This window comes from Gekko japonicus, unplaced genomic scaffold (genome assembly GCF_001447785.1).
Source record: "Gekko japonicus isolate JY-2015 unplaced genomic scaffold, Gekko_japonicus_V1.1 scaffold204, whole genome shotgun sequence".
Classification (NCBI taxonomy): domain Eukaryota; kingdom Metazoa; phylum Chordata; class Lepidosauria; order Squamata; family Gekkonidae; genus Gekko; species Gekko japonicus.
The window spans coordinates 1,516,044-1,578,618 of record NW_015159716.1 but is presented as its reverse complement, the minus strand read 5'-3'; the positions used below and the strand labels follow the sequence as shown (position 1 = coordinate 1,578,618).

The 62,575-nt window shown below is 43.0% G+C and overlaps 2 protein-coding genes and 2 non-coding genes across 4 annotated transcripts; 3 read left to right on the top strand and 1 right to left on the bottom strand.

Annotated features, from left to right (window-relative positions):
- The first annotated feature begins 6,892 nt into the window (after positions 1-6,892).
- CHST14 (carbohydrate (N-acetylgalactosamine 4-0) sulfotransferase 14) lies at positions 6,893-9,280 on the top strand. The gene has a single exon (XM_015414875.1). The coding sequence runs from the start codon at positions 7,286-7,288 to the stop codon at positions 8,402-8,404; it is 1,119 nt and encodes a 372-aa protein (XP_015270361.1). The 5' UTR covers positions 6,893-7,285; the 3' UTR covers positions 8,405-9,280.
- A 16,115-nt stretch (positions 9,281-25,395) lies between these two features.
- On the top strand, positions 25,396-25,469 carry TRNAN-GUU. Its single transcript has one exon. It is a non-coding gene; the product is annotated as a tRNA-Asn (tRNA).
- A 22-nt stretch (positions 25,470-25,491) lies between these two features.
- Positions 25,492-25,573, top strand: TRNAS-GCU. The gene has a single exon. It is a non-coding gene; the product is annotated as a tRNA-Ser (tRNA).
- Positions 25,574-32,212: 6,639 nt separating this feature from the next.
- Positions 32,213-36,440, bottom strand: LOC107114223. The gene is made up of 2 exons (XM_015415701.1): positions 36,370-36,440; positions 32,213-33,964 (listed from the first exon to the last, which is right to left on the bottom strand). Exons 1-2 carry the CDS (start codon positions 36,401-36,403, stop codon positions 32,232-32,234), a joined length of 1,767 nt encoding a protein of 588 aa, XP_015271187.1. The 5' UTR covers positions 36,404-36,440; the 3' UTR covers positions 32,213-32,231.
- Positions 36,441-62,575: the final 26,135 nt, after the last annotated feature.

Below are 62,575 nucleotides of genomic sequence, written 5' to 3'. Positions count from 1 at the left end.
AACACATGTGGCTACCATGTGATGTAGCATGTGATCCCCTGCCTGGATCTATCCCTGACATCCAGACTAGACTACCGTCACGCAGTGTATACTGGTCTCACCTGAGTATGAACATGGTGACTGCAAATGGTGCAGAACACAATGGCACAGCTATTAACAGGAGGTACAGGGAGAATACATCTGATGCCCATTGTGCAGTCACTCTGATGGTTATCCGTCTGTTCCCAGGTGGAATTTTAGGTACAAAGGTCTTTGTGGCCTTGGTCTCCTATGTCTGTGGGACGGCCTCTCCCCCTACGCTCCGCCGCAACATCTTTGTTCATCTAAAGCTGGGCCTTAAGCAGGTGCCACGGGGGGCGTGGCTTGGTGGCCGTTGATGGTGGCTGCGTGAAGAACGAGCTCCTCTTAACCTTCCACCAAAAATTGCTTTTTCATCTCCTAAAATCTATTGAACCACAGAAAGAGCCATAATGGGCAAAACAGGAACGACTCGTACTTCAAAAACTGCGTCCAAAATTCACCAACTAACGCAGTTTTTAATTCGAGACTCTCAGAAACAACCAGCGAGTCGTTCACCTCTTCTGACTCACAAAATGGCGGCAGACCAATCGGAAGATGAAGACGACGGCTCCATGCTTACCAGAATCGAATTCAGGACAACTATTAATCGCCTGGAAACTATAATAGCTGAACAAATTCGACAAGCCATGCAACCTTTTTCCGTGGAACTCAAAGCAATCACCTCAACTCTTGCTGAGGTCTCCCAAGCAGCCGAAACAGCCCTAGACACGGCGATAGCATCGCAAGAAGACATTCGGTCTCTTCAAAAATCAGAGGAACGGGCTGCAAATAAAATAATGGCGATAGAAAATAAGCTTAGAATGCAAAACCTCAAATTTCGCAACATAAAGGAAGCCGCGGAGGGTGAGTCTGAACTTAAAATCTTTTTAGCCACTTGGCTTTCTTCGGTTCTAAGCCTGGAGGAAAATGTCGCCCCCCTTATCGACAAAGCTTATAGAGTTGGCCCCACAGCCCGGAAGAATGACAAGTTCCCGAGGGATATAATCGCGTCCTTCCCCGATAGCCGCACCAGGGAAGTGATTTTTTAAAAATCTAGGGCTGAAGGAGGTCTTATGTTTCAGAACGGCAAGGTTATAGTTCTACTAGACCTCTCGCAGGAAACCCTGCAGCATAGGAAAGAGATGAAACCTATCACTCAGAAGCTTTTAGACAACAAAGTTCGCTTCAGATGGAGCTCCCCGACTGAAATACAAGTGGTACAACAAGGGAAAAGCTACTTTGCCAACGATTTAGACTCGGGACGCGATTTGCTCTCGGAGCTTGGTATCACTTGTGAGCCCCCCCCCCCTCCAGTTCGGCCGAGGAGACAACCTCTCCTAACCGTCAGGACGATGCTTCCCGCCATTGGCTTCGGGTACGCCGCTGAGGTGCATTATTGATGTAGTTCTCCCTGTCGACTGCCCGTTTGTAGATCCAAAGCAACCATTCGGAACACAACACATCACGTCGCTGTCATCTGAACTTTATTGGGCTCTCAAACTGTTCTCAAAGATCACCATTTGGTTCCTTTTGCCACTTGAGTCTGTCTCACCAACACAAGCAACACGTTGCTTTCTCCCAAAGATGGCTTTGAGTGCAACGCTAACTGCTACAGCCTGAGTGATTTGCCTTCAGGCATTGGAATTTTACTACCGTACATTGTTAATACAAAGTACTTTTGAGCCAGCTGTCTGCCTTTGAAAACAGCTAAGGAGGGACGCTTTATCTTCTCCAAGGCTTGCACTTAAAATATCACTTGCTAGCCCCATTCTCCACTTCAGCATGACGCAGATTTCACTTTAGGAGATTGATAATTGCACCTCACAACCCCCTTGTGTTCACAGCTAGCTTTCAGTCTGTCCCATAAGGACTGTACCCGGTTTAGGTAAACTCTATCTAGCTTTGAAATAAGTTTCTGTTGTGCTTTATTTTTCTTAGTTACTAGTACTTTGATTATGGGACACATTTGCAGTTAGTAATAGTGAGCTAAAATCAATATATATCTTTGTTTACTTCTCCTTTTCAAGCAGCTAGGGTCTATTAGCTCTAATTCAGACACATCATGGTGATTATAACCTATCTTATTTTCCTTCCATGTTTTTTTTCTACACTATATCTATCCTTCTCTAATTCAAATAGATGTATTTCATTTCTTTATACTTGGTGAAGCAAACCAATTTTTGTTACTTCTGCCCTTATAAAATATAGTTCATATTATTCTCGCCTTTTCCCTCTAAGCTTATTAACACCTCTTGTTCAAGACAATTTCAACATCCTGTCCTATCCCTATGGTGATGTAAACCTACCTCAGTTAAGTTTTTATTTTTTCATTCCTGTTCCTCTTACTTTTAATTCCCTTTTTCTGCCATCCATCAAGTATAATAGATTAGTAATTGCATCAATAGGATACGGAGAAATGCATTTATTTTAAAAGCCAGGCTAATCAACAAACGCTGAAGAATGTTTATGGCTTCAATACTCTTTATGTCATTTTTAAAACAAACTTTTCAGTGTGCATTATGAATTGATAAGCTGTCCTTTTAAAGTCCCTAAGGGAAGGTGCCCTATTTTAGTGCTTTTTTACCTCCTATTCCTGCAATACAGAACACATGCTATTATTTATTAACCTGATAAGGTTATCTCCAGTATACAAAAGTTAGCTATACTGTTTTTTGAGGTCTTCAATTATTAGTATAAAATGGTGATGTTAACCTATCTCTGTTTAGTATATTATCCAAATTAGTTGCCAATCAACCTCTGGTCTCCTTTCTCTTTCTGCAGTTTAGCCTTAAAGATACTAGGTAGTAAGCATTTAATTAATCACACCTATTCTGGTATCATCCTGTTCTCCAACCAAATTAAAGCTATTCTGTTTTTATTATAAGATGAAGGAAACCTATTTAAGTTTAAGGGAAATCAGTTTGACTCTTATGATGTTAGTGATGCTTCTTATATCCTCTGACTCTTTGTATTTTACAACCTGAAATATTGTGTTATGCTGGTTCAATATCATTTCTTTTCCAGAAGCATAGGTTACTTATTATTATTTTCCATCCTGGTTTTGATTTCACACGGATTGCAATATACAATGGAGTAGCTCATCTCCCCATTTCATAGAAAAGTCATTAGATACCTACTCCTACTCAACATAATGGCGGTGCTTCTGCAAGACTATATAACCATGTTGAAATGCTGTAGTCAAGCAATTTGTTCGGATGTAATTCCCCCAAAATTTCTCAACATATGGTGGGAGGTTTGATTGAGTGACCGCTTTTTCCCCCCCACCTGTTTTTTTTGTAATGCTAATTTTTCTCTCATTTTTTTTGTTAACTGTGTGTTAACTGGCCTAAGCCCCGAGGAGTCGGGGCCAGCCTGATAATTTTGAACCCTTTTGAAAAGGGTAGTTTAGATTATGTTAAGTTATATCTGGTTATTATAAGGTTTAGTTTAAAGTTTATAAGTTATAGACCATCACATCTTGGCCGGGATTATTTGTGGTTTCTTGTTATTACATATGATCCATTATTGCCAAATGGGTGAACAACTTAAAATTGTTTCATTGAACTGTAATGGTTTAAACAATTGCATAAAATCTAAAAAAATCTCTGCTTTTCTGACCAAAATACACTCTGATATCACTTTTCTACAGGAAACCCATATTAAAAATTCAAACAACCCTATTTTTAAATCTAAGAGGTTCAGTTCCCAATTTTTAGCCCCAGGGTCCTCCTCCTCCCGTGGAGTAGCTATTATTTTTTCAAATAAGATACAATTTCATTGCCGCTCTCAACAAAAAGATCCGAAGGGTCGATACTTGTTTTTAAAAGGCGATTTCAACAACGAACAATGGACTTTTGGTGTAATCTATTCTCCAAACTCAGGGCAAGATAAGTTTCTACAAGAAACATTGTCAAGTCTTGAAAATTTCGCAGAAGGTCACATTATGATTGGAGGAGACCTCAACAGCATCTCTGACCATAAATGGGATAGATCATTTACCCCTGGTTCAAGTAAAGTTAAGAAGTCCAATATACAAAACCTCCTGGTCAAACACCACCTAAACGACATTTGGAGACTACAACATCCTGGTATGAAAGATTATACATTCTTCTCACCAGTACATAACGTTTTCACAAGAATCGATTATATTTTAACTTCACCGTCTTTAATCAATCGAATTACATCATCCGATATTGGCCTGAGGACTTTGTCCGATCACGCCTGGATTGAATGTAATTTACTTTTAATACCAGAATCAAAAGGTCCACACTCCTGGGCTTTAAACAAAAATCTTTTATTTAACCAAAGTGCATGTCAGGATATCGAAAAATCTTTGAAGGATTATTTTGATTCCAATTCGGACTGTGGTGTTCCAACCCATATTGTCTGGGATGCCATGAAAGCCGTCATACGAGGGAAATTAATTTCTCTTTCTTCCTATTATAACAAAAAAAGAAATGAATTAATGGATGAGTTATTATCCTTGATAACAGCATTAGAAGAAAAACATAAAAAAAAGGGTCCAAAAAAATTTACAAACGCCTTTTAATAGAAAGGAAAAAATTAGATTCCTTGGAAACCACCAAGATACAAAAACAATTACTGTATCTTAAACATAAGAATATATGAAAGATGAAGACGTTAAAAATGTAATGATCACCTGGGTGAAAGATATAGGGGAAATTGAGGAAGAACAATGGGCAAATATGTGGAAATCCGTTAAATATATGAAAGCGGTTGCGTATAAAGAAAATGTATTTAAGATGTTCCACAGATGGCACTGGGCACCCGTTAAGTTGGCCAAATGTTATAGGGGGTATTCCGATAAATGCTGGAAATGTAAAAGCTGTAAAGGTACGTTTTACCATATGTGGTGGGAGTGTAATATGGTACAAAGATTCTGGAGAATAGTTAGGAAAGTCCTCCAAGAAAGTCTAGGTAAAAACGTAGCATTGAAACCAGAAATATACCTGCTGAATATGATCCCAAAAGGTTACAATACACAGGATGCGTATATAATCAGCTATATTATAACAGCAGCCAGACTGTTAGTAGCACAAAACTGGAAATCTGGGAGCCTACCTACTAGGGAAGATCTGTTATATAAAATTTTAGAGCTAGCCAGAATGGACGATTTAAGCCTAAAGATACAAAATAAAAATGAAAAGGTACACAAAAGGAGATGGGATAAGGTATATAAATGGATAGAACACCAAACAGAAATGTAATTAGAAAAAGATATAAAATTGTAACATCAAATGTTATAGTACCAACAGACTAGTTAAATAACTGGAATGAATGACTCTGAGCGGAATTGTAAACAATTTGATGGAATGTAAATATGTGCAACTTTTTATTCAAAATAATAAAAATATAAAACACAAAAATAATGAGAGTCCAAGCCTCAGATCCATGTGTTTGTGTGACTTCTAGTTGAACTCAAAAAGAGGTTTTGATTTAAAAAAATCATAATTCAGGGAGCTCAAGTATTTGCACTGTGTGACCCCACCTTGCGAGACTTATACTGATGAGAGTTGACAGCAAACATCAAATATCTTTCCCCTTTTTCATACACATGACTGAAATGACAAGGTGTATAGAATAAATAACTCGGAACAGTTCGGGTCTGTTGGGCCCAAGCAGACCAAGGGACTGACTTTAATCAAGCCAGTCCCCTGGAGTTGAATGGACTTGCAGCTCTGTTCTGCCTTGGTATGTTGTCTCTTCCTTTCCCAGGGTTCCTTGTAGCCCCTAAAGCATTGATGCCTAATTTTTACAGACAAGGAGTCCTCCTAAGGCTTCTACTTTAGACCCACCAATCATTACAGGAAGACTGGTCTTTTTAAACCTTGTATGCAGTAACTCTAACACACACACACACCCCCGGGAATCAGGGTTACATTTGCACCACCTCAGCCTCATGGTTGCAGATCGCAACTATATGATTAAAGTTTGAGTCCAGTGGCACCTTTAAGACCAACAAAATTTTATTCAAAGTGTAAGCTTTCGTGCAAAGCACACGTCTTCAGACAAATGGAATAAAATTTCCTCAAGGGTTACTTACAGGGGGAAAAGAGTGGGGGTCAGCTGTTACCAGGGGCCAATCAGAGCCAAGATGCATATGCAGGGTTGAATTGGATTAGGTGGCCGGCAAGATCAATGGATAGCAGCAAATTAGCACGTAAATGCGAGTTAAACAAAAAGATCTGAGAATGAAGCTAAAGTCCAGCAGTACTCCCAAGGCTATGATTGTTACAGTGCAGTCAGTAGATATCACTATAACTCTGCAATGGGGGGGACCCCCCCAAGGGTGTTCGCCAAAAGTAGCGATCCAAGTTTTACTTACGGTTGCCAACCTCCAGGTGGGGCCTGGAGACCTCCTGGAATTACAACTGACCACCAAGCTACAGCTATCAGTTCCCCTGCAGAAAACGGCAGCTTTGAAGAGCGGGCTCTGATATTATGCCCCACCGAGACCCCTTCCAAAACTCCACCCTGAATCTCCAGGAATTCCCCAACCGAGAGTTGGCAGCTCTACTTTTCCTGTGCTCTCCTGCACTTCCATAAAAGTAGGCAGACAGCCTATCAGCACAAGGGCAAGGACTCTGTATGCACCCTCATTTAGGACTAGGAGGGCAGGCCTAACCTCACATCCGTGCCTGCGTCCTAGACCGTTCTGCTCCATTTCCCAAAGAGAATAAGCGCGCGCCCGCGCGTGCACAGCATACCCTTCCGCCAGCGAGGCAATGCAGGAAACCGTCTGCGTTGCAGGGAGATGCAAGCCGCTACCAAGGAGAAGAGGGGGAGGGGGAGCCGAGGGGGCCTCCTACCGCCTGGGACCCGCCTTCCCGACCAGGCCGTCACTGCCGGGCGGCTGCCCTTCCCTTCGCGGCTGCCGGGAGAGAGCGTCTGGCCCTTGTCTGCAACTCTCCTGTGCCGGGCCTTCCGGCAGCCCCATCCAGAGCAGCGACCCTGTGGGTAGAGGACGAGGAGCGCAGGCTGCAGTCCCCTTGGGCTGAATGCTGCGTGGAAGGAAAGCCGCTGGGGAGTCCCCGGGCCCCGTCGCTGCTCACTGGAGGAAGCATGTAGAGGTGACCCAGTTTGACTGAACGGGAGTTGCCGAGACAGGCCCACTGCCCCATCCACCAAAGGTAACGGCCGTGGCGTCCCCTTTGGGCCCGGAGGTCGTGCTGCCTTTCCAGCCCTCCAGCCATCCTCTGGGCCCATGTTTCCACAGCCTCTCATCCCAGTGGTGGCGAGAGGCACAGAGATGGGGGGCAGTTCTGTGCGGCGGGCCACCGTCTCTGCCAGGACCCGCTTGCGTGGCAGCAGTGGCACCATGCTGCTGCCGTCCATGCTGATGTTTGGCGTGATCGTGGCCTCCAGCGGCCTTCTGCTCATGATCGAGAAGGGCATTTTGGCTGAGGTGAAGCCCCCACCGCTCCACCCCTCCCACGGAGAGCTCTCCTGGAGGAATGCGGGCAGTGCCAGAGCTGCTTCGGTGCCAGAGGATGTAGGGTACCAGGTGCTCCAGGATATCCGTAACAGGACAATCCGTACCATGTGCGGGCAAAAGAACATGCCCCACAGTATCTGGGACCTCTCTGCGGGCCAGAGAAGGACATTACTCAAACACATTCTGGTTAGTGACAAACATCGCTTTTTGTATTGCTACGTGCCCAAAGTTGCCTGCTCCAACTGGAAACGGATTCTGAAAGTTTTAGATGGCGTGCTGGAGAATGTGGACGTGAAGCTGAAAATGGACCACAAGAGAGACTTGATTTTCCTAAGTGACATGAAACCAGAGGAGATCCGATACCGGCTAAAGCATTATTTCAAGTTCATCTTTGTCCGAGACCCAATGGAGAGACTTTTATCAGCTTACAGAAATAAATTTGGAGAGATCAAGGAGTACCAGTTGAAATACGGAGTGGAGATAGTTAAAAAGTATAGGAAAAACCCTGGGAAAACCACTGGAGATGATGTCACTTTCTCCGAATTTCTCCGGTACCTCTTAGATGAAGAGGTGGAGAAAATGAACGAACACTGGATGCCCATCTACAGCTTGTGCCAGCCCTGTGCAGTGAGGTACGATTTCATCGGATCCTATGAAAGACTGAATGAAGATGCCAATTATGTTCTGGAACGTGTTCAAGCACCCTCCTTTATACACTTCCCAGAAAGGCAATCATGGTACAAGCCAGTGACTCCTCAGACTTTGCATTACTATCTGTGTAACACTCCAAGGGGGCTTGTCAAAGATCTGTTGCCAAAGTACATTTTGGATTTCTCTTTGTTTGCTTACCCTCTTCCAAACGTTACTAGTGAATTTTGCAGGCAGTGAACTTTTGTCCACTGCTGAGCCATCTCAGTGTCCTATGCAATTTCCTTGGGGGGGGGGTGTTTACTAACATTTTCCACATCAAATTGTTTGCTATGTAGATTTAACCTTTATATACTATGTATATAGGCCGCTGACTTGAGCACAATATTTTTCTTTGAATTTGGGGAGTGTTTTTTGTATATTTTAGGAACAAAGCAATTTTTTGTAGATTTACCACAGTATCAACTGCAGGACAGTTACATTTTGGAAGTAAATTGTAATAGCAACAATGGAAGATTTCCAGAGAGGGCTCCACTTACCCCAGTCTGCATGTGTGTGCGAGGTGTGTTTGTGTATCTAGCTGGTAAGATCTTATAACAAAAGGGCAGCAATTTAATACAGTGTTATTATTTTAATTCCATTATTAAACCATAGTAAGAGACATGTATTTTGTTTTTGTATTGCCCCTAGCAGAGCTACTAGTAGCATAATCCCATGCACTTACTCCAATACATTAGAATCTGTTAGCATAGCCTGAAGTCTATGCTATCCATGGGACTGCACTACATAAATCAAAGATTACTATAACACTTTGATTCTAAACATTTGTGCTCCACCTGCATGAAGCATTGCAGGTGTAATGTTATGCCACTGGATTGGCACATGTTGATATGCCTTTATCTGAAGCACTGTTTTGAGTGATTCACAGTGCAGTCTTGTGCAGAATTATTCCCTGCAGAATTACTCCCTGCTGTTTTGCCCCCAATATTACTGCAGCAACTCTACACACGATTACATCTGTATGTTTCAGGATTTAGGGACTGGGCATAAATGCTCTAGGCCGATCCTGCATTGAGCAGGGGGTTACATAAGAATATAAAAGAAGCCAATTTTGGATCAGGCCAATGACCCATCCAGTGCAACACTCTGTCACACAGTGGCCAAAAATACCAGGGGTATTCCAGCTCTGTGATTTTCTGATTCAAGTACTATTGAATATTATGGGACTTAATTCTGATCCATGGTGACTACAGGAAACCTCCACATCCAAAGGCAGTAAACCTTTGAATGCCAGTACTAAGATACCATGTCAGGGGAAGGTGGCCTCTATACCCTGTGTTTTTGGCCCTTCAGGGTAACTGGTTGGCTGGTATATGAAACAGGATGCTGGACTAGATGGCCCGCTGGTTTGATGCATTAGGAGTCTATAAGTAGAGACGTGGACAGGATTGCACTACTAGTGTTTAAAGTGCAAAGCACTGGCATAGGAAAAATACAAACATGGCAAACTGTATTAATCCAATTGACTTGTGAGACAAAACGGTTGGATAATGTGTATTTTCCCAGTATTGTTTTTGAGTAATAGAGTTCAGATAATGGGGGTGTGTATGTTCCTCAAAGCTATAGTTTGCTAGGGTGCTACCATAGAGATTTATATATATAATTTTATTAGGGTCTTACAAACTGACAATCTTCTTGGTCTTATCTCAAACATCAAAACATTCCCTCTGGGGTAAATGCTACAGTGTAGTTAAAAAGCCAGAGACCCCTAATCTCTCCAGGGCATTTATTAAAGAAAACCTGAGTTTGGATTATCAGCATGTTTATAGCATTCTCATTGCTTTGTATTTAAGTATTAATATGAAATTTAAAACAAATATGAATGAAAGTGAGCATACTGGCTCACCAATGTTTCTGTAGTGTCTGCATTTTAATAAAGTCTCTGTATGAAATTGCCTTGGAACTGCGTGGAATTAAGAGATGTGAAAGAGGAACACAATTTTGTTTATTCACTTCAGTACATTTTTATCCCGTCTTCCTCCAAGGAACTCAGGTCACTGTACACCACTCTGTGCTCCTTCATTTCAGCCTCACAGCAACCCTATGAGGTAGGTTAGGTCTAGACAGAGTACCCAGCACGAGGTTATCCAGTGAGCTGCATGACAGAGTGGAAATTTGAATCTGATCTCTTAAACTGTACTGCACTGTAACTACTACAAAACACTGGCCTTTCATAAAAAATAATTTTCTATAACATTATTTACAATGCTCCGTAAATTAGACAAGAGGACACATTCTGTAGTATATTCAGGGGAGGAAAGGTAGTGTGGTATAGCTAAATATTTCCAGATCTCAGAAGCGAAGTGTTTTGGTGCTTGGGTGGAAGACCACAAGGAAGGCTCTGCAGAGGAAGGCAAATGGCAAAACCACCTCTGCTTCTCACTTCACTTGAAAGCCCTTTTCTCGGGTTGCCATGCTGGTTGTGACAGCACTTATGTAATATATTCAGTGAGATACTTTTTACGATCTATTTATTTACAGTTTGTGTGAGATAAGCCATCTATAAAAATACATAATACAGAATCTTCAATAAAACTAAATATGTTCCCGAACTGCTAGTGCATATTAATTCATAAGTAACTAATTTGCTACAGTTAATTAAACCCATCTATTTGTACCTCAAAAGCTTATTCTCAATAATCATTTTAATTTAAACATATATATATATATATGCTCCTATTATTATTAAAAATGCATAAATATATCTATAGAAAGATGAGATTCTTTATGCCACAATCAATAAAACAATTGCAAACTATCTGCAAAGTAAGGTTTCTTAACACGACCATCCCACAATTGAACTAATTCCTATAATTTCAGCAATGTTGCTAGTTGTCATACTTTAGCTATCCATATTTTAACGCTTAACCTCTTTGTGTTCTTCTAGTCACCAGTTATTACCACTCTTGTTGCAGTAAACATATCTTTCACCATGCCCTGCACTTCAATTGAATATATTCATCTAACCATCCTGATCTGCAAACCTTAGGATCCTTTGGTAATTTATTATCAAGCATTTGGTCAATTTATTTCAATACTTCTCCTCAAAAGTATTCTTCACACCACACTGGACTTTTTGGTAATTTACTGAGCACAGGTGAAGAGGGTAAGCAAACTGAGAGGTTTCTTGTATACTTTGCTGCTCTCTTTCCTCTCAGCAACAATCATTTGCTAACTTCCCAGGGAAAGATAAAAAAAGTCTCCTCAAGAAAATGCTCAGATAGAAACAGAGATGTCACCTTCAAAATGGCTAAGTATGGTTGGCTGGCAATTAAGCTGAGGAAAATATGGATAAGTCATGCTAGTTGATATTTTAGAGATGGTTTTATAAGTAATTTAAGTTATATCACTTAATATTTTAAGTTATTAGTGGTTTGTTTATGTATTTTACAAATATTATATTCCTGTATAGGGAACAGAAATGTTTTAAGTTTGGGGTTTTACTTCTTTTACTGTGTACTGGTCAATTACATTTGCTAACTGGTACAAACTTCTGTGGCTTGAACTAAAGGGATTCATTGGGTGGCTCAGCTTTCCACTGGAGAAGGAAGTTTTATCAACAGCAGCACAAATCAAATCACTACTTGCAGTGCATGATCACACAAAAAATCAGTCTCTGTGGGTTACTAGTCCCAGCTAGGCAGCATTGCCTTTTGGGCCGAATATTCTAGCGGTAGAATAAGAGAGGAGCCTCTTAAAGTTTAACAAAATTTATTCCAGGATAAGCAGAGCTCACTTCATTAGGTGCATGAGGTTGTACATCCATTAGATCGATACAGTGAGGGTGAGGCCAACAGCAGTGGGTGCCCAAACACTGCAACAAACCCAGGGACAGACTCTATCCCCATAGTCACTCCAGGAACCTCAGTGCAAGAATTCTACATTAGGGACTCTTTCACCTGTTTGTTTTCCAGTGAGACACATGCCACTCTCCACAGAGATCAACCTCTGTGCAAAAGAATAAATGGACACACATCTGACACGAAACACTCATTTAGAAACCAGCAGGAGAACATTGCAAGCTCAAAGGACACTCTGCTGGTGATCTGACAGTCACCATTCTCCAACAAAAGGAGTTTTAAGCATGAAACTGCTAGATTAGGATTCAGCGGGAAGATGAACAGCAGAAGGCGTCAATTGCGACAATTGTTCAGCTACTGCTTCTTGCCAGAAATTCGCACAGGCAAGCTACTGCTCTCTCAGACTTACAAAGGCCAGCTTTGACTTTGCTTCAATCATGTCTTCGATCAGCGGCGGCCCTTCCCACGGCTTTATTTGGGCCTGGCTGCCGTTCAGGAATTTGTTTCCAACAGCGGAGACAGAGGTGAGACTAAGAAAGGCTCCTCGCCTCTTAGTATCCAAGACTCTTTCCGATATAGCGCATGCTCTATGTGCCTCCTGCCCTCTCTTCACTGTCCCGATTTCCTCCTTCACTTCCCAGACTCAGCGACTGAGGCGACGCGCCAGCTTTAGGTTGCTAATGCGCACGCGCAGCACGGACCTTCCCCCCCCCCCTTTTTTTTTACCGCTAGTGGTAAATATTCGCCTCAAAGGCGAGGAAGGGATGTGGCGTTATTTCTCTGATTGGCTGCTTTTCTTCCAGAGTGATTTTGGTCGGGGAGTCGTAGTAGTATTCTTTTTTCCAAGCTTCTCTTCTACTTCTTGGAGGAACACTACTACCGGCTGAGCCTTCCCATCCCTAGGGACCACCCAGCATATCATTTGCCCACACAAAGATGACCTCCCCAGTCGCACCTTTGCAGGATACTAACGCTTACCCCCACACGCACACAATGTAAGTACTTTCCATCCCTAAAAGCAAACTGAGGAGTTATTCACTCCCCTTGCTAGGTATTTCTCCTGTTCAGAGTGCTGGAATCTCCCCATATGTTTCGTTTAGGCTCCGCACAGTCTTGTAAGTGGGGCTTCCTCCAGCTACCGTCCTATCCAGCAAAACGACGGTTTGGCAAGAACCTTTGGGGAGAAGGAATACAGCGGGTCCCTCCCATTGTAAACTGAGCACACAAAACAATGCACCCCTTTTGTTGTACACATCGCTTATGAAACCCTTTGCACTCTGCCGCTGACTAACTTAGCAGGTGTACTTAACACTTCCATGGTGCATATGTTAAGTGCCTTTGATGATTCTAATCACTGACTGAAATCAATCATGAACATCTATTCAGATATTCACTTTGGTTCATTGCTTAAAGGCATTCTGGTAAAATACCAAATGCTGACAGGCGATCACACCACAGTGACCTTGCTTGTTCTTGCCAATCGTAACTGCGCATGCTCTTGATGCCAGTTTGCTTGTGTTAGATGGAGAACACTGAATGATGTACTAATATTTGTTACAATTAGATACTTTTTAGAATTTCACAGCCTAGGAAGAAGAAAGTCTATTGTTTAGCTGGAGGAGGTACAGTTTTGCCTGAGAAAATCCAGCCTACAGGTTCGAACCCAATCAGAATGGTGTGACGGATATGTGACTAACTGTGATGGAACCAATAATTGTGATTTATTTCTAACTGTCATAGGGGGTACAAAACCCTATGTTTCCCATTGTGACCCTAGGGAGAACTGCGGGGTCCAAAACCTTATGGGATCTGCACCTCCCTCCTTTGTTGAGCAATAAAGTACAAGATCTGATTCTCCTCTATAAGACTGCCGTGTGCTTTCTCAAATTGAGCTGGGGGAGCACAACCTTTGACGGAGTTTCTGTCTTACACTTTTCAGAGTACTTCAGGGGCTGGGCTACCTGTTGTGAAGGGCAGGAATTGACTGTCCTTATTGGAAGGCTGCCTTGATCCTGGAATAACGTTTGTAAAATATATAGTTGCCTTTCATTGATGCTGCCAAATCACAGGGGAAGTCTCCTTACTCAAGAGCCAGTTACCACAATCCTCCACGGCTAGCTACCATCTGGAAAGCTCCTCTTTGTTGCTGGGGGATATGGCAGGCAGCTGGATAACACCAACCAAATTCTTCAAGGGTGGGATAGTAGGAAGGTATGCGGGTGTGGTACATTGTGGAAATACTGATGAAATAAATCATTTACAGCATGCATTATATGGAAAAGAGACATCTAGCCAAGACAGCTGCTCTTTATGACAAGTCTGTACGCATGAAAATTTACCCACTGGCCTATGCCCTGCCACTGGCTTTCCATTTTCAAAGCAGCAGAAGCAAAGTGAAACAAAACAGAGACTGCTTGGAAACCATTTGGTTTATGGATGATCTCTGGCTGTTTTTTTTTTTTTTAAAAAAAGGTTGTTCAATTGAGACATTCTGCAGTTTTGGCGTCAGAGCTGGGTGTATACTTGCCGTCCTAGGCTTTGGGTCTTGCTCTGTGAGCTTCCTTGAGCTTTCTCTGGACAGGTAACACAAACATTTTCTAAACACGTCTGGAAACAATGGGGGAAGAGTGGGGGAAAAGGTGTTTCAGGCTTTGCTGTTAAGGACAGTTATTTGCATCTCCCACAGGATATGCTGCAGATTTGATTGTGTTAGGTGGTGCTAGGTGGAGCTGGTACGGAGCTATACCTTACCCTTCTGGGACGAAGAAGAAAATAATAGCAGCCAACTGTTGATAATATAAAAACACACAGTTAAACACATCCAAAATGAAGATTTGGTCATCTCTCTTCTTGCCCATCCTTTGTTGGCCCTGTGGCCCACAGTACCTCCTTTGGACCTTAGTTTGTGCTCTGTGGGGGTCTCTTGTGGGGATCTCTGTTCGCTTACAGATGAGATGTCCAGATGTGATTCTAGTCCTTGCACAAGGGAACATCTCTACACTTATCTTGGGTCTGACCCACACATCAAATATTAAGTCCGTGCAAATGACATACTCCAAAAACCCATAGGGGAAAGCCTCAGTGACAAGCAACATGTCTTTTGACTGCAACCCCAGGCAGAACATATTTGGTACAAGGCGTATTTGACGTCCTGTGCCAGCTATATTTGTCACTCCTCTTTCTGAGAAAGGGCCTCAGAACACAGTTTCACAGAAACAGCACAGGAGGCAGGTAGCTCTGTTTCCCAGAAGGCAACACTCTGCTGAGATATCAGAGGGAATGGGGCTATTTTGCTGGCTACATAGAGAGTCACCCTGGATGGTGCAGCTGGTACTGGTTGGCTGTTGCTTTCAGCATGAAAGGCTGTGGGCAAAGAACAGAGAGGGAGGCTGTATATTCAGGAAGGGCATATTGCCAGCAAGAAAGAGTGAACATCTGTAGATGTAGCTATCTGATAATTTCAGACAACTTCCTCAGCAAAGGCACTTCTGCTTTTCAGCTGCTGAGTTCTGCAGTTCTGAATTCTGCAGAAGCCTTTTTGCAAGTTTTGCACAAGAACAAAACACCCAAATTACTAAAATACAGCTTCAGTTGGGTCCGGCTAGATTATTTCTGCCTCAATAGCAGAGGAAGGTTTTAATCCAACAGCCTCCGGGTCATGGGGACAGCACACTTCTGCTCTACCACTCTGGTATGTGGTAGAAACACATTGGCATGGCTTCTAAAGCACTTTTCCCCTCCAAGTCATGCCCAGCCTCCTGGGCATTCATCAAGGCTAAACATCAGAGCTCCAGCAGGTATTTATCCATGGTTCAATTGTTCAGAATGTCCAGCTGTTAGCTAGAAGGATTATCCCACACCAGACAGGGGCAGGTTTAGGTCCACTGTTTTCATTTTGGGAGGGAGAGAAGCTGACTTCCCAATTGCATTGAGAGAGAGATGGTTGTTCTAAACCAAAACTCAGTTTATTCCATTATACATTCTTAAATCAGAAAATATTTCAGTATTCAACATAGAATGTTTCAACACAACCCCAATACATAAACAGTGCACTTGTAATTTTATAAAGGATATCTTTGGTTGCTCTGTCAAGATTCATAACGGAAGGGTGGTTGGCCATAATACAGAACAAAACTAAATTCAGACATTAAGCACGCTTTTCCTTGGTTGCTCTGTCAAGATTCATAACGGGAGGGTGGCTGGCCAGAACACAGAACAAAACTAAATTCAGACATTAAGTATGCTTTTCCAACCAAAGGGCTAATGTAACTGTCAGTCAAGTCTGTGAGAGCATTTGACATTCATCTCTAATGTGCATGACAAAGCGCAGCCCATCCTTTCTGTCTCTGGGGTCACGGAGGTCAAGGAAAGGTGGGTTAAACTAGGTTGACTCAAAGGGTGTGGTCAGAAGGTGTGCTGAGAGCAGGTTAAACTGCTCTGGTTCTAACTGGATTATATTTGATTTGGATAATCGCGATCACACTTACCTCCCTTATCCCGCCTCACCACGCAGTCACGTCGCTCCCCGGCGTCTACATTACCGACACGCGGGAGTGTGCATCAGCAGTTTTTAATTTTTTTCTCAGTTTGTGCATGCGCATAGGCGCCCCTCCATAGAATGGGGAGGGAACTATTATGGCGCATGCGCAGAACCACCATGGCAAATCAATCCAACCCCTCCAACAAAAGACTTCCCTTTAAAAGTTTGATCCAAAAATGGCCTCCGTGAGATCCCGAACTCATCTAAACTCTAAAACAAGTGACTGTTTAAATGTCGGTTTTCTAAACACAGTAGCGGAGCTCTGCCTATGCGCACACCGCCAACACATTTAAAAAATTGTGGGCGAAAAGTGGAAGCCTTGGGCAGCTTTCAAGTGGGGAGGGTGTTTAAACCGGAAGTGGCTTGACACCGGAGGAGCGATCACACGGGTAAAATGCGGCTTTAAATGGGAGAACCGAGAAAACACCACTTTGGGACCTGGTAACAAAATACTCCAGGTTAAAGCGGTTTTGAGCCGGAAACCAACGGCTGGGGACAGGAGGCAGATGTTAACTGTGTGATCGTGCATATAAAATCCGTTGCTGAAGCGTGACGACACCAGATCAAATGGCGCATCTGAACACACCCAAAGAGTCCCAGGAAACTAGGTTCAGATAGTCTATCTATTTAGAATTTGATAATGTATAAACATTCCAAAAGGCAAAAGTTATGTAAGGCAAAAGTCATGTACAGAGTTATCTGTACTTAAAGGCCACAGCACTTAGCAGAGTCCTGAAGCCTCCTGGGAAACAGAACCAGAGATTCAACTATAGAGGCTAATTGCTATAATAATTGCTATATAGTAATTGCTATAGTATCATAGGTGTAGCAGAGGTTTAGCAAAGGACTGAGGCTCAATCCAGCCCTAATTCCTCAACAATAAGATATTGTAAACCATCAATGTAATTTGCAAAAATAATAAACATTAAGAACATAAGAACATAAGAGATGCCAATGTTGGATCAGGCCAACGGCCAATCCAGTCCAACACTCTGTCACACAGTGGCCAGAAATACCAGGTGCCATCAGGAGGTCCAGCAGTGGGGCCAGGACACTAGAAGCCCTCCCACTGTTGACCCCCCCCAAAGCACCAAAATGACAGAGCATCACTTGCCCCAGAGTCCCTATCTATACCTTGTGGCTAATAGCCACTGATGGACCTCTGCTTCATATGCCTATCTAATTCCCTTTTGAAGCCGTCCATGCTTGTAGCCGCCACCAGTGAATTCCATGTGTTCCTGTGGCAGTGAATTTAAATTTAATTTGAAATTTAAGTATCTTTGGTGTTTCCATTTCAGGCACATCATATTCCGATTTTGGGTGCCTTTTCTTTAGCAAATGTTGTCACCAATTCCCTCAGGTCAAGCACTGATGCTTCAGCGTGTTCAACTGAGATAGTTGCCAAACCAAGTAGTCTCTTTTGCAGCATTGTTGAGCGTATGTGTGTTTTTATAAGTTTGAGTTTTGAGAAACTGCGTACACCACTTGCCACTGACACTGGAAGCGTAAGAAGGATCCTTAGAGCAATAGAAGCATTAGGAGCTTTTGTTGAAGCATGAAGAGAAGTACTCTTTGGGGTGGCAATCCAACACGAAAACTTCCAACTTTCCCACATAAGTTCTCCCAGGCTTCCAGACTACATTCTGCTGGGTTTTGCACCATTCTGTTGCCAAAAGGTAACAGGATGTTCCCCCCCCCCAAAAAAAACCCCTAACTGTTCTGTGAGCCTTCCTAAGCTGCATGCGCCTAACAGGAGCAGGCAGCTACCTACACAAACCCAAAGCCTCAAGGAATGTGTTGGCCTTTAGGATGCCACACAGGGTGCTTTGGGTTCTGCTCCCGGTCGATCTGTAGGGTTTTTTTGCAAGCTCATAAGAACATAAGAACATTCAAAATTTATATACATCTACAATATGTTTGGACCACCATGTATAATAAATGTTCATTTAAAGCATTATGCTTTCTTTCAACCTGAAATAATTCTGAATTATGTAGATATTTCTAACTTGCTCTTTAAGAAAATTCCTAACTGCCATTCTACAGATGGCCAGTTGTCACTCTTTTTTAAATGGCTGATTCCGAATTGTACTGTGGAAAATTCATCATTCATTTGTAGTTATACAGAAAACTTTATAATACAAGTGAATGATGAGTTTTCCAGAGCACAACTCGGAATCAGCCATTTAAGAAGAGCAACTCTTGAAAAAGACATTTTGAAATGGCTTAACAACTGGCTATGTGTTGAATTGGAGTCAGGAGAATGAAAATATAATGCTTGAAATGAACATTTATTATACATGGTGGTAAAATAATTGAATGTTTATTATTTTAGCACATCACACTGATGTTTTATAATATATACAGCAGATTCTACATAGTGTGGTTATTAATTATGTTTAGGCTTACCACCGTGGTCCTTGAGTGTTCCGGTCCAAAGTCAGGCAACAGAGTCTCAGATTCAGGAGCACAATTCCAAAGCAGGCTTCACCACAGGCTTGCAAATAAGAGATTGGATTTATACCCCACCCTTCACTACCCAAAGGTGTCTCAGAGCGGCTTACAAACTCCTTTCCCTTCCCCTCCCCACAACAGCCACCCTGTGAAGTAGGTGGGGCTGAGAGAGCTCTGAGAGAACTGCTCTGTCAAGGACAGCTCTGACAGAACTATGGCTTGCCCAAGGTCATCCAACAGCTGCAAGTGGAGAACTGGGGAATTCTCCCAGATTGGAGTCCACGCACTTAACCACTACACCAAACTGGATTTGTACCTCTTGCACTCCTTACTTTGGTGCCATTTAAAGGGTCCGTGTAGATTCCGTGCCTCCCACTTTGCTAGGGTTGCCAGGTCTGGGTTGGGAAATACCTGGAGATTTTTGGGGTGGAGCTTGAAGAAGGCAGGGTTTGGGGAGGGGAGGGACTTCAATGTGGCATAATGCAATGAGTCCACCTTCCAAAGCAGCCATTTTCTTCAGGTGAAATGATCTCTGTCGCCTGGAGGTCAGTTGTAATAGCAGGAGAGATCCAGGTTGACAACCCTGTATTCCACAAATATGAGCCAGCACTGGGATGAACTATCATAATTTCACACATTTGCGCTTTCACACCTCAAGGATGGCAAGCTCAAACGCTGCTCCTCTCCTCCTCTGCTCCCCAGAAGGCAAGACCAAATAGGTGTGATGAGGACACAGATCAGGCCTCGAGCACCCAAATCACACGCAAGAAAATTAAATCAAAGAACAAGAAGCATACACATCGTCCGTGCAAGTGTACTCCAAGTCATTTTCACTTTAACGTATGTATTGTATGTCTTTAAAAACCTTTCTGTTAAAAGGTTTAGCATTTAGGGTCTAGGGAGCAAAAGGCCACATATTACAGTCCGTAAGAGCTCTGTCCTCTCAGTCAGTCTGGCCTACGGCAAGAGAAGGCTGGAGCTTAACTGAGGGAAACTGCTGATTTCTTTACAGGTATGTGAGGGGCCCAACCAGGGAGAAATTGCATCCTAGAATTTCCTCATTAGGAGCTGTTATAAAGAAAAGGTCTCAAGCTGGTGGTTGAGTTGTGGCTAAAGATATGGTTCAAAACTCTTCCCCTGGCAGTCAGTCTGGCCTGCAGCAAGAGACAGAAGGCATAGAGCTTGACTGAGGGAACTGCTGATTTCCTTCCAGGCCCAAGCCAGGGAGTGGGGGGCGGATTGAAGAGCAGCAACTGCAGCAGGAACCGTTGAAGAGCACACAGGGGGAGAAACAGTCCTGCACTTCTTTCAGCATTTTGTACTTGCTCTTTTCTTGGTGTTATTGGGCTCCAGTTGTTAGGACTTGGGAAAATTACTAACATCCTTCATCTTGTTACCATCCTGCAAGAGCTGATGCATATGCTAAGTGTAGGGTTGCCAAGTCCTTACCTTATGAAGAGCGGGGGAGTCCAGCGCTGGTCCAGGGGAGAATTTTCCCTCTGATGATTGTGGCCCTGCCCCCAATGTGCCCGACGCAATCACGTCACCTCTGGGTGACGTGCTCACGCCAGGCAAGTCATGTGCTTTGGGGGTGGGGTTCCCCCCGGGCCCCGATCCACCACCAGCGGGTAACCCAGGGGGACTTGGCAAGCCTATGGTTGGCAGCCCATTCATAGCAATTATGATTCAGTTGTTCCTGTAGTTGTAGAACTGTTCGGTTTATGATAAATGTTTGTTACCTCGAAAACTGTAATACCTTGAATTTATTTTATTTTAATTTTTTATTTATTTATGTGGTTTCTACCCCGCCCTCCCTGCGAACGGGCTCAGGGCAGCTTACAATGATGGCACAAGTTGCCAATAAACAATAAAACAGTATAAAACAATACAATACTTAATAGAAATATAAAATCTAAAAACGTAAGGTGCTATTAATAGTACAATTCATTGCTACCATGGTGCAATCTGGTGTCTAAGCAACTACTAAATTCCAGTTCTCTGTCGTCCCGTGTCGCTTGATGGAAAGAGCCAGCTGCGTCGCTTGATAAAAAAGAGCCAGTTGTTAAAAACTGAGGGTCGGGCTCGTTGATGGTAATAGTGGAGGGGTGGCTCCTAGTCGAAGGCCTGATGGAAGAGCTCCGTCTTGCAGGCCCTACAGAATTGCAAAAGGTCCCGCAGGGCCCTGATCTCCGGGAGCTTGTTCCACCAGTGAGGAGCTGCCACTGAAAAAGCCCTGGCCCTTGTCTCGGTGAGCCTGGCCTCCTTGGGACCAGGGAGTGTCAACTGATTCTGTGACCCCGACCTCAGTGCTCTCTAGGGTATATGTGTGGAAAAGTATGTTGGGCCTTGGCCATATAGGGCTTTAAAGTTAAGCACCAGCACCTTGAAACGAATTTAGTATGCTATTGGCAGCCAGTGCAGGGCCTTCAGTACAGGCTGGATGTGCTCCCATCTAGGTAAGCCCATCAACAGCTTGGCTGCGACATTCTGCACTAGCTGCAGCTTCCAAATTTGCGACAAGGGCAACCTGATGTAGAGAGCGTTATAGTAGTCTAGTCTTGAGATGACCATCGCATGGATCACTGTGGCCAGGTCGTTGCGGTCGAGGAAGGGAACCAACTTCCTGATCAGCCGAAGATGGTAAAAGGCCGACTTGGCAGTGGCTGCTACCTGGGCCTCCATTGTTAAGGAGGAATCCAGGAGCACTCCCAAGCTCCTAACCTCTGGCACTGGCACCAATGTTGCCCACCGAAGATCGGGAGTGGTGTCCCCACCCGCGCCCCGACCCACACATCTTCTCTGGATTCAGTTTCAGCTGACTCAGCCTGAGCCAACCAGCCACAGCCTGTAATGCTCGGTCCAAATCTTCAGGACTGGAGTTCAACCGGCCATCCAGCATCAGATAGAGCTGGGTGTCATCAGCGTAGTGATGACACCCCAGTCCATAACTCCGGGCCATCTGGGCAAGGGGGCGCATATAGATGTTAAATAACATCGGGAAAAGCACTGCCCCTTGAGGCACTCCGCACTCCAGTGGCTGTCTCCTAGACTGTTGCTCCCCAAGTGCCACCCTTTGTCCCCGACCTGGGAAAAAGGAAGCAAGCCATTGCTAGGCAAGCCCCTGTATTCCCATGTCGGCGAGGCAGTGAAGCAGCAACTGATGGTCGACCGTGTCAAACGCAGCCGACAGGTCCAACAACATTAGTACCGCCGAACCGCCCCGATGCAGATGTCTCCAGAGATCGTCAGTCAGAGCGACCAGTGCCGTCTCCGTCCCGTGTCCCAGGTGGAAGCCGGACTGGAAGTGATCTAACATGAAAGTATCATCCATAAAGCCGTATAACTGTATCGCCACCGCCATCTCAATTAATTTGCCCAAATAAGGCAAATTAGAAGCCCGCCGGTAATTAGCCAATTCAGCCAGATCTGGTGATGTTTTTTTTAAGAGTGGGCAGACCATCACTTCCTTGAGTTCCCCCGGGAACAGCCCCTCTAGGAAGGACTTGTTGATCATTTCCCTCAGGGCACCTCGAAACCCCTCGTGGCCCGCTTTAATTAGCCAGGAAGGGCACAGATCAAAGCTGCATGTGGTTGGGCGTACAGTCAAGAGCAATCTGTCAACTTCCTCCAGGCTGAGTGGGCTGAAATGATCCAAAACCGGAGCTGAAGACATGCTTGGGGCCTTGAGCTCACTCACTGTTTCAACTGTGGCGGGGAGGTCGCGGTGTAGTGTCAAGACTTTATCCGCAAAGTAGCTCGCAAATGCCTCACAGCCAATATCCAATTCACTAGCGTTTGGTCTGCCCTGCAGCAGAGCTGTTATAGACCGAATCATTCTAAACTATTGGGCTGGGTGTGAGCTCGCGGATGCAGTCGCCACCGCATAGTAATCTTTCTTCGCAGCTTTGACTGCCATCTCATAGGATCTCATAAACGTCCTATAGGATGCTCTTGTAGCTTCCTACACGAGCGCGAAGCCACCGTCTCTCTAGCCATCTCAGCTCTCGCTTCATAAGCCGTAACTCCTGGGTAAACCAAGGAGCAAGCCTGGAGCGAGGGTGCAGAGGGCACCGGGGAGCGATCTCGTCGATGGCTGCAGAGAGCCGGCTATGCCAGTCCTCTACAAGCTCATCCAACAAGCTGCTGGGGGGCATTGGATCCCGTAGAGCCATTCAAAGCCGCATTGGGTCCATCTGGCTCCGCAAGCGAGCAAAAATGCGTTCACCACCTAAACAGGGTCGGAGCGGCACATTCAGGCAGGCCCTCAGGGCAAGGTGGTCCGACCATGGGACTGCCTGAGCAGTAACTTGGCCCACTGTTACCCCCGCCACAAAAATCAAATCGAGCATGTGTTCAGCACAGTGTGTGTGTGTCGTTACATATTGGGAGAGTCCTAGTGCCGCCATGGATCACACCAAGTCCGCTGCCTGAGTGGAGGTCGCATCATCAGCATGAACATTGAAATCACCCCAGACTATCAGTCTAGGGTGCTCCAATGCCCAGCCTGATACGGCCTCCATCAGGGACGGTAGGCTATTGGCCGGTGTGTTAGGCGGTCGGTACACCAGCCAAATCGCGACGCTCTCCCTGGCCTCCCATACCAGGCTGGCATACTCAGTGCCCGTGATCCTTGGCAGCGGGAGAACCCTGAAGGAGGAAGCCTCCCAAATGAATATAGCCACTCCTCCCCCCCACCCCCAAGTCTGTGATTGATGAAGGACCGAGAAGGGCAAGCTGGGAGAGAGCTACTGTCTCCCCTTCCCGCACCCAAGTCTCAGTCACGCACGCCAGGTCTACCCTCTGTTCTTGCACGAAATCCAGAAGGACCATGGTCTTATTATTGATAGACCTGGCGTTACACAGCACCAGTGTCGGAGGGGGGTTAATCGTCCTTGTTCCCTCTAAGCTGTGGAGTCTTCTGAGCAAAAATTCTACTTCATGAGCTACCAACATTACAATTGTGAGCGAGCAATTTGGCTACTGCACAAATTAGTTTGCTCTGGAGCCATCCTTCCTGAGCGAAGACAAAAATGTGTGAGCTGGAGGCTAAAAAACGGTGAACTTGCTCACACTAACTCAGCTTAGAGGGAACACTGCCACCACACTAACACTAACCCACAAAGATGCCATCTTTTATTGACTTGAATCTCCCCATCTCCAATTGGAAAAAGATAATTTAGGAGAGGGATCTATGTAACTACAGTTCTGCTGGGTTTCACAAGCATCAGGCTAAACAAGAATAAAAAGAAATGGTGAAAACATGGAGCCCTGTTAACCCCATATCTATGCTTATGCTAAACGATGTTGAATTAGGATAGACTAGTACCTCTGGAAGTTGCAGTCCTCCATTACCTTGGTTCTCAGGGTCTGGGACTTCTCCTCATTGTTCCCCAGCACATAGGATGGAATTTCCTCATGAAGAGTTTTTCTTCCATAGCTTTTGGCAACAACTCTTAGGTAGGTAGGAGATAAGAGAGAGCCTCTTCCTTCTGTCCAGAGAATCTATAATCTCATCCTCTAGGGTTATTCTCAATCTTCCTATCCCAAATGGAAGCATAACAGCCTAGCCTTCTGGCTTTCCAATCTCTGGCCCTTAGGTGTGACGACTAACTGAGGTGTTACCGTAGATGGTAAACCTTTTGTCTTACTTCAGCCAGAGCCATTTACATTTCTGAGCACTGGTGTGATTGGGCATTGATAAGTCATCCCACGATGGCACCCTTCCTTTTCCCCAGCTGCTTGCTTGCAGCAAAGCTCTTGTAACATGGATACAGTATAAATCCAGTTACTGACATATAAAGGCGACCTATAGGGTGGAAGGTATTTCTCCACACACCCCGAGGAGCAAATTTCCTGGAAAGGGCCTTGGAAAAATTACTTCAGGAAGCTAGCAGATGGAGAAAAGGAGCATCGCCCACTTCCTGGCCTGTCTGCTGTGTAGTAGTGTGTTATCCTGCATAGCACAGCTGGACAGAGCTGGGCTGTTTACACAACAGGAGGTTGTGGGTAGAGAATGAGGAGGTGTACCATTTTTTTAAAAAATTCCTGGCAGGAAAGAGGGGCCATTTTCCCCAGTCTCTGTGATTTGCCTATGGGTTGCTCTTAACAGCAGCTGCCTTTGACAGATTGCTGGTTGTTTTCTTCTCCCCATTCTGAGCCAGGGCAGGATGGAAAAATTCCAAGAACTGTGTCAGCCAAATAGCAGGAAATGATTTTGATCTATCGACCTCCTCTGCAAGATTGGCCCAGTACACATCCACTGAGATAACTCTGCTGCTGGTCAGCAGCAGAAACACTTTGGCACAGCTCCTGTGGCTCTTTGTCCTCCAGCCGTTGCCAAACCTCCTGGAAGTCCATCATTGCTCAGCCAGAGCAAGCAGGTCTCTGTGGCGCAATCGGTCAGCGCATCTGGCTGTTAACCGGAAGGATGGTGGTTCGAGCCCACCCGGGGACATCTGTGGACAGGCCATGCCCTAGACGAGGTGGCCGAGTGGTCAAGGCGATGGACTGCTAATCCATTGTGCTCTGCACGCGTGGGTTCGAATCCCACCCTCGTCGACTCCTTTTGCCATAGGCTGAGAAGACAGCCTTGGCTCTCACTGGCACATCCTGAGTTGGCAATAGTTTCAAAAGAGGAGGCAGAGATGCACCAACTGGAACTTGACCCCAGGCTGCAAGAGTGGTAACCTCACATAATGCCCCTACATCACTGGTGCAGGCACTGAGGGATTGTTCCCCTGAGGTGCCTCTTTCTTAGAAATGGCCTCACAAATATTACTTCAAGGAGGCAACAGAGGTGTGTGTGTGTGGGGGGGGGACTGCAGGCTTCTGTCTCCCAAGGGTAAGGAGGGCATGGGGCACCTTGATTGGCTATGTGGTGGGGGGTCCTGTGTGTGGCATCTGGCTGGTGCTGACCCACAATGGAAGGCTGCAAGTTCTGTCCATGTTACAGACTGTTGTTTTTTTTCTACATATATCCCATGGTTTGCCCTGGATCTTCCAGACAGGGATTGGCTGGTGGTGGAGGTAAATAGGCCCTATTTAAGCACAGCAGAATCTGTCTAGGCCCTTCTCCCTGAACACTAAAGCTGCCATCCCCGTTGCAGAACTCCTGGAGCATATTCTTATTGGGCCATTTTTTTTCTTTTCATGAATTACTGAAGTAGTGCTTTCTGCATACCAATGGAGCCTCTGAGTACGAGGAGCCGCCATAGTACAGGTGCTTCCCCAGATGGCCCAGGGGCCAGTCCCTCCACTCGTCAGTTTGGTGTAGTAGTTAGGAGTGCGGACTCTAATCTGGGAGAACCGGGTTTGATTCCCCACCACTCCACATGCAACTGTTGGTGTGACCTTGGGTCAGTCACAAGTTATTTCAGAGCTTTTTCTCTCAAGAGCAGTTCTGAAAGAGCTCTCTCAGCCCCACCTACTTCACAGGGTGTCTGTTGTGGGGAAAGGAGATTGTAAGCCATCCTGAGACTCCTTTGGGTAGTGAAGGGCAGGGTATAAATCCCTGAGCCACCCTGAGCCCATTTGGGGAGGGCGGGATATAAATTTAATAAATAAATAAATAAAATCCAGTCTTTTCTTCTTCTTCTCTTCTAGTCTCTCAGATAGTCCCTGAGCTGGCCTTTAATTCTCTTCCATCTCCTCACCACCTGTTTGCATCATGTCTTAAAATTCATTATTTTTTAATTTTCCCCATTTCTCATTATGATTGCACCTCTTTTTAATGTTGAAAACTGCCATGCATGCACTGACAGAAAAGCAGCACACAGCAATAATAATTAAATCAACTGAAATTGAAGAGTTAAACGTATGTTGAAACATCTCCCATTACAGATCAGTGGGGCTGAAAAGGGTCTAGTTTGGGCTGGATTGCCCCTTTGGCACCCTCTGATTACCCTCTCTTGGCCCTTTGTCTTCCAGCCATGATCAGCCTTCTGAAAATTTGGGAAGGCCCAGCTGCATCATCCTAGCAAGCAGGTCTCTGTGGCACAATTGGTTAGTGCATTTGGTTAATTGGACAGATGCTGGTTTGAGCCCACCTGGGGACATCTGTGGATTGGCCAGACCTTTGATGAGGTGGCTGAGATGTATAATGTATAAATGGGCCCCTTTTGCCATAACTTTGGGAGGAGGGCTTGGCTATCACTGGCACCTCTTGGCAAAGATACCAAAAGAGGCAAAGATGGGCCAAGCGGGACTTGAACTCAGGTCACAGGATTGGCAACCTCCCATGATGCCTCTAGTTCACTGGCACAGGTACTGAGAGTTTTTTGCCGATACCCTTCTTTCCTGGAAAGAGCCTTGGAAGCATTACTTCAGAGAGACAGCAGAAGGCCGCCTGGTTCCTCAGCAATCTCTGCTCTGCCAAAGGAATGTAACAGTTGGTCTTGCATGGCACATCTGGCTTTTGCTGGGCCAGCGTGGCAGACTGTGGGGTTTAATCCTGTCGTGGGCAGGATACAGGGTGGAAGAGGGCTGTATCTTTAGGGGAAACAATTGGCCATGGGAAAGGATGGCCATTTTCCCAGCTGTTACTCAGCTATTGGCTGCTTTAAACCACCTGTGTGCCTTAGGGAAAGCTTGTGATGGGAAGGCAGGGAGGAAAAATGGAAAGGACAGAAAAACAAAAGCACAGCTGCCTAGCAGAGGATGTTTTTTATCTATCGACCTCTCAGTTATGGGCCCAGTACGCTTCCACTGTGCCACTCAGCTGGCTAGCTGAAATGCCTTAGTGTGGCTCCTGAGGCCCTAGCCATGCCTGGACTCTGTAAAGGCAACTTAGGGGATATATGGGGCATGATGGAGCTCCTCAGCTGGGTGTATATAGTGTGTAGTTCTGCACGGCACAGCTAGCTTGGGCTGGCCAGTTTCAGGATGGAGGGGTGGGTTCTGTACCTTTTACTGACAGATGTGCTATTTCTGCATATATTTCATAGCAGGAGGGAAGGCAGCACATTATAGCCTGATCTCATCAGATCTTGGAAGCTAAAGCAGGGACAGTACTTGGAAGGGAGACCACCAAGGAAGGCTCTGCAGAGGAAGGCAATGGCCAACCACCTCTGATTCTCACTTGCCTTGAAAGCCCCTTGCTGGGGCCACCATAAGTCATTTGCAACTTAATGGCACTTTACACACACACACACACACACACACAGTCATGAACCCAAGCATGGGTCCCCCCCAGGTCACCTCTCCTTTCACTAAAAAGCAGTGCCAGACCTGTGGGTCGTCAAGGATATGTGCACACAAGTAAACTGACCTTTGTAAAATGTATAAAGGTTTATTAGATAGCTTTAAAAAACAAGATATTACTATGCAATGCAGTCTCTGCAGTTTACTAGCAAGGAAACAACAATGCTAAGTTTCTATCTAATACATTCAATACCGAGAGATGGCGCCTTCTTAAATACAAGAGTCCAAGCTATAGGATTAAGTGTTCTCTACACAGCTGTCCATGGTGATGTAGCATAATACAGTCATAGCATGGGCATATCATAAAATTTGCCTGGCTTCACTCTGGCCCACAGCCTAATTATAGGTTTTTTGCCCCGACACCAGGTGTTCACTCAAACCCAATCAGACAGCTGTTTGCTGAAGTTCTCAAAAGGCATTTATTTTCACCATGTTTGAACCCAACTGAGCACAGGTCCTCACAATTAACCAATTATCAGTTTTGGATGGCCTTGAAAGAGATAAAGATGATGTCAGCAGAAAGGCCTCCTTATGAACACCTGCGAGCCATGTTAGCCGAATTGCTTTATCTACAGCAATTGGCAAATTTTAAACTGTGTGCTTGCCAACTATACCAAAGTTCTGTTCCCACCGAGGGTTACCAGAGAGGGAGTCGAGGCTGGTGTTGTTAAAATAAATGTCTTTTACTTAAGAAAATGTCACATACAAAGAATACTGATGCACGCACACATTCAATGAAGTTCCTTAGAAATACAGTAGTAAAATAAGCACTTTTGCATTAGCAGGTAGGGTTGATGATGGGTGATACTTATCTGTCTTCACAGCTTGGTGATCCCAATGAAGAATGGATGGGGAGAAATGGAAATCTAAGGGAGTTTAACACACAACCAGAACCAGCCAGCACGTGTGGGTCTCTTGACTGCAGATCAAGAGATCAAAGTAGAGGCAAGGGTTTGGGTATAGCAAGCTGGACAAAAGGGGAGTATAAAGCAGACAGGGGTTGTTGCAGGGAATGCTAGTTAGGAAGGGCCAGGTGAATGGTCCCAACTTTATATAGGTGGTCCATTGGATGGGAGGTAACAGTTCCAACCTGTGGATCCACCTACCTATTCGTCCGTCCCAAAAACAATCCTATTGGTTGCCTATAGGAGTGGGAGGTTGCCTATAAGGAGTGGTCAGTATTGAAATCTAAACCTTACTCAAAGAGGGCCATCTGGTCAGGTGTGAAACCTTGGTGTGAAGTGTAGATGAAGCTTGGCCATTCCCTTTGTGAAACAAATATCCATTTGGCAGGAAATACCAAAGTAGAATAAAGCATGGATGTGTTGTACGTGATCCCAACTGATTCAGCAATGGGGGCTGTCTCTGCTCAAGTTGTTGTTTTGCTGACAATAATGGAGATGTGTGCTTCCCCACCAGGCTGGTGCCCTATAGCTGAAACATCATTCACGTGTAAGGCTTATGCAGGCACCTTCTATGTGTAGTATCACAACAGGCGACTTGTACAGCTTTCTTTGAGCCTATGGGTGTATGTGCACAGTCCATTGTGTGTGTAACAACAAACATAGTCCATGAAGCAAATATCAATCTCATTCCTTAACAGCCAGATCAAACCTGCTAATATTCATGTCAACCCTTGAGGGAAATCAGGGTGCTTTGCCTTACATACATATACCACGGTTTGCCCTTTATCTTCCAGATGGTGAGGTTCTGTGTGTGTAAATAGCTGCTCAGAAGTGTCTCTCTGTGCTGTTCTCTCAACATCACTTAGCTGGTTTCTGTAGCATGGTGGTTATCATGTTTGCCTCACAGCCAAAACCAGGCAGAAATGACAGTAGTTGCTTGAGAGGCTGTGGCTCAGTGGTATGCAGAAGGTCCCACGTTCAGTCCCCCACCTCTCCAGTTAAATGATCCAACAGTAGGTGAGGTGAAAGACGTCTGCCTGAGACCCTGGAGAGCCACAGCCATTCCAAGTAGACAGTACTGACTTTGATGGACCAATGGTCTGATTCAGTATAAGGCAGCTTCATGAGTTCATGTGTACTTTGTGCCAAACTGAATGAGACATTGTCCATAGTTATACATTTGGCTGATCATAACTGGTAATCTGGCTGTACAGACATATGTTCATAGCTGTCACCACTTTCTGCCTGTGTCCACTCTGTCTCCCAGTTCTCATAAAGGTGTGTTGTCATGTATACCTTTATGATACCAGCCAACCATCTTTGCAACAGAAGCTGTACTATACAGAGTATTAAATCTTTTTGGAGCATTCCCTGCCTTTTGTCTCCAGCTGTTCCTGCATTTCTGAAGGCAAACCACAGGTGGAGCCATTTCCCTTTAGTCTTATTTTGTGTGTGCGTGTATGTGGGGGGGTTATGATTTGTTTAAAAACTGCATTTAAGACACATCCATTCATCTGAATCTGTGAATGTACATTTTGAAATTCATAAAATCTTGCCAACCAGTCATTATTGCTGGACACCTCATTTGGTGAATGCTGCTGCTTTTACCACAATGTCATCTTGTGGCCCTGTGGATCTCTGCAACAAGAAAAAACTAACTTTATAGGACTTTGGAATGTGTGTAAAGTTACAGGGGCCATGAGAGGCCATCTGGCTAATGGGAAATGTTTGGCAGAATCCAAACAAGAACAAGTGATCACCCTACGACAAGAACGATTACTCCTGATGTGACTAATGGCATGTGTCTTGCATACATAAACTCAGGACACTCACATGAACATAAGAAGTGTTCTCCTCTGTGAGACCAGTGGTCCATCTAATCCAGCATCCTGTTTCTCACGGTGGTCAACTAGGTGCCTTGGAAGGCCACCAAAACAGCACAGAGGCCAAGGCCTTCCCCCTGATGCTGCCTTTTAGCACTGGGTTTCAGAATTTATGATGGCTTGTGGCCATCATAACATAAGAACATAACAGAAGCCAATGTTGGATCAGGCCAATGACCAATCGAGTCCAACACTCTGTCACACAGTGGCCAAAAATACCAGGTCCACTGGCAGTGGACACACAGTGGCCAAAAATAACGTCCACTGGCAGTGAGTTCTACAATTTAATGACTCACTGAGAACACAAGTATTTCTTCTTGTCCATCCTGAACCTATTGCCCATCAACTTCACTGGGATCCCCCAAGTTCTTGTATTACAGGAGAGCAAGAAAAATCTTCACTCTATCCACATTCTCTACCGTATGTATAATTTTATATATCTGCAACATGTCTCTGCTTAGCTGTCTTTTTTCTCAACTGAAAAGCCCTGGACTCTTTAGCCTTTCCTCATGAAAAACATAGTCCAGTCCCTTCATCACCTTGATTGCCCAATTCTGCAATTTTTCCAGCTCTACAATACCTTTTTTTCTTCCAAATATGGTGACCAGAAGTGTATGCAGTATTGCAAATCAGACTGCACCATCTACACAGGGACAGTATAATAGTGAACATTTTATTTTCAGTCCCTTGCCAAATACATACTACTTTTCCCATTATGGCTGCGCACTGAATTGACATTTTCATCAAACTGTCTACTACAACTCCAAGATACTCCAGGTTGTTTTAGATCTGAGTGTAATAAATAAAATATACCTGAAAGGAAGACTAGGTCCCCCCCCAAGTTGTTAATTCCCATACAAGTTACAATAATGTACAATAATTTTTGTTAAAATGGTTTGTAACCATTTTAGGGGTATTATCTTACATTCAGGGTTGTTTTCCTTTCAGATAAATTTGGTAACTTACTTTCACTCCCAAGAGCAGCAGTTCTACCTAATTGCATGAGTAACATTTAGTTACTCCGTAACAAAGGTCATTTTAATTTTCCTATGATAACCTCTGATTTATTGAAACAAGTAGAGATCCAAATGCTTGCAAAGGTTTTCAAACATGGTGAAAACAAATGCTAATTTCATCCGCATCAAACTTCCTTTTCTCTGAGCTTCAGTCTGAACCATATATCCAACCCTGAGCCATCACCTGCAGCTGAATCAAGTGGGGGGGGCAGCATCAGGGGCACAATTCTCTCTTGATCCCCTGCGATGGCCTCAGTCCTGCTATGATATTGGTCTGCACAGCTTTCCCAGCCAGCTTGGCTTCAATAGCCTTAATATCATTGCAACACTGCATCAGCTGGGCCTTGGTATTCCGGAACTCCAAATCCGAGATCCAATGCTCAGCATCAACGGTGCAGCCAGAGAGGTTCTTTAGGGCCTTCTGCATGTCAGCCACTGTGGGGTGCAGCCTGGAGACCGTAGACTTAATTTCTGCCGTGTCTGCAGCTATCTGCTCCAGTACTGTCAATATATGTGCCACAATAGGCTCAGCAGCCATTTTGTCTAGAAGGGAAGAGGAGGGAGCTCTTTGCCAAGATTTCGCTTCCCTGGTGTATGAGGAAGAAGCTGTCTCTGAGGTGGTTCTGTGCTCCTCTGTTGCTGTTTGTGGAGTTTCATGGGGCTGGGCATTAATATTTACAGAACTGTTTTTTCTCAGGCCCATTTGCAGCTCAGGAAATCTGCATCCCCGTTTTCTGGAGGCCCAACAGTTCCAATTCAGACGTTTATGTAGCTTCCCTCCTGGGGAAATCCTCCACTGTGTCCCCAGGACAGATCTGACAGGCATGTTTCTCCCACTACAAGGTTTTCTTTTTTTGCCAAACTTTCTGTGTTTTACCAAAACTGAGAGACTGCTGGAATTTCCCCCAGAATCAGAGCAGGTGGGCTGTGTGGTAGAAGCTGAACTCTGAATGAAGTGTCTCTTATTACTGGGGCCTTCAAACAGCTCTTCTCCTTGGCTGTTTTGACTACTGTTACATTCTGAAGATTCCTCAGGATTGGGGCCTGTAGGCTGGGGCTCTGGTGTTGGTTGAGAATGTAAGAGAAGCTGGTCTTCGGTCAGTTCTGGCAAACCATTTCTAGAAAGAATGGATGTCGTTTCTCCTCCTTCCTGCCCTGGGCTACTGATCTGCTCCCTGTCCAGAATGATGGTCTTCTGACTGATTAAGGCTGCTGTCCCATTCACATTTTCCCCGGAGTAAGTCCTATTCAATTCAGTGAATGAGTAAGCGTATATTGGCTCAGGCAGAGAATCTTTCTCAGGACTCTGGGAAATTTCTTCTTCTGATATAAATGACGATCCCTCAGGTAGGGTCACACATTCCAAGTCATCCTCTGTGGTGATGTTCTGATCATGGAGAAGTGTTAAGGATTCATCTTGGTCCCCACCATCAACAGCCATGCAGAGAGTCCCCTGCCCTGGCCTATTGTCTTGATGGTCCCTCAAGGCTTTTCTAAAAGGAATTAAATTCTCTTCCACTCTAGAGTTGTTTGACTGCTGCCTCTCCACATCCTTCTGGCCCTCCTTGATTAAATTTTCCTCAGGATTCTGAGGGATTTTCTTCTCTGAGTACTCCTGTATTGTGGGTTCAGCATCTTCATCTCTGGGGCTTTTCCTACTAGCAACAATTGAGGATGATTCTTCTCCTTTTCTATAATCATGACATACATACACAGTCCCCAAGCCTAGTTCAGCATCTGTGGCTATTTCCTTCAAACCACTGATGAAAAGACTGACATCTTTTTCCACTGAACTGCTTTTTGGCTGCCTTTCCAGATGGTTCTCCCTAATCAAATCTTGCTCAATGCTCCAGGAAATTTCCTTGTTGTATTTTTTCAGCAACTTCCCTTTAGGTTCAGAAGCTTCCTCGCAGGAGTCCTTTTCCCTCTTCCTGCCTGTCTCCACACCTGCTGAAGCAAAGGGGGGGGGAGTCAGCTCATTCCTGAAGTAATGCAGTAAAGCCTTTCATTTACTGATAAGATAATTTAGCAGTATATATATATATAATTAAATGCCTTATAATGTTCTTATCTCTCCTTATATATAATTGAATAGTGGGGTGGCACTTTCCAGCTCTCCCATTGGTTGTGCAATGCGCTCCATCAGCCGTTGGCCCATCAGTCGCCACTGAAGAGTACTCACGTGCCATTGGCCGGATGCTGGGTCTGCTCCTCTTCTCCACTCACTCCTACCTCACCCACTGTTCCCTGTCAGAATTACTGGCAAATAGCTGTCTCTCCCAATGAAGACACCTCCTGCTTGGCTCCTCTGTGGGACTAACTTTTCCCTCAGTGGCTGCTGGTAGAAGGAAACCATTTCCAGGTCCTTGTGAGGAACTCATTGGGGCCCGTCCTGACTAGGGTTGCCAGCTCCAGGTTAGGAAATTCCTGGATATTCTGTGTCTAAGGAAGCGTCTAAGGAAGCCAGTGTTTGGGGAGGGGAGAGGCCTCAGATGAATAGAATGCCATAGAGCCCACCCCTGAAGGGGGGGAGATGTCTGGAGTTGTTGTGATACCTGGTGATCTTCAGGCTCTACCTGGTTGGCTACCCTAGGCATAGCAGTCAGCGTTTCAGAGCAGGGTCTGCCAGGCAGATCTCAGTTCCCATATGGCATTATACCCTGATGAATCCTTCCCCTCCCCAAATGCTGCCCTCCACATGATCCGCCCCCCAACTCTCCAGGTATTTCCCTACTCAGAGCTGGTAACCCCACTTTCCCCTCAGTGCCTGTTGCTTGGAAAACAAGCTTGGTTCTGTCAGTAAAAGGCCCTTTCCATGCCTATTTTGGCCTTTGAGAGAAAAGTCATTGGGGCCAGTCCTGACTAGGGTTGCCAGCTCCAGGTAGGGAAATTCTTGGAGAGTTTATAGTAGAGTCTGTGATACCTGTCGATCTTCGGGCTCCACCTGGAGGTTGGCTACCCTAGGCGTAGCAGTCAGTGCTTCAGAGCATGGTCTGCTAGACCCAGGTTCTTGCTGTGGAAGCTGAGTGGGTGATTTTGGACCAGTCACAAACTTTCAGCCTAAACTACCTCACAGGGTTGTTGTGCAAGTCAAAAGGGAAAGAAGAGAATGATGTAAGCTACTTTGGTCCCCATTGTAGAGAAAAACTACTTTTCCTCTTGGGGAAACCATTGTTGCCGATTTCCAGGTGAAGGTTGGAGATCACTCAGAATTACATCTGCTCTCCAGATGGCAGACACAGTTCCCCTGGAGAAAATGGTGGACTGTGTCCTTATATCCTGCTGAGATGGCCCTCCTATGACAGCCAATGTGATGTAGCAGTCAGGGCTTCAGAGCATGGTAGAGGCTGCAGGTGTGTGTGCGGGGGGGGGAGATTTTAAAAGCTGAAGAGTGAAGGGCAGATAACAGCAGGTTGATGCTTGGCTGGGAAGGAGATAGAGTTGCCAACTCCAGGTTGGGAAATTCATGGAGACTTGAGGGGTGGAGCCTGGAGAGGGTTGGGTTTGAGGAGGGATGGGACCTCAGACAGGTACAGTGCCATAGACTCCACCCTCCAAATCAGCTATTTCCTCCTGGGGAACCATTGTTGCCAATCTGGTGAACCACTGTTGCCAATCTCCAGGTGAGGGGTGGAGATCACTCAAAATTACAACTTCTCTTCAGGTAGCAGAGATCAGTTCCTCTGAAGAAAATGGTGGACTCTGTGTCATTATACTCTGCTGAGATCGTCACAGCAAATTGATGCTGAGTGCCCAAAGCCGGGGCACTCTCCCAGAGCCTCTTTCTAGAACTTGTGTTTATTTCCACAACGGGTGGTTTTGTTTTTATCAACATACTGGAAATATGTTTATAAAAACAAAACCACCCATCAGACTTCTCTTGGGATTTTTGTTATTCTACTCTGGGTATTTAAGTGACGGTCTTTGTGCTACTCAGAAAGCTTCATTGGTAGGGCAGACATTAGCACTGACACATAGGGTTGCCAAATGACTGAAGAAAAATGTCCTGCCCCTTTAGTAGAGGCTTAATGGGATGTTATTTATGCCATATGATATTATTTCCCTTTGTTCCAGTTAAAAAAAAGCCTTCAGCTGCCCATTTCCTCACATTAAGCCTCATTATACAGACATCTTTTTTTCAGGCGAGCTGGCAACCCTACTACCACACCTGCCCATACATCCATGTTCTGGCTCGGTCAGATTGGTCAGCTTGCCTGTTGAAAGGAATTAATAGGCCCTGAAAGATGGGGACAGTATCTCTTGTTCTGTTTGCACAGAACCCTGACCATATGGAGCACACACTATTTTAATGCCTTAGAGCCGATTTTCTTGGAATCAAGAGGGACACTTACTCAGCCAAGCCACATTATCGTAATTATGATGCATGACATTCCAATACAGTGTCTTTTCTTCATGGTTCAGCAAAGCCCATTCTTCCTCAGAGAAATGAACAGATATATCTTCAAAGGTGACCAGGTCCTGAAACAACCAGAAGGAAGTTATATTAATTATAGCCCTCTTTTACACAGACTTGGAGACAGGATTGCCAAGCAAATCTCAGATCAGTGATGGATCACTTGCATGTTCTTGGGTAAATCCAGAGTCCTTCAGCCTCAGTTTCCAGACTGAAAAGGGGGTATAATTAAAGCACCTTGAACAGTATTATTTATTTACATATTTAATTGTTTTTATCCCACCCTCCCTGCAAGCATGCTCAGGGTAGGTTACAACATACAATACACTGAACAAGAATAAACCCGTTTAAAAGCCCTAAAAACAACTATTCCAGATTCTGACTCAATCATAAGATGGCATTTCCAAAGCTTACAGGAGGCTGATGAAAACAGTGGTGGTCCTTCTTATCCTGACCGAAGAAGGGTGATATGTGTGGGGGGAGGGGGCGCACAAATTTTAAAAGAGAGAAATCTGCAAACACCTCCACACAATTAATTCTCCTGCCATCTAGACATTAGTACTAGACAATAGTAGACATTATGCCCCACTGCTATTAGCAACACAGAAGAGCTCATTCCCGCAAGACGTGATGACGGCCACTAACTCAGATAGCCTTAAGCGATTGGATAGCCTGGGAATCACAGTTGTAGAGAACTAAACAACAAGATAACTAACTGTGCGGTAAATGCTAAAACTAATTTTTACTAATTATTTTCATAACTCTTTGTAATGTGCAATAAAGATTTTCCAAAAAATATTTTGTGCAACAATAATTTTTCACCCCTATAATGAACAGTATAACCATACATTCTGCGACGTATACAGAGGAATAGTCCAATACTTGGTCATAACTTCATACACCACTCACGTGGTTTATACAGTAATTCCAAAGACACTCTGGACTCTTAACAATAAAGACATAAGAACTCTCTTTTATGACGTGGCTTCCAGTTCATGCCATCATTTTGTCATCTTCATCAGATAATTCTTTTGGGCTGTCCACTATCACCAATTCTCTTTGTGATAGCCCTGGAACCACTTGCATCAAAGATGCACCAAAATCCACAGATCCAAGGCATTAATATTGGACTGCATTCATTTAAACTCAGCATTTTTGCGGATGATATGTTATTGTATGTGACAAACCCAGAAAGGTCTCTTTGCCATCTTCACTCTACTCTTCAGGCCTTCAGTCAAATCTCAGGTTTGATAATCAATCAGTAGAAGTCAAGCATACTGACTTTTAATTTAACTGTGGAGATTGAGTACCATATCTGAGAAAATTACAAATATCAATGGGTCACAAAACTCTTCCCTACCTTGGAATCCATATACTTCATAAGCTGACAGACTTATTTAAGTTTAATCACATTGTCAAAGTCCAAGAAATCAAATCAAACCTGCAAAAATGGAATAAACAGAACTTATCTCTTCTTGACAGGCTGCACTTGGTTAAGCCATTTACATTTCCCAAATTATTATTCCTACTTCGCACTTTACCCATTGCGATACCTGTCCTGTCCACATGCTGAAAGAGTGGCAATGCATATTCAACACCTTCTTATGGAACCATAAAAGGCCAAGAATAAGTTTCCAAACAATCAGACGCTGCAAATCTCAGGGTGGTTTAAAGTATCTGGACTTGATTACATATCACCAAACAACATTACTCGCATTAATTATTAAGATGATAAGGAAAGGAGACCAAGCTGACTGGATTAAACCACTCCATCATTTTCTCTATCCCAAAACAATACAGGAAGTCATCTGGAATGATCCTCGGGAGCGCCCGGTCTTGGCAAGACACAATATTTTCCTCTCGGTGATACTAAAACCCTGGGATCACCTCAAGACTAAGATAATCCCCAAAACATCTAGATTGTCTTCATTTGTATTTCAATGCTGGTTCCCTCCAGGAAATGACTCGGCATTTGCCAACATTTGGAGACGCGCTAATGTAACACATCTCATGGATCTCTCGTCCAATACAGGCTTCCTCCCCAAATCAACACTGGGACATAAACTGGAGCAAGCTATACCATGGTTTCTCTACCTGCAATTAAATCATGCATTGAAACAATTTGATTTGACAGACATTATGTGCACACCTCTAACTCCCTTTGAGCAGCTCTTAGATCCTGCAGACCAGAATTTTAAAGGTTTAATATGCCTTGATGGTGATAAATCAATGAACTGTCAACAACAATGGCACCATGATTGCAATGAAATCTTTACTGACCTACGATGGAAGACCATCTGGTCTTCAAAACTAATGGCATCTCCTGTTCTTGCCACAAAGCTACAAGCTTACAAGATCATCACCAGATGGTGCCGTACTCTGGAAAAACTTGCTACAATAACATCAAAGCACTCTTCCTCTTGCTGGAAAACATGTGGAGAATTGGGTTCTTTTGCCCACTGTTGGTGGCAATGCAAAGTCATATCTGACTTCTGGCAGGACATCTCGTTCCAAATACAAAACATCATGGGCTACCTTATACCGTTTTCACCAGAATTAATATTTTTAGATATCTGGCATAATGTTGACATCCTAAGGATTAAACAGGATCTAATTACTAGCCTCCTGGTTGCAGCAAAGAGCTCAATTGCTTCTAAATGGAAATCTCCTTTGGCCCCATCAAGCAATACCTGGTTCAACAAAGTTTGGGACCATTACATTATGGGGAAAAAATCACAGACTGTCTCCAACAGTCAGAAATCTATCCAAAGACTTCCAACTTCACCGAAAAATGGTTACCATTCTTGGATTACGTTCTACAGAATGACTGCCAGCCATATAATCCTAATAACTAACCTTATTACATTCTTAATGCACATTTTGTATCACAGATCTCTTTCTTATTCCTAGTATAGTACATATGGTCATGATGTCACCTGATAAAGTTGAGAACCTTCATGTTAACATCATTAACACGACACACACACACAACTAACTATATTCCAGTTTACCTGTCAATCGTTTTTGTTTGTTTGTACTCTGTCATATTTATGTATGCTTGTAAGTTTCAGATGGTGTCACAATTGTCAGCAGTTCTGATCATTTTTGAGGTTATTTCTGTGCACTATTATTTCTAACTGTATTATTTGAAAAATCAATAAAAATAATTTTAAAAAAATATATAATTCTTTTCATCAGGCAGTGAAGAAATAGAAAATTGTCTGTGGAAAATCAAATTTCATGTCAAGTTCTTACACAGAGCTCACTGTTAAGAGGAATAAATCCACTGGAACATCACTTACAACAGCAATATTTTCAACCAGCCTTGTGCGGGCTGAGTCATCTACATCATTTGTTATCATTTCAGAATTAGTGTCTGGAGAAATATCTCCTGGCATAACATCAGAGGAGCCTGCCGATGGAGAAAAGCGATTAAATACTAAGACTGAGGCAGACTACTGAGGAAAAGGGGTCAAAAAATAGTCACTAATCGATTGTTTAGAAGCAGGAGAAGGAGTCTCCTCTAGGTCTCTCATACATTTATGGGGCCTCATTGCCTCTAATCACCAGATATTAAAGTGCATGGTGTTCCAGGGCTAAACAAATTATAACTGTGTCCTTCCTAAGCCACCCTGAACCAGCCTCAGCTGGGAGGGCATGTTATAAATCTGATAATAAATAAATCCTCTTTAAAAGCCATTTTTGGATGGTTTCAAACTCCCAAGAATTTATTTATTTATTTATTTATTTATTTATATTTTCGATTTATATTCCACCCTCCCTGCATGGGCAGGCTCAGGGCCTTTCCTTCTCTTTCTCTTTCCTTGAAAATACAAAAACCAAGATAGCTCAAAATGTTTGGCTGTTTTGAAAGATTCCCTGAGTTCCTTTGGTCTCCTGAGGGTTAACGCAAACAGACTAATCGCCGAGATAGGAATTGGCAAATTGCCTGGCTGCACAGTTGAAAATATACTAAGAAGCTCTACAGACAAGATAAAAAAGTACAAGTTAAACGTTGTTGTTTTATAAGCCTTAATTAAAACCTTAAAATTACAGCTTCACTCCTGCAGCCACCGCTGATACTGTAGATGTTTTCTCCCTTTATATTAACATAATTCACAATGAAGCCAGGTTATGCATACAATCCATATTAGATCAGAGACAAGATCAGTGACCACCGATTCATTTTATATTAGATCTTGTGGATTTAATCCTAGAAAAGAATTATTTTAGTTTCAATGGAGATTTTTATTTACAAATAAAGGGAGTTGCTATGGGCAGCGTTTTCGCTCCCAGCCTGGCCAACTTCTTTATGGCACAATTAGAAAATTATGTTATATGTAATAAGGATATTAGGCTTGTCCACTGTAAGAGTTATATTGATGATGTATTTCTAATATTCTCTGATTGCTTTGAGGTTGATAGGTTGATAGACTGGCTTAATACCATTCATCATTCGATAAAGTTTACTTGTCATCACAGTGCCAATACTGTTACATATCTGGATACTGCATTATTTAAAACAACCTACAATACCTTGGCAGTTAAGCCATTAATTAAAAATACAGATAAAGACTCCTTTTTGCATTTTAGCTCCCATCTTCCTAGGTATCTTAGACACAACCTACGTTATGGTCAATTCCTCAGCACCAGGAGGAACTCCTTCTATGAAGTAGACCTTCAGGTCTCAGTCTTCTAAGCTGGCTGTGCAGTTCAAAAATGTGGGTTACCCACACAGGGTAATCGAACAGGCACAGATCATGCCCAGTTAGAAGATCATCACAAATTACTTAGAGACAAGTCACATGCCTTTAATGTTACAAGCCTGTTTGATTTTTCTGCTCTAGTAGATTCTATAAAATGAACCATTTTAAAACATTGGCATTTGGTCAGAGATTTTCCAGGATGTGAGGAACAAACTTAAAGGTTTTAGGAAGATCAGGAGCCTCAGAAATGTCCTGATAAGATCTCATATTTTGCCCCCAATAAGAAACATTTTGTCAACAACAGGGCACCATTACATGTGGCTTCGGCTCAGTTTGCTCCTCGGCATGGGAAACTAAAAGACAAGTGCTTCCTAATTTTGAAAGAGATCTTACAAGCTTCACGAACTGCATGACTAAACGAGTAGTCTATTTCATCCAATGTACACGTTCACTCATATATGTAGGATCTTTAACATATGCAGTGAGAACTCATATAGCGGAGCACAAATCATGTATCAGAAATAAAGTTACAGAGATTCATCCAACATTTTCTGGACAGAGACCATACGCCTGAGGATTTAAATTCTTAGTGCTAGACAAATTTGAATCACATCCTTACGTGAGGTCTAATACCAAAATTACTTTTATGGAAGGAGGCATACTGGATCTTCAGATTAAAATCGTATGCCCCATATGGGCTTAATCAATCATTAGAATTCTCATCTTTTTTGTATTTGTTTTCAGGCACTTTATTAAATTTATTTAAATTGTTGACATCAAATTTACAGCTGGTTCACATTACTGAGGCTAAGGTATAAATTACTAGCTATCTACAGATTGATTAGGAGAGACTTTACCAACAGGAGAAATATTGGAACTTTTGTCATTCATCATTTCAGATTGGTGTCTCGATTATCTCTTTTTGCATACAACCTTTAGAAATGTGGGGTGAGTGTGCATTTTTAAATGTCAGTGTCATAGACGGGTTTTGTGAGCTCTGTGTAAGAACTTGACATTAAATTTGATTTTCCACAGATAGTTTTCTATTTCTACTCTGACTGATGAAAAGAATTATCTGATGAAGATGACAAAACGATGGCATGAACCGGAAGCCATGTCATAAAAGAGTTCTTATGTCTTCATTGTTAAGAGTATAGAGTGTCTTTGGAATTATTGTATAAACCACGCAAATGATGTATGAAGTTGTGACCAAGTGTTGGACCATTCCTCTGTATACATGGCAGAATGTATGGTTATACTGTTTAATTCATTACAAGGGTGAAAAATCATTGTTGCACAAAATAGTCTTTGGAAAATATTGCACATTACAAAGTCTTGTGACAATAATCAGTAAAAATTAGTTTTAGCATTTACATCACAGTTGGTTATCTTGTTGTTAAATTCCACACTGGCAGAAAGATCTTATAATAAAAGGGATTTGGGGTGGCCACTGGCCTATGGGGTGGCAAGAGGAAATGAGCTCCCTCAGCCATTGGCCCGCCGGCTGCCACTCAGGGCAACTGGCGTGCCATTGGGGGGGGGGGGGGGACGAGGCTAGCCGGCTTTGCGCACGCGCGGCTGGAACAACATTCTGGCTAATGACACAAGCAGGAACCTTAAAGGTTGAGTAGCAAAAACATAAAATAAGATACAAATATTTATTGCATGGTGCACCCAAAATTTTAGATTAAAAACATAGAATGCAAATAAAAGCACAGAAATTAGTATACAGCAACAAATTTGAGTTGGATGTATAGTAACTACAGAATGTCAGTAATGGTCACACATATATAATAACCACAGAACCAGACCTGCTTCTTCAGTGGTCTACAGTGTAATAACATACACATTTTAAAAGTAAATATAACATATCTTTTTAGGCCATGCTGTTTATATATGAGTCACTGAAAGGGTGAAGCTCCAAATAATAGTTTTTAATCAGGCCTTCATGTATTGAGGAGCCCACACTCATCAAAAATGGTAACTATGAACCACTATTCTGACCCTAGCAGTTGCTCTATTTCCAGTGTTCGTTCATGTCTAAACATGAACACACATTGGAAATAGAGCAACAGCCAAGGTCATATACTTTATTATACAATATATAATATAATATATACGTGTAACCATTACTGATATACTGTAGAACACATTTAGAGTCCAGTGGCACCTTTAAGACCAACAAAGGTTTATTCAAGGTATGAGCTTTCGTGTGCAAGGCACACTTTTCCAAATACATTGGAATGGTAGATGAGCTTCTAAACTGATAGACCGGGATTTAACAGCAAATTAACACGAAACATGATGATGTTTATGTTATGCAAAGTGAAAAGCTAAATAACTAGTTAAAATTTCAACTGTAACTGTAGTTACCGTACGTGACTGTACATGCAACTCAAATTTGTTACTGTATACTAATTTCTGTGCTTTTATTTGCATTCTATGTATGTTGTTTTCAATCTTAAATTTTGGGTGCACCGTGCAATAAATATTTGTATCTTATTTTATGTTTTTGGTATTCAACCTTTAAGGCTCTTAACTTGATTTTCAGGTTGGGCTTTCTTTCCCTTTTGTTGGATCCTAATGACACAAGCAGACCATGACTAAGAGTGTGGAGTCTGTGCACAGAGCAGCCTTGTAAAGGCGCCACATTCAGTGCGAAGAACCATGTTCAGGCAGGTCTCAAGAAGCGCCACTTGGCAAACAAGTGAAGTGCTGCCCATCCCCCAAAGCTTTGTCTGTATCTCAGACAGCTTTCAAAATAAAGAACGCTCAGGAGCCTCATCAGAAAAAAAAAATCTGGTACATTTTGGCTGGGGATGTGGTGTCACAATCTCTAGTACTAGACTCCCTTTGCATTAAACCTTCTGATGACATGTACGTTTGCAAAGAGCTTTCTAGAAATGTCCCCCCTCCCCCCCCCAAAAAAAAGAATGATTTGAGGCTGTTGTTTCTGGTTACTCTGTCACAGGACTCTCTGCATTGCCTGCTCCAAGTTCAAAAGCAGTCAAAAACACCAAGTACTAGCAGCTCTTGTTTCGAACAGGATACGCAGCAGCTCTGCAGGACCCATGTAACAGGCAGTGCCATTAAACATCTTCAAAGCACTTACCTTCTCCAGCTCCTTATCAGCCGTGGCCTGTTCCCGGTCCCCCAAATAGATCTCGGCCAGCCGAACTGCCTTCACGCTGCTTTCTGGCTCCTTGGCTTTCACCCAAGCCTGCATGTTCACCGGTAGCACAGCCAGGAACTGTTCCAAGATGACCATGTCCACAATCTGGTCCTTGTCGTGCTCCTGAGGACACAACCACTGCCGAGCTGCCTCACTTATCCAGGACAGAATCTCCTGGGGATTTGCTCCTGGTCGGACAGTGCCAGAGCGAAACCTCTGCCTCCCAGCTTCCTGGCTGGCCTGGAAGTGGACTGAATGGGATGTTTTGGGCTCCTCACAGAGCATGGGACTGGCCATGAAACTATCATCCTTGAACCTCTCTGTGCATTCATGCGAGTTTGGAGGAGTTACAGAGAGCACTGAGGATGGATCCTCAGGAACTGATTCAGCAACCATGGCTGGTGTTTGTGAGTGACACATCCCTTGGCGAGCTGCATTCAAACATTCTTTCAAGCGCTGCATTGTCTGTTTCGGGTTTTGGATACACAGCTTCTTGGCGGGAACTGTTTCCGGCAGCCCAGCAGAAGTTGGCGGCACCACTCTGTGGGTCAGTTGTGGGCCAGAGGGGTTTGTGGCCTTTCTGCTGTGGCCAATTCTCTTGGCTGCTCTGGCCCCCTTGCTGGGAGGGTGACAATGCGGTTTGTACTTTATGACATGGTCCTCACAGGTGTGCGCCCTCCCTGGGCAATGGCCCTTGTGGTAGATTGCGCATTTCCAAAAGGTTTTGTTCCCAGCCACACGCTCCTTTGTATGCCGGTATCCTTCATAAAGCAGCTGATCCCGTCCTTTCTTACTTTTCACAAACTGCAGGGGCATTTTTCAAAAGAATCTGGGTAGGGAGTTGGAGATCAGGGCGTATATTTAAAAAACCCAAAAACCAAGTTGGGGGGGCAGCTAAGTTGCAGTGAGAGAAAAATGAAGGATCCAGAAAAGATGCTAACTAAGATGCTGCTACCAAATGGTGCTTTCTCTGAGCGACATTCAGGGAGCCACGAAGAGATCCTTGAACATTATATGAGAGAAAAGAGGCTCTAGTTTCCCCGAGTTCTTCTTCATGGTCCTCGCACCCACATGTCAGTCGTCTGCAACATTTTTTTCCCCTCGGGTTCTATTTCCGGGTCCGCCCAAACCAGTTAGGTAGTACCTGCCTTTGGAAAGCTTCCAGGATCCCTCCAAGCCCGAGCTGATGTCGGGTAGATTCCTTTCCTTGTTAAATGCTAGGCCTGTCTTCCCCCGCCGGCCGTCGCTTAGCAGGAGGCTCCACCTTTCAAACCCTTAAAAGAACACCCTGAGTCCGGCGACAGGGAGCGGGTGCAGACAGTCAGACTCTGCGAAGCAGCTGTCACTCCGGTCGGCGAAGAAGCCAATCCGCTTCTTGAGGCTGCCGTTACTCAGCTTCGCCTCCTTGTTGCTCAAATCAGATCCGGTCTCGATTGCAATTTCTTTCAGCAAGACGCCTTAAGCGGATAGAGAAAACAACCGACTCTTCCGGTGCGTGAAGCCCTCTAGTGGGAGAATTAAGACAACCCACCTGCTTGTTAGTAGAAAATGAAAGTAACCTGAATCGCGGTGTTGGTCTGACGCAGCGTATCGAAGGTTGAGTCCAGCGGCACCTTTAAGACCACAAAGTTTTATTCAAGGTATAAGCTTTCGTGAGCAAAACGCACTTCGTCAGATACAATGAAATGGAAGTCACCAGTCCGTACATATAGGTAGAGGGTGAGCCTAATGAAGATGTTTAACAGATTCCAGGACCAAACAGGAATAACAACCTTCGTTTTTATGGTTACCATTTGTTTGGGTTTAATTCCAGGGGAAACCACAGTGAAGGGAATAAATATATAGATTGATGGGCAGACGTGCCCTTCTTAATAGTGGAATGCTGAGACCCTGCCACTGTGCTCAGGGTCTCAGTTAATTACACTCAGCATTCAACAGTTACTCTCAGCATTCCACATATGTAAACAATTTTTAAAAATTATTTGTTGGTTTTGTTTATATACCATTTATTGCATTCGTTCAAAGCCATAGCAAAATTTGCTTATTTTTTCATTAGAGAGTGAGAAACATCGTGGCCAAAACAGGAGAGATTGCAAGAAAAAGTAGAGATCCAGTGGGCAAGGGGCAATTGTTAGGGTTGCCAGCTCCAGTTGGAGATTTGGGGGGCAGGGCAGAACCCGAGGAGGGCGAGGTTTGGGGAGGGGAAGGGACTACCAGGCTGTATAATGCTATAGAGTCCACCTTCTAAAGTGGCCATTTTCTCCCAATAAACTATTCTCTGTCACTTCAAGATCACTTGTAAACTCCATTTACCACCTGGAAGTTGGCAACCTGATGCCATTGTACAGGTTCAGCAAGGTTTGTGGGTAGGAGACAGGCACAGCAAGGGAGCAGTAAGATGAAGCTGCAACCGTCTTGGGGGAAGCGGGGACAAGGGTGAGAAATGGGGGCTGCTGGGGGGAACAAGGCTGCACTGACATTGGCTCCCCCACCCCACAAGCCCTCACAGATCCTTCCTTTGTGTTTTACAATGTTTATCAAGCAGTTCTACTTATTTGGCTCATTAAAAACATATTCTGAAACTTCAAATGAGGTTGCATGCACTGACTATTTCCATTGCCTAATGTTTGAAAGATTTTTATAGGACTGCTGGCAGACAACAAAGAGCATATTTATGACATCCAAATGTTGTAATGCCTTGATTGTCAGGAAATTAACATTTTGAACATATTTCAACCCATCTCTTTTTTTTGGGGGGGAGGCTAGCTGATTGAGCAGATTATACTACTTTAGCTATGGATGCCAGGTCTTTGGGAACCCGGTAATGCTCTTGATTTAGCAATCTTAGGTCCTGTTCATACGAGCTGTTTGGGCCGGGAGAAGGACGGATCAGGGCCGGAGCAAATGGGCGCGATCCCACAGCAACATCTGGGGAACGACGTGCTTCCGTCTCCGATCCGTCCCATCCCGCCCATACAGCGCAGCAAAAAAGAACCACCTCCCTAGGTGGTTCTTTCGGATGGGCCGCGGCAAGTGCGGCCATGGGATCGCCGGCGCGTCCTTGCGCCGGCGCATCCCCGGCTCCTGCCCGAACTGCGCATGTGTGAGCATGCGCAGTTCGCCAGGCTCCCCTTTGCAACGTCGCATTCTCCGCGGCATCTGATCGTGCCGGGGAGCGATGCGCTGCGGCTGAGGGGATCCTTCTTAAACACCTGAAAGGCCTCCACAGGTGGGCTGATGGACTTCATGCCTTTAGCTAGTAACAGAATATGCAGACAGGGTTAATATTGATAGGCAAGGTAGCAAGACTAACACCATTTTGAAACTAACTTTATCTTCATATTATTGTGTATTGCTCAAATTGGCAAAATGTAGTAAGCAAGCTAATTCTAGCTTCTGTGCAAAACAAGCACAGGATGTGGTAAAGCCAGCAAGACATCTCTGAGTAAAGTTTTTTATCAAAGCAGCTGTATGGAAGGTGGTTTTGCAAAGCTAAGGTGTAAAACGTGCTTATAAGGAAAAAATATATGGCTGATTGGCAAAAATACCTTTATTTGCTTAAAAAGGAAGCCAAAGTTCTATAGCAAAACAGACATCTGCTCATGTCTAAAACTTATTTACTTCACTGTATAAGAAGTTGGTGCTGACGCCTTACTTTGTTGCCAAGACACTGGCCACCAGCAGCACTTGACTGGATCGTTTTGCCTCAAGAGTTTATTGATTCTCCAGTCATATTCTGAGGGAAATTGGCCAAGGATCTTCGAAGTTGGCAATCCCCTGAGGGAGTCAGTCTGCTGCAGTATGTAGATGATTTGATGGTGATAGCTGCAACTGTTGAGCAAATTATTCAAGTGAATGTCTCACTTCTTGATTTTCTGGGAGAGGCCGGGTATTGGGTCTCAAAAACTAAGGCACAGATAGTACCTCTCATAAACTAGCATGTAAAAAGTCTAGCTTACTTGAAAATAAGCCCCACTGTGCTTAGCAGGATGCTTCTGAGTAGACAGGCAAAGCAAGGGTAGGCAGGATGCTTCTGAGTAGACAGGCAAAGCAATTCAATGTTTTTGAGGACAGACTGTTATTTAATCTATTTCATTTTGGCTCAGTGCAACAGCCTAGCTTTGCTTTTTAATCCCCCTTTTCCCCTCCCTCCAATCTAAAACAAACTCTTGATGTGCCAGAATGATATCTGTTCATCCCATACGTAGAAAGTCTTCTTATGATGGGGGGGAATGCTGTTTGTCCAGAAGGCTTCCATACAGGGTGGGATCACTGGCCACGGACTGACAGCTTTGGTGTGAAATTCTCAGGAAGGGCCTAAAATAGCTCCTGCCACACCCTTTGTTACCTCTGCACCAGTCCTAAATGAAAGGGATTAATTCATAATGAAGTTAGTACCTTCATCATCACTGCACTGGTAGCTTGCTTATTCTTGGCTATTTCCATCTTCTCCACTTTATACCTCCATTGAACGCTTGATACTGAAGCAGGACACTGAGCTGAGATTTGAGAACCCTTGATGGGCAAACTTCTACAGTTCCAAAACTTCAGGATTCTTAAAGTGTATTTATTTTTTTGCTGAGAGACACTTGGTCATGATGGAAGTTTCTGTGTCAAAACAGTATTTCCCACATAAATCTCCAAACCTACCAAGGGGTTTCAAAATCAGAATGTTAATTATTTCCCTCCCAAAATAGATGTGCAACATTTTGCTCAACAAAGGACTCCCACTGAGAACATCCCAGACATTTTACCAGGTCCCCCCCCCCCTTACAATAATCCCCCCTATGCTCTTGCCTGGGTAAACATGGGAAGAGTAGTTTCTCCCTTAGCCCAGATTATCATTCCGACTTCCATAAGGGCAGTAAATACATAATTACTCCTGATCTTTCAGCCGTCACTGAATTGGAACCAGGCTGGGGGACTGTGAGTCAACGCATGGACAGGTTGGCTCCACAGGGCTAGAACTGGGGCAAGTAGGTGCGCAATTGTGGAAAGAAGAATAAGGATAGCCCCATTAGCCTTGACATGACAGGATCAGGTGGGAAAGGTAGGAAAGCTCACCAGACCCAAGAACTGCAGGATGGGGGTAGCAGGGATGGCCTTAGTATGTTCACTTGTAGCCTAGAGCCAATCTAGCCTGACAGGTTCAGGCTGACTAGTCTTCTCACAAATGTATTAGAAATCCTTCCAGGGGAAAAGAACACTAGGACAAAAGGAATGCAGGCCCATCTCTGTGGCAAACAAAGTCATTTTGAATTAACATGTTTTGCTGGTGCCAGGGCCGGCTCGCTCACTATCCTGTCAATGCTCCTACAGCTGCAGTCAACTCTGTAAGCCACCAGTAAGACCACCAGTAAGGCAGCCTCGCCTGGGGGGGGGGGCGCTAGTTTCGCCTAGGGCGCCGAGAAACCTCGGCCTGGCCCAGCCTGCTGCAAATGAATGCCTGTGTTCAACGGCAGGATCCCCCTGGCTATCTGACAATGGGGAGGGCTGCTACCTTCCCATTCTGCTTGGATGCGCCTCAGAGGTACCTGGGTGGCAGCAGGAAACAGAAGACAGGACTAGGAGGACCTTTTGGGGGAACCAGCCAGATGCATCTTCTTCTTCCTTACTCAGCAAGGCTGCCATCCCAGCAAAGGTCCTTTATTCTGGGTCCTACCAGTGTCCCTTCCCCAGGACTGAAACTCATAGACACCAGTAAATTTTAAAAGTTGTTTAGGCTCCGTCAGTGGTCTGTTTTAACGTGTTAGCCAACTGAAGTGACTCTAACATGCTTTATTTGTAAATATCTAAACCACATTATTTTTTGTCCCAGTTTTTGTTGAAGTTTCTGTTGGTCTAATATTTTTCCTTTGTCTGATAGATTTGCAATACAGGTAATACCTGCATTACACCAAGACTTCCTTTTCCTTTCCTGGGGGAAATCACTCTTGGTTTAAAAAGGAGGATTGGATTGAGATCACTGGTGTCAATGTCTTTCTTCTCTTGTTCCATATTCTAAAAGAGTTTTTAAAGAATCTGTTTTCCTGCAGTTTCCTTTGTTTGGGTGGAGCCCATATTCCAAAAAGTTTTGAATAAAGTTTGGAGAAATATAAAAACATTTTCAAGTTGTGTCCATGCCAATTTGGGGACCAATGTAAATGCTTTTAGTAGGAAAGCCAAGTTATAGGCCTTGTAATAGAGCCTTAGATCTGGTAAATCAATTCCGCCATGTTCTGTTGTTCTACGCAAAGTGTTAAAGTATATCCTATTTTTTTTATAGGCCCACATAAAGTTATTTATGTCTCTTTGCCATGTTTTGAGGTCTTTCTGTGAAATTTCAATTGTGATAGTCCAAAAAAAAAAAAAAAAAAGGTCTTTTGGTAAAATAAAACTCTTATTAAGATTTAGTCTGTCCAGCCCTGTCAGGTTAAGTGCATTCCACTTAGTCATCTGACTGTAATTTCTTAAAGTTGTATGCAAATAGTTTGGAAAGATCAGCAGGGATTTGTATACCCAAATAACATCAGGATTTAGTGGTCCATGTAAAAAAAAATATTGCATTTTAACGTGATTGTAGTGTTTGGGTGAAGATTAATTGGATATAGTTCCGATTTGAACTTACTGAAATGTAAACTGGAAATTTGCCTAAATTTCTTAATAGTAGATTGCATTTCTGTGAGGGAAGTGACTGGATCAGATATAAAATAAGGTCGTCTGCATACAGGGGTCATTTCCTGCAGGAGCGCACAGGAGCGGAGCTTCGGCAGTAAAGAGCCCAGGGGGCGGGCACATGCAACAAGCCCCACCCCCTGCTTCCAGCAGCCCTCAGTCAGAGCAAGAAGCAGCCAGGAAAGTTGCAGAGCTCCCCCCGCCCCAAAACAGTCCAGTGGCACCTTCAAGTTTTATTCATGTACAAGCTCTCCCTCCTCTGCGAGGACAGACCTGCATGTCCCGTTCCCCCCCCCCCAATAGCTAGCAATCCAAAACAGTCCTGTGGAGCCTGAGCGGTCGGTGTTGCCTTCTGACACACTTCCGGTGATGTCAGGGTGTGTGGCATATGCAAATAAGTTATGCTAATGAGCTCCTGCACCTCTTTTTCTACAAAGTGACCCCTGTCTGTATATAGTCCAATTTTGTGGGTCTGTTCTCCAGTTGTAATACCGGAAATTTTGGGGTTTGTTCAAATAGCCTCAGCTAACAGCTCTATTGCTATTAAGGGGGAAAGGGGACAAGCCTGCCTCGTTCCCCTTTGTTTGCTTTTATCTTTGCTGTTGGGTTGAAATAAATCACTTGAATTGCATTCATAATTTCCCCCCTATATCCCATAAGATTTAGTACAGTCTAAGGTAGGGGATCTCCATACTGTCAAAGGCCTTCTCTGCATCAAATGCCAGCAATACAGCTTCTTGTTTCTTAACCTTGCAGTAATTTATGAGATTTAGGGTTCTACAGATATGATCTGTTATGTTTCTTTTAGGAATGAAACTGGTCTGGTCAGATTTGATACAGTTTGGAATCACTAACTTTAATCTGTTCACCAATACTTTTGTGAAAATCTTTGCATTAATATTGAGAAGAGTATGGGCCTATATGAAGCCAGATTTGCATTCTCTTTATTTTCCTTAGGAATGACTACAGTATTGGCCTCTGTCCAAGAAATTGGCTTTTATCCAGAGTCTAAAATATAATTGCAGAGGTTTTTTAATGGTTCCACTAATTCTGAATTACAGCTCGTGAGATGGGCGGGGTACAAATATAATAAATAAATAAATAAATAAATAAAATGAATTGAAGGCTTTATAGAATTCCAATGGAAAACCATCATTCCCTAAGCTGTGTTTGTTTTTAGTTGTTTAATAGAGTTTAAGATTTCTTTAAGATTGCCTAGGAATCTTTGATGATCTAATGAAATAGAGTTAAGCAGCTTGTTATTTTGTAAGTACTCTGTTATTAGTTCAATATCTGGGTTCTTAGAAGTATATAGTTTTGAGTAATAATCTGCCCGAACATGAACAGTTTTCTTGGAGTCTGCCTGCCATCTCCCATTTGAGTTTTGGAATCTACCTGTCATCTTCCATTTGAGTCTTTAAGAGAGTATATTTGTCTAGCTACTTTTCTCTCTTTTACTCTCCAGGAGAGGATTTTTAAGGGTTTAGGTGATTTTTGCCAGAATTTTTGTTTTGTAAAAATTGGGGGGGGGGGGTGTTGTATGGTTGAAGTTTCTGTGGTTCAAAGTATTTTTTGTTCTGCCAATAATTTTTTATATGTGTATATACTCCCTGTTTTCTTGTGTTGGTCTTCTGGGTGTTTTATATTTGATGATAAAATTTAAACCTTTTGATCTTTCTAGGTGTTTTATATTTGATGATAAAATTTAAACCTTTTGATCTTTCTCTTTTTAGATAAGAAGCCATTGAGATCAACTGAACTTTAATGACTGCTTTTAAAGACTTCCATATAGTCAACTGTGATACTTCACTACTCTTGTTTTCTTTAAAATATTGTTTTGATTCCTTGGGCTATTTTTTCCCTCTGGTTCTCTTGTAATAAAATTTATTTGTTTAACGCCCATTTCGTCTCTGGAATTCTATTTTTAAATCCTGCTAATTTACAATAAACTGGAGCATAGTCAGACCAAATTTTTATTTCAATTTCTGCATTTATTACTTTGTCAACCAGTGATTGGGAAATCAAAATGTAATCTATTCTCAAGTAGGTTCCCAATCTCAGGGAGAAATACATGTAGTCCCTTTCCTGTTGGTGGCGTAAATGCCAGATATCATAGAGGTGGCATTTTTAAAGTAAAATATTACTGAGTTACGTATTTGATTCAAATTTGTTCAATAAGGACCTACTAGTTTTTGATCTAAGTGTTTGTTAACTATATAATCCAAATCCCTGCCAAGCATTATGTCACCGTATTGGAAAGCTTGGAGATTAGTCAATGTCTGTTCTAAAAATTGAATCTGGGCAGAGTTTGGCACATAAATAGATCCTAAGGCAACCATCCAATTTACCTTTAATAAAAATGAACCTACCTTATGGATCCTGCATAGTGTCTAGAAGCTCAAAATGGAGGGGGTTTTGCTAATATGATTGCAACCCCACGGGCCCTTGACAACCTGGGGGCTTGGTATTGTGCTTTAAACCAAAGTGTCTTCAGAACTGAAAAGGCCAAATTTCTAATACATGACTATTAAATAAAGAGGACATCTGGTCTGGTTTTCAAGATCTGAGCTGTAATTCATTTTTGTTTAATTTTGTTGTTCTTACCCAGGACATTCAGGGACATTATATTGTATGAATTGGCCATGGAGTTACATTAAGCATAATTTCCCTAGAATTAACCACCTAACATTACAAGTCAGAACAGTGAACAAATCACAACAAAAGGACTTTCCAAACTTCAGCACTGTGTCCTCTTTTCCCTGACTTTACTCTTATTTTCTATGACAGATTAAATTATTTCAGTTCATTTTACACTTGTTGGTCTTATGCACTTTAGTGTCTGGTTCCCTGAACTTTAACCCCTCTACCCTTTCTAATTAACATTGTAACAGACAAAACTAACTCTTAACTAACCTACCTAATCTACTGAACTACTAAACTACTATCCAACCTAAATACAAAATTTCCTATGAAAGCTCTTCCCACAGTCTGTTCTTATGTTTTGTCAGACCTATCAAAACAATAAATTCCTAATGAAACACTCTATTGCTGTGAGAGCCTCAAATCGAAGCTTGCTCTCCCTCTGCCCCTGCCCTGATATTAGCTATCATTCATTTATATTAAATTGTGTTAAACATGAATTCAACAAAATTAATTAAAATATGACTTGCTATAAACTGTCCTCCAAAAAATTTTTTCTTCAGACTCTGTGCGTTGATTACATCCTCTGTTTATGGCATGGTCCGGATCGGAAGCTTACTGGTTTTCTGTGGTGTAGTGGAGAAAGACAACTTGCATTTATGAGATTTTCTTGTTGAATCTGAAGCATCCTCCAGTTTCAGGGTTCATAGAAGGGTTGCTCTGCTGTTCTCACCCAAGGCATAAATCTGTTGACCTTGGTGATTTACCATTAGCTTTCCTGGGGTGACCCATTTATGCTTGTAATTAGCTTCTTGCAATTTGGTCGTTACCAGTTTTAGCATTTTATGGATCTGTTTTGCTTTGGGCAGGATGTCAGGAAAAACCGATACTTTCGTTTCTGGTAGAACAAGTGGCCTCTCTTTCTCACTGTGACAATGATCTGTGTCAATGATCACATCTGCAAAAGAAACTAGAATATATCTCAGAAATCTTCTGCTGGGGTTATTTGGAATTGCTATTCTGTAGGCTTTGGTTATTATTGGGAAGATACCTTCTTCCACTTTCAGTTCTGAAGCTAGCCACTGTCCCATAAAGCTAATTAAGTTAAGCCTTCCATGCCCTCTGCCAGACATCTGCATTTGAGGTTACCTTGGCTAATTGAAGCTTCCAGGATTAGGACTCTCTCTTTCAGGAGCTGTGTTTCCTCCTGCATCAGGTGGTTCTCCTCCTGGTTTGTAAGGCTGAAGTTCAAGGCCATTTCTGCCATCTGGGTTATCTGCGTTAGGGGATTTGTTAGCTTCTTTAGCTGGTCCACTAGAGGTTGCAGAAGGTTGTCAATTTTATCAGAGATAGTCTGCTCCACAGTTTTAAAGAAGATTGTAGAAAGGTCTGTGCGTGCTACACCGTTAGGGCCTTTTCCGGCTGTTTAGTTTGAACCCCATTTTCACCACAATTTTGTTTGATTGCGTTGTGTCAGACTCTGCTCCTATTTTTGTGTCTTCTGAAGAGAAGTAAGTCCAAAAAACTGATTTAGAATATTGTTGCAGCAATTGTACTTTACTTGCCCCAGATTTCCCCATTGTTTGGAGGTGTTTGTCATGAGTCAGCTTAGGTTTGGGCAGGGAACAAAGGGATAGGGTCGAAGAGATTGGATCAGACATCTACCATTTCCCTTTTCAATGCCCCACCCTCTAAAGTCTGTTATGATGATCTTGCTTACCAATTAATTAAAACTGCTGCATGACAGAATTATGTGTGAACTATTGGTCACACCATGAGAAGACAAGAGTCACTGGAAAAGACAATAATGCTAGGAAAAGTTGAAGGTAGAAGGGAGAAGACAGTGGAGAAAGAGGAAGACCCAACATAAGATGGATTGACATATTCAAGGAAGAGGAGGAGGAGGAGGAGATTGGATTTATACCCCACCCTTCACTTGGAGTCTCAGAGCCACTTACAAACTCCTTTCCCTTCCCCTCCCCACAACAGACACCCTGTGAGGTAGGTGGGGCTGAGAAAGCTCTTTCCAGAACTATCCTTGAGAGAACAGCTCTGACAGAACTATGGCTAGCTCAAGGTCATCCAGCAGCTGCAAGTGGAGGAGTAGGGAATCAAACCCAGTTCTCCCAAATTAGAGTCCACACACTTAACCACTACACCAAACTGGTTCTCTGGAAAGAGAGTTACTGGAAAAGACAATAATGCTAGGAAAATTTGAAGGTAGAAGGGGAAAGAGGAAGACCCAACATGAAATGGATTGACATATTCAAGGACACCATGGCCCTTGGTTTGCAAGACCTGAGCAAGGCTGTTAACTATAGGATGTTTTGGAGGTAATTCATTCATAGAGTCACCATAAGTCACAAGCAACTTAACTGCATGTAACACACATGAGGTCAAAGTCCCATGGCATTCCTTGCTGCATGAAACCTCAGGCATGCCAGTTTCTCTCTTATCTCTCACCCCCTACTTACATGGGAGTAACGATATTCTTTCTTTTCTAGTACTGTTCATTTTACCCAGGGGTCTCAAACAGCTTTTGAGGGTTTATGTTTAAGCAATTAATGGCAAGCTAGCCACATAATGATAGGGTTTATGCCGTCGCTTTGGAATGTTTCCGTATTCCTATAATGGTAGCCAAAAATCTAGCAACCCTATATGTAACCCATCCATCTTCATTGTTCAGTAGCTTAGAAGTCTCAGCAGTTGGAGAAGCAGAAGCCTTACTAATTAGGGGGGAAGTCAGCGCCTGTCTGAGTTTTAAAAATTCAGGGCAGCTTAAAAGTACACGGATTCAATGTGATTAAGGTTACAATTGCATGTTCTGTCTGAGTATGGAATACTAGCATATCTACCTGACAAGACTGCAGGTGGTAAAGTGTTAAGATGCACCAACATAAAGGTGTGTCTACATTTAGGATATGTTAAATCACAAAAATACATTGGAATATGAACTGGTAGGGAAATGCCAACTGTGAAAGTTGAACAAACTCTTCTTGATCTTATTTATGTAGTTTTTAAATCCAGATGTTTCAAACAAATTTCAATCAGATGTCTTAGCTCATCAACATTTACTCTCCCCATCAATTCTATTGAAATCTCTAGGCACGTTAGCTTTTAATTCACCAATTTATCCCAGTTTCTCTTCTGATTGTCTAATTTAATAAGATTGAGCAAATTTAACTCAGGATCTGGCTGCAGAATCTTTACCTATACATTAAATGCCCTCCTCCATGCCCTAGCTTTGTAACATATTTCATCCACTTCATCTCATAGAACAGCACTGGCCACACATTTGAGGTCCCCGGTATAATATGAAAAACTTTAATTAGTGGTCAGTCAATATCCTCACTAACAGCTTCTATCCATACACCCAAAGCCAAAATGAGAGATCACGGGAAGAGGTGGAACTTCAAAAACAACATCCGTGATAAAAATAACAAAGGGTCAATAAAGATAAGTTGCAAAAACATTTACTGAAGTATTTCTGTAGTTCTGTAAGGAATATCCTTCTGTCATTGCCCACACGCTAACGAATATTGCACAATGTGAACATTCATTTCGTAATATATACTTTATCTGAGCGTATAGCAATCCCAATTTTTATCAAATACTACTTATCCATATACCAGCTGCATATAACAAATGACAAGCTACCTTATAGTTAAATACTCTGAATGCTGAAGATATATGTTGTCCCCCTGAAGTACAAAAGAACCTAGTAATTGCTTTCCCAATACTGTTTGCAGCTCTTATTACCAATGTCACATGAGTCCTCCATGAAAGATCAGCACTGAACAGTACTCCCAAGTATTTAAACTGAGTGACCTGTTGCATAGGCAGACCAGCCACAGTCCATTTATAATCACCTACTTTCTGATTTCTACTAAAAATGACAACCTTAGACTTTCCTACATTAATTACCAAACCTTCCCTACAGCAGTATTTAGAAAATAGACAGATAAGTTTATGCAGACCCACTATGGATTTAGACAGCAAGACAGTGTCATCCGCATACAGGAGAACTGGCAGCTTCACCGATGCAAGATAAGGCAAGTGGCAATCTTCTTGTAGCAAAAAAGAATTAAGATCATCAATATATAAATTAAATAACAGAGGAGTCAAAATGCATCCTTGCTTAACACCTTTATCTAACGAAACAGGATCTGTCAGTACTCCTGAAGGACCACACCTAACTTGGGCTGTTGGATTGTCATAAATCTGACAAATCAGAAATAATAGATGTTCATCCATATATAGTTTTCCCAATTTTGCCCATAGTTTATCTCTAGGTATAGTATCAAAAACGTTTCTGAGATCCATGAAGGCCACATTTAGAGATTCCTTCTTATTACCAATATATTTATCAATAATAAACTGTAGAACATGGCAGTGATCAATTGCACTTGCTCCCCTGAGGAAGCCAGATTGTTCTTTCCCCAAGACTATCTTGTTTTCTAACCAACTCACTAACCTGCCATATGGCAGAGATGCATATAATTTACACGCAAATGACAACAGGTTGATAGGGCAGGAATTACAAGGGCCTGATGGGTCTCCTTTCTTGTGTATCGGCACAATGATAGCATGCCAAATCCTAGGCATTATGCCTGTATCATTAATGTGTAAAAACTGGTGCCAAAACCTCTACCCACCAAGTTGGGTTTGATTTAAATAATTCAGGGGGGACCATGTCAGGGCCAGGAGCTTTACCTGACTTCATTTGTATTATTAAAGTTCTAACTTCTTCAACTGAGACAGGAGGCCACACACTGGTGACAGAAGATAAAGCCAGCTGAGCATTTGAGTCAGCCTCAGTTGTATCTAAAAAGTTCTTTCGAACAGTTGGCAGAAATATTGCATGAAACCAGAGGCATAGAATTAAAATTTTCTGCTATAGTATTCCAAAAGAGTTTGTCTTTCTGCTTCATGGCCCAAATTAAATGGTCCCACTTCAGCCACAGGGCCTTCCTTTTCTTAAGTTTATCAACAGTTTTATATTCCTGCTTCAGAAGAAGTAGATACTGTAGCACTGGCTTGAGTTACAGATTTAAAAATGGTGGTGCATAGAACATATTGCACGCTTAAATGCTCTGCAGTCTACATCAAACCACAAGCTTCCTGTTGTGACACCAAAAGAACTTTTAGCCAATCAGATGTATATATCGGTTGAAATAAATCTATCAGATCCTTTAAATCTATCAGATCCGGAGGGAGCGGGACGTCCCTAGGGGACGACAGGATTGTGGGGGACATTGCTGGTTGTTGTTAGACATAACACCTTAGAACACCATCTTGGTTTTACGATTCGGAGTGTGTATTGGAGCACCAATAATTTAAATCTATTTTAATAATCTTATTTAACTGTAGTATTTGTGCTATTGTATTTTATACTGTTTTATTGTTATAATCTGGCATTTATGCCTCTGTTAGCCACCCTGAGCCTTCGGGGAGGGCGGGATACAAATCCAAATAAATAATAAATAAATAAATGTCTAAAAGATATGAGGAATTAGTAGAAAAGAGTAAGAGTCCAGTAGCACCTTAAAGACTAACAAAATTTGTGGTAGGTATGAGCTTTCATGAGTCCCTGCTCACTTCTTCAGATACTGCTAAAATGTGAGTCCATCTGTTTTATTTATTGAAAAGTGGAGTGATTTCAGATGCCAAATGACATTAGCAGGAAAATAACAATAGCAGGTGTGATTGGATTAAGTGTGATGTGCAGAAGGGTAGGTAGTGAATGTGGAGAAATCAGCATTGGTAATGAATGAGACAGAAAACTTAGGTCTCGATTCAGCCCAGGTAGATGCATTGCCTTGAGCTTCATTGTCAGTTGCAATCCAGCAGTCTCTCTTTTAAATCTCCCATGAAATTCCTTTGTAAAATAACTGCTACTTTTAGGTCAGTAACCAAATGTCCCAGAAGGTTAAAATGAATCTCCCACTGGATTTTGTATGTTGTGGTTTCTTTTCTTTTTTCCCCATTTCCGAAAGTGACTGCCCAACATTTATGTATTTATTTAAAGGTTTTTATTGGAAATTTAACATCAGATACAAAGACAAACCAGTGACAATAAACTGTCGTATGCCAAATACAGTTTATCACAAAAAATTAAGCCACAAATAATAATGGCTATCAGGAGAAAGATGGTGTCAAAGGGTCATAGCAAATAATCAAGTGTCAATTAATTAACATAGTAAAATATCTATAACACAATTCTCATCAAAACAGTCTTTATTTTGAGCAAAAAAACCCTAAAACAGGGTACCAAAAATTATAATAATTAAGAGAGGCAGAGTAAGGGTCTTTATTCAAGGTTTGTATCAGTAACCTTTCCATTGTGAGATAATCCCATATGTTCCTGTACTAAATCTTAAGAATTGGGGGCTAGGGTGATTTTCAGGAGGCGGCGATTGTAGACTTTGCAGCAGTGCATAATATACAAATAAAATCTTTCTTAATTTGGGGGATTTTGGGATCATCCCACAAGTTTCACAACAGTGAGTCAAGGCGTAATGGAATAGAGAGACCTGTAATGATAGAAATTTGATTTCAAATAGATGACCAAAACTTTTGGATGAGAGGTCAGGACCACCAACAGTGGAGAAAGGAGTCAGAAGACCCACATCTTTTCCAACACATGGGTGAGTAGGATGAGTTCATATGGTGAATTTGCAGTGGAGTTTAGTACCAGGAAGTCATTACTTTAAAAAACTGGATCTTAATATTAATGACCTTGGAACAGTTAATAGAGGAATTCCAAATATTGGATATAAAAGAAGTGCCTTCCTTATGCCAAGCCTTGACATAAGAGGGAAGAGAAGAACTAGAAACCAAATTAGACCTGTAGAACCCTTCTGATTTTGCAAGAGCAGACATTCAAAGTCAGTTACCTCTGTACGAAGTCTGCTCTTGTGCCACAGGGAGTCTATCAGGTGTTTGAATTGAAGGTATTCGAACCAACGTAAAGGAGTATTAGCTTAATGATCCAAGGATAGTTTGTCTAAGTTAAGACCATTTTTAAGAACATCAACCAGTCGAGACAAGTTGGAAGACCTCCAACATGTCAATGAAGTAGGAGAAATACCAGGGGTGAACCAAGATTGGCACAAAAAAGTAGAAAGTGGCAAGATAGAAGAGGCAAGGCGATTACGCCTCTGATCCCATATTTGGAGGGTGGAGAGTAGGAATATGTTGGTTAATGTAGCAGGGAGGCATTCATTTGAGTCTCGCCAGATCAACTCAGAAGAAAGAAAAGGTAAACAAGATGAGTATTCAATATACATCCAATCTACTGTAACATCTAGATTGATTAGAAGAACCGGATTCGCTAGTTGTGCCGCCTCATAATAGGATAACAAATCTGGAGAGTCAAAGACTCCCTGAGTAGATGGCCTACGCATAGTAAAAAATCGTATACAGGGCTTTTTAAAGTCCCAAATAAAATAATTAAGGAGTTTTGCCAGGATCTAATGGTCTACACTGGAAAAAAGATAGGTAAAGTCCAGAAAAAATAAATTTGGGAAGGATAAAGGACTTAAATTTTCATACCAGGAAAGATTCAGACTTGCCCAATTCCTGAAGGAGTTTTTAACGGAGTGAATGAGATCTGAGAAACTAGAATGAATAAAATAATCAAGATTTAAAGAAATATTAACCCCCAAATAAGCCCAAAATGTGGAAATCCATTTATAAGAGAATAGGGAGTTAATAGTATGAATTAAAGATGCATTCAAGGTTCACTGGATAATTCTGTGTTTTTGAATAGTTCACTCTTAAACCCGAGACAAAGCTAAAACCATAAAGAAGTGAATTGACCACGTGTAAAGAGGGGTATGAATTGGAAAGATATAGAATGATGTTGTCCACAAAGAGGCTAAGCTTAAACTCCTTCTTGTGTATCATTATGTCCTTAATACTTTTATCATGACAAACAGATGCTGCTAGGAACTTGATCGATAGAGCAAAGATAAGGGGAGAGAGTAGACATCCCGGCTGGGTTCCCCTGGTGATAGAAAATTCTACTGAATCAAAGCCATTTACACTGACTTGAGCTTTAGGAAAGGAGTAAAATGATTTAACAATACGGAGAAAACCCAGACGAAAATCCATATGCCTAAGAAGAGAGAGAAGAAAGTTCGGTTCTAATTAATCAAAGGCTTTTTCGATGTCTAAGGCCTGAACCAAAAGGGGTATAGTATAAGTTTGTGCATAGGAAATAATGTTAAGCATCTTTGTACGCTATCTGCAATATTACGTTTGGGAATGAAACAAGTTTGAACTGAGTGAATATAATGATGTATAATTTTGTTTAGTCAAGATACTAAAATAGTTGACAAGATTTTAAGATCTTGGTTCAAGAGGGAGATTGGACAGAAAGAGGCATGATCCAAAGGATCTTTCCCAACCTTGGGAATTACCACTCTGCATGATTCAGCCCAGTAGGGTGGCATGGAACCATCAGACTGCACGAGATTACAAATGCTTGTTAGAGGCTGCAATAACTTGTCAACAAAGGTCTTATAGAACTCAGTGGATAGGCCATCCAACAGGCAACTCCTCTATATCCTTTCATTATAATAGTGTCCTAAAGACCTCAAGGTCCACAAAAAAGGCAGAGGATGTCCTAAAGATAAATCTGCAGCCAAAAACCTCCTTCCTAGATATGCCAGCCACTTCAAAGCATTCTTCCTCATTTGTGCAGCCGAAAAGTGGAACCTGATTTCCACAATAATCTAGGCACAGCTCATGTCTCAAATGGAATCTGTGATTCTCCTCCAGGTGGTGGCTGCAGATCTCCTGGGATTACAATTTATCTCCAGGTGACAGAGATCAGTTCACCAGGAGAAAATGGCTGCTTTGGAAGATGGACACTATGAGGATGTTGCCAGTTGTTGCCAAAATGGGGTCATTAACCTGGTGTATGCCATTCCAATTAAGACACATATGTGAGGCACTCAGTTGAATAG

What these genes read in the sequence shown, in the direction of transcription:
- CHST14 (XM_015414875.1), top strand. Translation starts at nt 7,286, where the DNA reads ATGTTTCCACAGCCTCTCATCCCAGTGGTGGCGAGAGGCACAGAGATG.
- LOC107114223 (XM_015415701.1), bottom strand. Translation starts at nt 36,403, where the DNA reads ATGCATCATAATTACGATAATGTGGCTTGGCTGA. An exon ending in CGATAATGTGGCTTGGCTGA is followed by an intron (nt 33,965 to 36,369) that starts GTAAGTGTCCCT and finishes TTGCTTCAGCAG; the next exon opens with GTGTGGAGACAGGCAGGAAG.